The 65212-nt window shown below is 43.0% G+C and overlaps 1 protein-coding gene and 3 pseudogenes across 1 annotated transcript; all 4 read left to right on the forward strand.

The window, feature by feature from the left end:
* Positions 1-17701: 17701 nt before the first annotated feature.
* LOC127030850 (olfactory receptor 13A1-like) lies at positions 17702-18630 on the forward strand (annotated as a pseudogene).
* A 7185-nt stretch (positions 18631-25815) lies between these two features.
* LOC127031220 (olfactory receptor 13A1-like) lies at positions 25816-26751 on the forward strand. Its single transcript, XM_050917987.1, has one exon. It carries the CDS (start codon positions 25816-25818, stop codon positions 26749-26751), a length of 936 nt encoding a protein of 311 aa, XP_050773944.1.
* Positions 26752-41638: 14887 nt separating this feature from the next.
* On the forward strand, positions 41639-42540 carry LOC127031269 (olfactory receptor 13A1-like; annotated as a pseudogene).
* Positions 42541-47157: 4617 nt separating this feature from the next.
* Positions 47158-48085, forward strand: LOC127031249 (olfactory receptor 13A1-like; annotated as a pseudogene).
* The last annotated feature ends 17127 nt before the right edge of the window (positions 48086-65212 follow it).

The following is a 65212-nucleotide window of genomic DNA, read 5'->3' on the forward strand; positions in this document are numbered from 1 at the left end:
TACCTGGATTGTGACAGGCTTTGCTATCCTGCCCACACCCCCCAGCTCTGCCAGTGCCCCTTAGTCCTGACACATAGCCCTCTGCTTTCCTAGTCCTTGGTTGCCTTCACAGCTATGCTGATGTACCTCAGTCCTGCCATGTAATACCCCTACTATTCCTGGCCCCAAGTCACTTCCCAGCACCGCCAATGATCATAATCATGAGTTACAGCTCCTCTTTCCTGGCTGACCTGCCCCAAAAACAACGCTGACAAATAGTCACATTTAGTCCTTCCCCTCTCACTCCCTTCCCCACACAGAGCTCTCTCAGTGCAGCAGAGCTGGTACTTGCAGCTCTGCCCACCCCAGTATTCCAGTCCTGGGTGTGCATGCACACTGTCCTGTTGGCACACTAGTCTGCAGCACTGGCCAAGAAGAGGGTGACCAGACTTCAAATGTGAAAAATCAGGACACGGGGTGATGGGTAATAGAAGCCTATATGTAACCCTTCTGCCCCTCTGAGTTGGCAGCAACAAGGGCCGGGTTCAGTATCCAGAGGTTCCGTTTCAATAACACAATGCATAACCGGCTCCAGCCACCACCCAGTGACCTGGGACACTTACATACCACCCCCCCCGGGCACCTCTAGGAGGCAATACTTCCCCATTCGCAAGCACAGAGTCTGAGTGTAGCAAAATCCTTTTAATAAAGGAGGGAAACAGTGCAGCATCACATTGAAGAAACACCACAAACAGGATTATAACACAAACCATAAGCAAAAACACACCTCCAAGTATGTTTGGCAATGTCCTTTCCCCCTTAGGGTCTTAAGTCCAATCACCCCAAAGTCCAACAACCCGAAAGTCTCTGGTCAGTGCCATCCCAGAGTTCAAAAGTTTATCTGCAGAGTTTTACCCCCCCAGCCTGGGTGGAAATGGGGGGAGGGGCCCACACAGGGTGTTAAGAGGCACCTTACGTGGACCAGGGTCAACTGCTCTGCCTCTCCGTGGAGTTCTGCTGCAGTCTGCACCACGACCAGCTCCACTACACCAGCTATGCTGCTCCTCCAGCCAACACGTGAGCCACTCCAGCCATCCCCACAAACCGCTCCACTCCGCTCACTGTTCCATGGGCTGTTCCAACATGCTGCAAACTGCTCCGCTCTGCCAGCCGCATTAGCAATAGGTCTTCAGGCTCCCCCACTAGTTAACACAGCACTCAGTGATCTCAGCTCAGCTCTTTTAGTGATTTCAGCTCTTAGTGATTTCAGTTTGTAGTAGGGGAGCCCCGGTGCTGGTGCACCATTGGCCCAACGTGAATTCAGCTCAGCAGCCTCTAGATGGACTCAACAGTGGAGAGAGGAGGATGTCTAATTGGTGTTCCAGGCCCTCAAAAGGGGCCCATACCATCAGGTACACACACAAGTCTCCAACCTCTCTCAATTCATTGGGTTTTGGAACCCATGTCCCTTGTCTAACAAGTACTACTTAATTGAGGTTGAGTCATCTCTGTCATAAAGCAGTCTCATAGTTCCTCATTCATATAATCAGGGTGACCACATTTTATTCCTCCTGCCTCAATAATAAAGAAATTGGGAATTCCAGAGCTGTCAAAATAACCATCCCAGGCTGCCGTGGGCTATGCCTTGAGGGGTGGGTGTGCCAGTGCAAATACCTGAAATTCTTTCTGCACTTCCCATAATTCACCACCAGATGTCAGGATAGAGCTCATCCTGACTCTGCTTACATATATAAGTAAAAGATCCAAAAATCGGGATATCTGGCCACCCTAGAGAGTACACCTTCACTGCGTTTTAACAGCCAGTCTCACAACCTGGGTCTGCAGACCTGGGCCCACAAGGCTCATGCTATGGCATGAAAAACAGCATGTCAGGCTGGAGCTCGGGTTCTGAAGCCTGGGGAGGGGATGGGCTTCAGATCCTGAGCCCAAATGTCTACACAGTTGTTATCAGTGCTATAGCAGGAGCCCAATTCTTTAGATCCAGGCTCTAAGGCTCACTGCTGAGGATTTCAATGGGGGACAACAGCTAAATACTTGAACATGCTGTCATGGTATAATTCCCCACTCTGAACCTTAGCGTCCAAAGGATGGGGTACCAGCATGAATTCCTCTAAACTTAATTACCAGCTTAGAAACTGTAGCGCTGCCACCAATCAGGAATTCCAGTGCCTGGTACACTCTGGTCCCCACAAAACCTTGCCCGGGGACCCCCAAGACCCAGACCCTCTGGATCTTAACACAAGGAAAGCAAACCCTTTCTCTCACCGTTGCCTCTCCCAGGCTTCCCCTCCCTGGGTTACCCTGGAAGATCACTGTGATTCAAACTCCTTGAATCTTAAAACAGAGAGGAAAATGCACCTTCCCCCCTCCTTCTTTCTTCCCGTCCCAGATTCTCCCTGAGAGAGAGAGTAATCCTAACACAGAGAGAAATTAGCCTCTCTCTCCCCCTTCCCTCCTTTCTCCCCACCAATTCCCTGGTGAATCCAGACCCAGTTCCCTGGGGTCTCACACCAGAATAAAAAAAAAATCACGTTCTTAAACAAGAAAAGCGTTTAATTAAGGAAAGAACAAAGATTAAAAATTATATTTGTAAATTTAAGATGGAATATGTACAGGGTCTTTCAGCTATAGACACTGGGTATACCCTCCCAGCCTAAGTATTCAAGTACAAATTAAAATCCTTTCAGCAAATACACATTTGCAAATAAAGAAAACAACCATAAGCCTAACTTGCTTTATTTACCTAGTATTCACTATTCTGAACTTATAAGAGCTTGTATTGGAGAGATTGGAGAGAAACCTGGTTGCACATCTGGTCTCTCTGAGCCCCCAGAGTGAACAACAACCAAAACTAACAGCACCGCACAAAAACTTCCCTCCCTCAAGATTTGAAAGTATCCTGTCCTCTGATTGGTCCTCTGGTCAGGTGACAGCCAGGCTCACTGTTCTTGTTAACCCTTTACAGTCAAAGAGATATAAAGTACTTCTGTGCTATTAACTTTTCTTATCTGTTTATGACACATGCATACACACTAAGCAGAGCTTGTACACTCCAGCAGGGGGCAGCAGAAAAAGCCACAAAACAAATACACACACATTCCTTTCAGGAAGGTCGAGCAGTGAAACACACACACACACACACACACACACACCTTTGAGATCTATGGCAATGCCACAGAAGAACTACATCTGGCATTTTGAAAGGAGAATATAGAAATTAGATATCCAAACTCCATTGATGTCAGGTGTCTAATTCCATTTGGCTCCATTGAAAATCCCAGCCTAATTATTATTTTTAGCCTGAGTCATCCAATTTTGAAAATGTTTGGCCACAAATCAATGTGTCAGTGAATTAGTATGTACACAAACCTTCCTAAATCTCTTCATGTGGGAGGAAAGGGGGGTTACAATTTTCATTTATGGTCAGGGTGCTCCAGGCGAAAAGAATGTTTTCAACACATATTTTATCACATTTTCTTTAAGATCAGGTATACGCTTAAAAACTCCACACCCCTGACCAGCAAAGCTCTGCTGACAAAACTCTCAGTGTCAGGGGCACTGGATTGGGCAGGAGGGAGGAGGGAACAGGGAGCCATGGCCCTTGCATGTTTTGCCTTGGAACCCATCCCATCTCTTATTCCCAAGTTCCTGCCCCCCTCCCCCTGGACAGGCTGGCAGCTGGAGCCCAGTTGAGGAGCCAGGCAGCTGTAGGGAGCTACAGACCCCACCCCCTGGACTCCCCACCCAGGACAAATGAAGGATCTGCAGCTCCACACAGCTGTCCACACATCTGTTACCATGACTGGGCTGCGGCTCCTAGGCCCCACCCCCCAGTCAGAGCTGGGTTGGGGTAAGAGCTTCCCAGGCAGCTGTGAGGAGATGCAGACCCTTGACCTGCCATGGGCGAGGGGCCTGGGAGAAAGGAGACATGGGCTGGGGGCTGCTCTCGGGCTCCCCCCACCCCACACAGGTGGATGATCCATAGTTCCCCAGAGCTGCCTGGGCTGGGCTCATACTGCTGTCTCGGCCAGGGGACAGAGCCTCACAGAAGAGAAGAGGAGAGATGGAGCCACAGAGGGGTGGGAGGCCCCTGTCTTGCCCGCTTTTGGGAAGGCTCTGCCACCCCAGATCAATGTATGACATCTGTTGGCATAGGCTCTGTGGTGTAGACTTAGGGGAAGATTTGTAAAGGTATTTAGGCACCTAATGAAATTTCAAAAAGTACCTAAGCACCTAACACCCATTGAAATAAATAAGTTTGAGGGGCCCAAGAGCTTTGGAAATTCCCACTAGGCCCCTAAATCCCTTTAAAATCTGGCCCCTTTATGGCCAGAGCCCATAGCACAGGCCAGAGACCTTTGTTCAGCCATTGTAGCATGGAGATGAAGCCGATCTCATGTTTCGGGCACTGGACTGGACACAGAAATCTTTGCTCAGTTCCTGGCTTTGTCCCAGACTCCCTGAGGGAGGATGAATAATGATTTCAACCTACCAATTAATGGGAATTGTGTGTCCAAATCCCTTAGGAAAGTTAGAAAAGCTCAACCTTCATTTTTGTGGGCCATATAGCAAGCTAGTGTAAATCAGCCTTCGTTCCACTGGATTCAGTGGGACCAGATCCCCAACTGGTGTAAATTGACTGTAGCTACATAGGAGTGAATGGAGCCCGATTCCCAGTTGGTGTAAATCAGCCTTCACTCCATTGGAGTCCGATAGGTCAAATCCCCAGCTGATATCAACTAGACCTAGCTCCACTGGAGTAAATGGTTCAGATACCCAAGTGGGTAAATAGGATAAACAATATCAAACTGACTTTCCCTCTGTGCCTTATTTCCTTAGCAGACATTAAACCCCAGAAACCTCTCAAACACAGATTAGTTGAGTTCTGCAGGTCTCCAGTCCATGTGTCAAGGACTCAGATCAGAGATTTTAATACAAGAATTTCTATCATCTAACTATATTTTTTTCAAAAGACAAGTTGTGTTAGTAACTGTTACTCACTGTTACAACACCAAAGAATTCACTGAGGTCACGGGTTTCATGTCCATTTATTGCTGTTGACTTATTATAACATCCATCATTGAATTTCTTTTTTAACTTTTTATTAAGTCCCAGAAAAAGAAACATACAAACAAAAACAGTTCAGATATATTTAAAATAATGTATTAAACAAGGATTTCATTGCAACAATTTCCTGTATTCTCTTTCCTTTTAGATATGCAGAGACTTTCAAATGCAAAACTTCTGTTTAGACATTGTTTTTTTAATGGTCTTAAAGATAATCTTAGAAAAGAGAAAATATCAGTTTTGATGACCATAACCTGCTGTTGTTGTTGGAGTCCGATCCTGAAACAAGACAAACATGCATGAAAAGAGATAGAAAAAGAAAGCAAAGATTGGAAGTGCTGCTTCTGACTCCTGTGCTGACTCACACTTGCAACCTCAGCCTAAAGAAACCCAGGCACAGCAGTCAGGGTGATTAGCCACACCTACATCTGGCAAACCAGGATCTGCCCCTTTAAGGGGTTGCTCTTATCTATCTTTTTGGTCACAGTCCCACAGCACTGTAGATAGACTCTTCCTAGACTAATGATAAATGGAGAGAGATAAGAAGGAGGAGAGACAAAGTGTTGGCATAGACACAGGACATCTTTCTTCTCCCAGTTCTTGCATTGCTCTGGACACCTTGATTGGAGCAGCAGTGTGCATGCTCAGAGGCAGCAGCAGATGTGCTGGGGAATTTTTACTACAGTAAACAAGGTCTGAATGAGCTCTCCCCTGAGCTGGAGGAAAAAGGCTTCAGGACCGGACTGTGTTTACATGAAGACCCACTATTCTGCATAGGGATCCAGCAGACAGAGTTGTGTTGCCAAAGTGATCAGTATTGGCTAGTGTTAGGTTAAAAATCACTTTAGTATTGAATGCAGGGTTCAGTAGATGTTGTTATCCTGATTGTACAAATAAAGGGAAGCAGAACTACAATTAGTCTGTCCAGACTGAGGGAATCACCCTCAACTAGACTGAACTCACTAGGCAGGGGGCCCGGATGCCAGATTGCAGTGGAAAAAGGGAGAGAGAGAGTGGGGACAGGTGTTTCTGTATGGTGGTGAGAGCTCTGCATCAGAGTCATAGAAGGCATTTGATCTGCTCCACTTCTCTGTCTAAAGGCAGAGCTGATTAGGCTCCCATTAAGAGTGCGTTGTTTTGTTAAGTGACCACTATAGCTGAAATCACTGATTATGAAGACTGAGTGCATAGATTGGCTGTGGGACAACAGTTCTGTGGAGGAGACAGCCCAGCCTTCACTAGCAGAGTGGTTCCCCAGGCTGAGACCTGAAATCACTGAGAGCTGGGTGAAACCCCTGGAGACGTACTCACAGATGTCACGGTAGAGAGACAAGTGTCAGCGGAACGTAAGGGTGTAGAGACATTAGTGACAGAGCATACTATGGTGCGATGGACTGAAAGAAGTCACGATGAACAAGGGCTCAGCGGTGGCAACAGGCAGCAAGGCAGAATGCATAGCATCAATTGTGAGTCAGTTGCAGTGGTGCACAGCAGCTAAGACATTGCTGGACATTTCACCCCCCTGCCCTCCAACCGCCCATCTGGAAGGTGAACTCATGTGAATGCACCTCTGATCTCTCTCCACAGGTCAAGCACAGCAGCTGTCAATGGGGGGGGGGGCGTAGTAGAGGGAGAGGGATGTGGCATCTTAAAGGGACCTTTGTCTGTTGACTTTTCACACCATGAAGTGAGAGATATGGAGGCAAACGACACTGCTCAAGGTCCCCTAGAGAGGGAGTTTTGCTCATGGTTGAATATATATGAATCATGGTTTTGGGGTTTTCCCAAACTGGTGCCAGGTTCCTTTTCTCTTTTCTTTAAATTTTTCTCTGCTGTATACAGACTCAGTACTTGTGAGTGGGGAAGTGTTGCCTCCTAGAGGCACATGTGTGTGTGTGTGTGTTTAATATTCCCCGGTTACTGGGGGGAGGGGGAGTTGTGTTATATTGGTGAGAGGGACCCTGGACATTGAACCCACCCTTGTTGTTGCTGTGTCCAAAGTCCAGATAGCAGAAGAGTTACAGTGCAAAAACATAGTGCCAGGCAAAGGTCTCTGTAGTGTTTGGCGGTGGTTGCTCAGGGGGTTTGTGAATCCCAGTGAGGCCTGATTCTGGGATTTAGGTGCCTTAAATTGCCAGTTAGATGCCTAAATCCTCTTGTAAATCTAGTCCCCAGATACTTTTGAAAATCTTACTGAGTGCTTAAATAAAAAACCTGGCCCCATGCGCTTAACTCATGTTTCAAACTCTGGCCCCAGGTGCACAACCCGCTCAAGCATTTGTGAATATCCCATAAAAAACAAAACAAAAAAAAAAAAAACTGTTCACCCATTAGTGTAACAACTCAGATATTAGACAAAGTCCTCCTTGAACAGCTGTTTTTCACTTCAATACAGCTCCAGCAGCTAAGTATCATAATAAAGCCAAGTTCATATAGTACTAGAGCTAAAAAAAGATATTTATCTTCCATTTTTATTGAGATAAAAACTTTTAATAATAACTGATAGACATTTACTAGTTTATCAAGGGAAAGACACCACTCTTCAAAATATCTGTCCCTCTTGACCAGGGTTTTTCCAGGCTGCAAAATGCCCTTACTCTCCTGTGTTATTTCCAGCAAACCCTAAAAGGCCTGTAAATGCCCATAGTCATAAATTACCACACAGCCCTTTCTAAGCGGAAGCATTTATTGTTCAGGTGAAATCATTACAGAGGAAACATCTTAAAACAATAAAAGAACCTACACAGATGCTAATGAGCCAACCAGGGATAACCCCACCTCAGTCCTTCAAACTCCATCTAGAGGTTTTTCTCTGGTAACAAGTTCATAGCAGCTTTATCTCAGAACAAGAACCTGCATGCATAGGTCAGACTTTCCTTTACACAGCGTGGGCCTTCGATTTTCAGATTATGGGAAGACGTAATCAGCAGGGAATGGTCATTTCCTCAGGAAGCAGCTTCAAAAGGCTGGGGTTTTGCACAACCAGAGGCAAAAATTTGCAGTCACCTCCCCCTAGAGATTCCCAAGGGAAATAATTTCATACGGTTTGTTCAAAAGTCCATTCTTGTCCACTGAGGTTCATAATACTTCCTGAGACTCACAACAATCCATCACCTTTGCTTTTAATGCAATGGATGCCAAAGAGACTTAAACACAATGTAATCAGGTTTTTCAGGATACTGCAGGAAATTGCCATATCTATCACCCCTATGTAGGAGCAGCAAAATGCTGTGATCGGGGAGCTGCCCATCACATCATCTAAGCCGGAAGAGAAGGAGGGACAGAAGAGGAAGGACTGTGCTTGGGCTCAGTTACTTCCAAACCTCAGACTCCCAGGAGGGGTGAGATCAGACCGAGATCTTTTTATTAAAACTCTTGAGTGCTTTTAAGAGTGAAGTGAGTCTGTGGGGCGGGGTGGGACTCACCCCTGTGGCGCCACCTGCTGGTAATCCAGGGAATTAGCATCTCCAGAACTCTGCAACCTGGTTTCCCACTGTCCTGCTGGGCCCCAGTCACTCAGTCCAGGGTGCTTCCCCCTGGCAGTATCTTCACAGGTCTGGGTCTCCCCTCCCTGGGGAACCCCTGTCCGCCTATCTCCACTTTGCCTCAGTGGCTAGTGCCAGTCATCATCTAGCCCCCGCTCCCTGGGGCAGACTTCAGTCTGTAAACCACTCATCATAGGCAAGGAAGTTAAGAACTGCTGCCTTTGCCTATCTCTGGCTGCCTGTCTGCAGTCCCAGCACCCTTTTGTAGGCCTTTAACTAGGCCTGCAGCCTGGGGTTTTCCAGGCCAGAGCTCTCCAGCTCCTCTGACCTTTCCCCAGCATGGCGCCACTTTAGGTACTTGGTTCAGCTTCCCACCACCCAAACCCTTCTCTCTCTAGAGACAGAGAGAGACTCCTTTTTTATGCTCCTGGCCCACTGCCCTCTTATAAGGGCCAGCTGGGCCCTGATTAGGGCATGACCGCATCTGTGGCTGGTTCCCCAATCCGCCAAGGCTTGCTGCTTTTCCTAGTAGCAATCCTCTCCCAGCCTCAGCCCTCAACCAGGTCTGATTTTGAGCCCTTCAGGGTTATAGCAGGTGGCCACCCTGCTACAGTCTGGTTAAGAAATCCCTCCGCATGGCCTTGCTTTCCTGCCATGCTGTCCCTGACGGGTTTAAACAAGTTGCTCAGAGAGACCATGGTGGGATGGAACTCTTGGGGAGTGCGTGTAAACAAATAGAGTAGCTCAGGGAATCTGGGACACTTATTCCAGATTCAGGAGGCAACAGGATACCAGGGGTCAGAACCTGGGAGTGTGGAACAGGAACAGTGACCAGACTCCACCCAGACCAAGTTAGCTTTAGAAGCACATGGGATCCACTGACCCAGAACCCATGGTCAATTTTGGGAGTGGGCTTACTTTCCATATTTCTGTCTCCATGAAATGTTGGTGAGCAATTTTAACAATATATCAAATCAGGCTTAACCATGCTGGAGACATATTGCATCCATTCATATTTGTGGGTGTCAAACAAGGACGTCTTCTGATGTTTTAAAAGTTGCGTTAATACTCAAACATTCCAAGGTATTACCCAAAACATTTTGTGTTCAAGTTTTGCTAAACTGAGAAATTACATCTCAATACTTCCTGTGGCCAAGGCAGTTTTATTTCTTAGTTTTGTTTGTTGCTTATACAGCAGCCAGGAAATGATGTTCACCTACCACCACATATTCCATATTGTTTTTTGGTTTCCCCAGACCTATTTGTACCAAATCCATACTTATATCTGCCTGCTTGTGAATGAGACTATCTTTCACTTGGGACAAGGAACTTATTCTCAATTACCTCCAGGTCCACAGTATTCATAATTCCTGCTCCAAAAGCAACTTCTCCTAATATGATGTCTACTACATCTCGTTTTGGTCGTCCATTAGAGTGTCAATGTGTTTTATCCAGGACTTTGATTGGCTGGTGGGGAGTGAATTATTCCTTAAATATTGGCTTATGTAGAGGGCTGCATCTTCTCCCATGATTGCTCTAATTATCTGGGCACTAAAAGTTCCCAGAAGCAGATGAAGACAGACCTAATGCTGGAGTCTCATTTTCCATGGATTAGAATGGTGGTGCTTAAGCAGCACCTCATGCTCAGGTTCTGAGATGTTCTTTTCTTCAAAGATTTCAAACATCATTATATATGTAAACAGATGAATTTGTGAAGAATTTACCCATTTCAGTTTTTCAGTGTAGTATATCAATCAGCTAAGGTGGTCCACTATGGAGCAAGGGCCTATCCACTTTGATTCCAGCGAGTGACCGCTTTTTCCCATTTTAAGGTACATAAATTGGTCCCGTTTCTCACAGGTCTGCTTTTATGGGCCTTTGTTTCTGAATTTTGTTGTTCATGTGTTTAATGGCCTGGTTAACCCTATATTGGAGGGTGGTTTTATCTTACTGTACCTGTTTGAGCCATTGAAAATATTTATACTCGGTTATATTACAGCTCTTTTCTTCACCTTGTACCAGGTAACCAGGATCAAGCAGGTAATCCAGCTCCTTCTGAAATGATAAATATAAAATTACAAAAATTGTAAGTAATAGCAAGCAAATGCATTAGATTCTCTTTTGTTTTAGGTTGCAAATTTCCCTTATGCTAAGAGGGAGTTTTATCCTGATTTTTGTAACTGTAAAGTTAAGCCCAGAGGGGAGTCCTCTGTGTTTGAAATCTTCATTACCCTGTAAAGTTACCTTCCATCCTGACTTTGCAAGTGTGATTCTGTTACTTTTTTCTTAAAAATAAATTGCTTCTTTTAAAAACCTAATTGGTTTCGAGTGTCCTAAAAACCCAAGGGTCTGGTCTGCTCTCACCTGTTAACCTATTTGGTTTGTATGTTATTCTCAAGCCTCTGCAGGAAAGGGGTTGAAGGGGCTTGGGGGATATTTGCAGGGGGATAGGGCTCCCTCTCCCTGAATGTTTGTTTAAATCACTTGGTGGTGGCAGCAGTACCGTCCAAGGACAAGGAAAGGAATTTGTGCCTTGGGAAAGTTTTTAACCTAAGCTGGTGGAATATAAGTTTAGGAGATCTTTCATGCTGGTCCCCACATCTGTACCCCAAAGTACAGAGTAGGGAGGGAACCCTGACATGGTGGCAGTGGTGAGATAAATTTGAACCAGAAGCACAGACCAGAGGATTTTAAACCCCTTTTTTTTTTCTTTTGGCTGATTGAAAACCAGTGAAGGTCTTTTTGTTTTTGTTTTTTTTTTAAGCTGAGAGCAGCTGGATTTTTTTTCTTCTTTGCCTGGAGGCAGAGTAGTTAAGTCCTGCAAGGGAATTCACAAGCTTTTTTTTTTCTTTCTAGCTTTCATGTTAGGCTAGGCTAAAAGCAGGAAGGCTAGGATGATAGAAAGGTGTTAGGTAATAAAGCAAGTCCTCACTCACCTCTCCAGCACCCGAGTTCGTGCGGAGTTGGTATGGGGCACACAATTCTGTCAGAGACCAGACACCAATGCGTTGATCAACGGGCTCACACTATCCTTAGCTCTAAAAAGCTTTAGATTAAGTGTGGCCCCTTTATTAGGGGTGAGCATCAATATTTATACACAGAAGTAAACAAAGTGATTAACAAAAGATAATGGTCATGCATAATTAATCAAGATTTTACAGGAAAAGCAAGTTAACAAGTAAATGCATAGAGATAAAGGCTAATGGCTACTAGGGAAAGGGGGTGTCATGAGTAGTTTGCAGGTCAGTGCTTTGTTCAAAAGGGTTCAGGAAGGATTATGCAGAGACAGTCAGTCTGGGTGTGTTTTGGCTCCCCAAAGTTCACCAAAAGTTTAGACCCAACAAAGGGAGGTCCAAAAGAAACTAGATTTAGCCAGATTGGAAGCTGAGAAAAGAGAGGAAGAACCTGAAAGACAAATGACCTTAAAGCACTTTGAGTTGGATGTGGAGGAGAGGGAGAAGGCAAAATGCTAGGAGGCTGCCCATAAAAGAGCCCTAGACTTAAAAGACAAAGGAATACAGGCCCAGATTGAGGCCCAGATTGAGGCCCAGAAGTGATTATTCTTTTACTTATTTTAAAATGCTAAACCTACTACAAAGTGGTGACCCTAAAAGGTCTGTTACTGCCTTGAACTCATCCCAGACACAGATCTGGCTGATGCATCCCTACCAATAGCCCATTAGGCCATTCCCTTCTGCTGTTGAAAAAGGGTGGCTGGCAGGATATGGTTAAATCACACACCATGCTACATTATTATTCTTTATCCTTTATTTTAAATTATACAAAATACAAACATAAAATCCTACTACTACTGATGTGTCTATTTGTCACACACAGGTTGCCAATCGGGGTCATATATGGCCAAGTTATAACTCAGGGCTCTTTAACAGAGAAACAGATAACAAGAATCAATGGCTGGAAACTAAAGCCACCACAATTAAAATTAGAAATAAAGCAGACATTTTTAACACTGAGAGTGACTAATTGATGGAACAAATTCCCAGAGAAGTGGTGGATTCTCTTCATGGCATCAAATTCAGACTGGAGCACTTTCTGAAAGATGCTTTATCCAAATACAAGCTATAGGGCTCAATACAAGTGTAACTGGTTGAAATTATCATGCCTGTGATATACAAGAGAGCAAACTAGATGATTTAATTGTTCCTTCTGGCCTTAAACTCTATGAGTGAATATTTGATGGAGTTTAAAAAATATTACTTATTAGAAGAATTGTTAGAACTGTACATTCTGGTCATCAAGGTACAATAAGCACTCATACTGTGAGGTTGAACAAATGTCCAAGACGAGATGGCTTTTCAAAGAAAGTATTGAAGAAAGACAATGTCTTTTTTTTTTCAGAAAATCCACTTTGTGTAATTGATGCAATGGGCCTTGTCATGGTATAGCCCCCACTCTGAACCTTAGCGTCCAAAAGATGGGATACCAGTGTGACGAAGTGGTTCTGGCGGGACCCAACTGAGAATGCCAATTCAGGACCAATTGCTTAAACAGGGCAGTTACAGCCCTAGGCTGGGGTTTTTCCACCTCTAAGGCAAACCAAACCAGCCAGACAAAAATGACTTCAGTTTCACCCCACTGGCTAACCACGAGTCACACAAGCAATTTCCTTAGACACTCCAGTCTTCCAGTATCACCACCAGTGCCACCCGTACTGGGGATGAATGGTTTTGAAAACCAACACCCCAGTAAAAGGAAAAGGTTCTCTCGATCCCAAAGGACCAAGCCCCAGACCCAGGTCAATATACACATCAAATCTTACCCACAAATCACGCTGTTGCCAATCCTTTAGAATCTAAAATCTAAAGGTTTATTCATAAAAGGAAAAAGATAGAGATGAGAGCTAGAATTGCTTAAATGGAAGGTAATGGCAAAGTTCTTAGTTCAGGCTTGTAGCAGTGTTGGAGTAAACTGCAGGTTCAAATCAAGTCTCTGGAGAACATGCCCCATTGGGATGGGTCATCAGTCCCTTGTGTAGAGCTTCAGCTTGTAGCAAAGTCCCTCCAGAGGTAGGAAGCAGGATTCAAGACAAGATGGAGATGAGGAATCAGCCTTATAACAGGCACTTCCAGGTGTAAGAACACTTCTTTGTTCTTATTGTGGAAAATTACAGCAAAATGGAGTTTGCAGTCACATGGGCCAGTTTCTGCACACCCTGCTGAGTCACAAGGCATATCTGCCTCCTCTCAATGGGTCAGTTGTGTAGCTGATGGTCCTTAATGGGCCGTCAAGCAGGCTAAGCAGAGCTAACACCCACTTGTCTAGGCTCTTTCCCAGTAACACAGCACAAGTTTGAAATATAGACAGTATAGAGCCAATACTTATAACTTCAACTACAAAATGATACAGACATACAGACAAAATAATCATAACCAGTAACTCACAACTTGGTCTTAGACACCTTATATGACCCCCTTTACATAGGATTTGGTGCCACTACAGGACCTTCGTTGCAACCCATGTTCTATATGGTCCCAGTTTATATCAATAACATCACAACCAGCATGAATCCCCCTAAGCTTAATTACCAGCTTAGATCTTGTAGTGTTGCCACCAACCAGGACTTGCAGTGCTTGGTACACTCTGGTCCCCCCAAAACCTTCCAGGGGACCCCAAGACCCAGACCCCCTGGATCTTACACAAGGAAACTAAACCCTTTCTGCCACCATTGCCTCTCCCAGGCTTTCCCTCCCTGGGTTACCCTGGAAGATCACTGTGAGTCAAACTACTTGAATCTTAAAACAGAGAGGAATGCATCTTCCCCCCTCCTCTTTTCCCCTCCCCAAGAGGTAATACAGATTCAAGCTCGGTGAATCTAAAACCAGAGGAATTCCACCTTCCCCCCTCCCTTCTCTCTCCCTTTCTCCCACCAATTCCCTAGTGAGTACAGACTAAATTCCCTTGAGCCTCAACAAGGGGAAAAAATCAATCAGGTCTTAAAAAAGAAAAGCTTTTAATAAAAGAAAGAAAAAAGTAAAAGTTGTCTCTGTAATTAAGATGGTAAATGTTACAGGGTCTTACAGCTTATAGACACTAGAGAGAAGCCTTCCCCCCAGCACAAATACAAATTAAAATCCTTCCAGCAAAATACACATTTGCAAATAAAGAAAACAATCAAAAAGACTAAACCGTCTTTCTACTTGTACTTACTACTTGAACAGAAAATTAGAGAGCCTGTAGGTACGTCTGGTCACTCTCAGAACCCAGAGAGAACAACGGACAAACAAACAACACAAAAAAAAGACTTCCCTCCATCGAGATTTGAAAGTATCTTGTCTTCTGATTGGTCCTCTGGTCAGATGGTCCAGGTTCACTGCTTGTAACCCTTTACAGGTAAAAGAGACATTAACTTTTAACTATCTGTTTATGACAGGCCTCCATAAGTGTGATGATAACATAACTCTGGGTCACATCTATGCTCTTGATCCAACAGTTGATCTGTTCAATTTCAATATGGGTTTTCCTTCCTATACAGGATTATCCTGTTCTGATAAATGAAGTGGGGGGTAGCTGACTTTTATGGACACTAGCCAGCCTGTAGCTATAAAATCCCTCTCAGTATCTGGTCTCAAATTGCTCTACCTGTAAGGTGTCAAAAAAATCTCAGTGCAATGCATAAGTAAAAGGAAATGAGTGGGCACCTGGCCAAAAGAGTCAATGAGAAGGCTACAACTTTTTTAAAATTGAGGAAAGACTCTCCTTTTTTTCTGTCTGTTGTTGTTCTCCGGGGAGAGGCAGACAGGGCACAGCTGTGCTGTAAGAGGCTTGGGTCAGGTATGAAAAAAATCATCAGTATCATACCTGGAAATTACTCATTTAAATCCCCGGATATGTAAGTAGATAAGGAAATAGCTATGGAGACTCGATAAGGTGTATTTTTCTTTATGGATTATGGATTCCTCGGTGCTAACCCAGGTGTTTTCTTTTGCTTTTAACCTATAAACTGACTCAAGAAAGCTATTCTTGGTGTTTACTCCTTATAGTTCTTTTTTTTTAAATCTAGCAATAGACTGAGTTTCCAGATATATTGTCCTTTTTTTTAATTAATAAAATTTACCTTTTTTAAGAACAGAATTGGATTTTTGTGTTCTAAGAAGTTTGTGCACATCCTTTAATTAGCTGATGGCAACAGCTGATCTCCTTTGTTTTTCTTTCTCAGCTCTTCTCTGATAGGGGGGTGAAAGGGCTTGAGGGCACCCCACAGGGAGGAATTCCCAAGTGCACCTTCGTGGGCTCTCAAAGGGGTTGTGTATTTGAGTGGTGGCAGCATCTACCAATCCAAGGTCAGAGAAAAGCTGTAACCTCGGGAGTTTAATACAGGCCCTGGAGTGGCCAGTGTTAATTTTTAGAATCCTTGCAGGCCCCCACTGTCTGCCTGCATTCAAGGTGTTACAGTGGGGAATCAGCCTTGACACCTGTAAATCAAATGTGGTTCTCATTTCTACTCTTTGGTGTGATTCCCATTTACCTTCTGCTTCAGGGACTTGTTTGAGAGTTAAATCTTTGCCAAATTCACAAAGGATGCAAGATTTCACTACAAAAACCTACTCTCTAGTCACAACAATCATCTTCAACAAGCCATATCTCATTCAGAGTCTGTATTTCAATTGCTGTTTGGTTTACTGTATTTGAAGATTGAATGAGCAGTAAGAATTTCTTTCTTTCTTTCTTTCTAAATCAAGTTTTCTTCTTAAGAATGATATTTTCAAAGGCTCCTAGATGTGTTAAGCACCAACTTCCTATGAAATTCAATAAGAGTTAAGTTATTAATTCATTTATATGCTTTTGAAAGTCAAGCAAATTTAATTTATGTGCTATATTATATTTTCTGTCATTTGTCTAAATGTGCTTTGCAGAAATACACATTCCTACAACTCTGTTTATATATCTTGAACTGGATTCTGATCTCCATTTGACCAAAAAAAATCTGATTTAAATTCACATACATCATTGCAATTCTTTTTAACCTAACTGTACTCAAGTCTAAAGCCAGTAGAGTTACAATATTGTGACACTTATGAAAGGGGTACAAGACTCACAACCTTTTGTCTGTTTCCTCAAAAGTTTGCAACTGAATTTGGGATGTGATGCAAAGCTTGACAACATATTTTACAAAATGCTCTAATATGATACATGAAAAATTGCTCTAATATGATCTCATAATTAGATTTGCTGGGTCTGGTACTTTTCTTTTTTTCATGATTTTTACACTTGAGTAACTCTATTGATTTTAAAGGAGATACTCCTGATTTACTCCAGTAGAAGTGTGAGGAAAATCAGCAAAAGCTGTAAAGAAGTAATAAGACTAGAGGCACTTGAAGACAAAGCAGGGAAACTTATCTGTAATACAGCAGAGATTGCTTGTGAAATCACGTTAACACTATTCCTAATAGTGAAGCAACTTTTGTCTATTGACACATAGATTATCGCAAAAATGAACTATGAGAGGCTTGATTCCCTTCTCATTGTCTCTAGCTGTATGGCAGTGCATCTCCAATGAGTGGAGAATTAGCCTCCTTTATTGCAATGGAGTTATGTCTGATTTACACCAGAATGAGTTAAAAGGAAATCAAATCCTGCCTTTTGTGCATCTTCATTCCACTTACATATATGTATAACTCTGTTGAGTTTTGTATTGTATACATTTTATGTTATACATACTGAAAATATTCAGACCGCGACAGATGTATTAGAGTACAAAGTGGAATATTGGTTACTAATAAGACTACTGGTGAAAGAATGATGTCTTGAGATCATACTGTGGACACCTAACACTCATAGTTTAAGTAAATAGTCGAACTGATTCTATGTGCCTCTACTTGAGAACACCAGGGTGTTATTTCCCCCTTTCCACAGTCAAATGTCGGGAGATTATATATTCAGTAGCAGAGACACTTTAATGTGCTAATATATTTTAATGCAGCTCAGTTTGTTTATATATTGTGTGAAATATCTAGATCAGCATGAAAGATCTCTCTCTCTCTCTTTCTCTCTCTCTCTCTCACTCTATCCCCATAAATCCCCCTCCCATGGGTCCATCTAGATGCTTCAGTCACATTATTGCTGTAGTTTCCGATGCAATATCTGACCAAAACTTTAACCTTTGTTGCTATAGAAGGAACACTCAAGCAATGGAAAGTAGTAACCACACCAGAGTGACCAAGTTCATCATGCAGTGGCTCTTTGATCATCCTCACCACCAGGGGCAGTCCCTTGGGCTATTCCTGTGCCTTTATACAGCTGTCGTCATGGGCAATTCCCTGATCATTGTGTCTATTGTCATTCACCCACCTCTCCATACATCCATGTACTTCTTCATCGCCAATTTAGCCCTAGTTGATATTTTGTGCACTTCCTCAGTTGTACCTAAAATGCTGGAAAACCTGATGCAGGAGAAGAAAACCATCTCCTTTGGAGGCTGCATCACCTAGCTCTTTGTCTTTACATCGCCATTGGTGACGGAGGTTCTGCTGCTCACTGTCATGTGATATGACCAGTCATTTGCCACCTCTTGCATTATGTAAAACTCATGAGTAAGGAAATTTGTATCCATTTAGCAGTCAGTGTCTGGGCTGTTTGTACCATCAGTTCATTTGTCAATATATTGCTTGTGCTGGGCCTGGATTTTTGAGGGCCTAACTTAATCCAGCATTTCTTCTGTGAGTTCCCAACAATACTGGTGCTTTCCTACAGCTCCATCTATGTCAACGAAATCATAATGTTCATGGCTGACATCTTCCTGGCCACGGGGAACTTCTTGCTGACCACCAAGTCCTATAGCTTCATTATCATCACCATCCTGAAAATCCAGAGCTCCAAAGGGAAGAAGAGAGCCTTCTCCGCCTGCTCCTTCCACCTGCTTGTGGTCACCTTGTACTACTCCACCACCATCTACACCTACATCCAGCTGACCTCCAGTTACTCGTTGGATAAAAACAAGATGGTGGCCATTATGTATACCCTAGTCACTCCCATCCTGAACCCTGTGATCTACAGTATGCGCAATGAGGAGGTCAAAGTCGCAATCAGGAAAATCCTTTCATTTACCGCAAAACAATAATTTTTCAGAGAGTGAACCTCATTCTCACCTGCCTTGTCCCTTGTAGGCCAAGTCCAAAGGTGGTGTAAATTTTCATGGAACTAATGATTTCAATACACTTACATTTGTGGATAATCTAAGCACTATACCCAGATGTCCAGACACTCTTCTCTCAACCTATGTATTGCATACTTTTTTTTAAACCTTGGATTTAATAATTAAAAAAAAAACATTGAATGCAGGGTTCAGTAAATGTTGTTATCCTAACTGCACAAGTAAAGAGGAGTAGAACTGTACTTTTCTTGTCCTGATGGAGGGGGTCACCCTCAACTGGACTGAATTCACTAAACAGAGGGCTCGGATGCAAGATTGCAGTGGAGAAAGGGAGAGAGAGTGGGGACAGGTGGTTCTGCATGGTGGTATGAGCTCCACCTTAGAGTCATAGGCACCATTTGACCTCCTCCTCTCCCCTGTCTAAAGGCAGAGCTGATTAGGCTCTGTAGAAAGTGTTTTGTTTTGTTAAGTGACCACTAGAGCTGAAATCACTGATAATCACGTCAAAGTGCTTAGATCTGCTTTGGGACAGTATTTCTGTCAAAGAGACGGCCCAGCCTGCCCTAGCAGAGAGGTTCCCTCACTGAGAGCTGAAATTACTGAAAGCTGAGTGGAACCCCAAGTGACCAAGTCGCAGAGGGAACAGTAAAGAGACAGGTGTCAGCAGAAAGTGAGGGCATAGGGACATGGGTGAAGGAGCATATGACAGCACGATTAAATGAGCAGTCGTACGACGAAAGACAGCAGCAGCACAAATGAGGGCACAGCGGTGGCAGCAGGCAGCAAGGCAGAGTGCATAGCATCAGTTGTGTCAGTTGCATTGGCGGTGGCAACTAAGACATTGCTGGGCATTTCTTCCCACCTCCTCCACAGCTGGGAGGTGAACTCACGTGAATGCACCTCTGAACTCTGGGTCTCTGCTGGTCAAGCACAGCAGCTGTGAATGGGGGGCAGTGGAGGGAGAGGGGAGTGGCATCTTAAAGGGACCTTTGTTTGTTGGTTTTCCACACTGTAAGGTGAGAAACAGAGGCAAATGACAATGCCCAAAGTCCCCTGGAGAGGGAGTTTTGCTCATGGTCAGATATATTTGAATCATGGTTGTGGGGTTTTCCCAAATTGGTGCCAGATACCTTCCTTCTTTTCATTAAAAGTTTTCTCTGCTGTACACAGGCTCAGCGTTTGTGAGTGGAGAAGTGTTGCTGGCTAGAAGCACACAGAGAAGGGTTGTTTAATATTCCCTGGTTACTGTGTGGGGAGTGTGTGATATGTTGGTGAGAGGGACCCTGGGTGTAGAACATGACCATTGTTGTTGCTGACTTCACTTGGCAGAAGAGTGCCACATATTAAATTGAATAAATGTTGGCTAACTGAGGTCTAAAAATATAAACATAAAAAGGGAATAATTATCAAACGGATACATTTTTAGAGGGGCCCCCTGGGATCTCGTTCCTAAGCTATTTCACATTTTTGTTAACGACCTAGAAAAAAACATAAAATCAACATTTATTTTCAGATGACACAACATTTAGGAGAATGGTAAATAATGAAGAGGATGGGTCACTGATACTGAGTGATCTGGATCTCTTGGTAAACTGGGAGCAAGCAAATAATATGATTTTTAATATGGCTAGATGTAAATGTATACATTAGGAATGATGAATGTCGGCCATACTTGCAAGATGTGGGACTATATCCTTGCAAGTAATGACTCTGAAAATGATTTGGTTGGTAAATAGCTGAATATGAGCACGCAGGGTTGTGGTATATCCAAAAGGACTAATGTAATCCTTGGATGCATAAACAGGGGGATCTCAAGCAGCTGTAGACAAGTTATTTTATCTCCGTATTTTGCACTGGTGTATCTTCAGATGAAATATCATGTCCAGTTCTTGTGCCCGCAATTCATGAAGGATGTTGATAAATTGGAGTGGGTTCAGAGAAGAGGCACAAAAATGATTAAAGAATAAGGGAATATGCCTTGTAGTGATAGACTCAAGGAGTTCCACTTATTTAGCTCAGGGATTGGCAATCTTTCGCATATGGATCGCAAGGGTAAGCACCTGGAGGGCCAGGCCTGGTTGTTTACCTGCCGCATGCTCAGGTTTGGCCGATCATGGCTCCCACTGTCCACGGTTCGCTGTTACAGGCCAATGGGGGCTGTGGGAAGTGGCGCAGGCCAAGGGATGTGCAGGCCGCTGCTTCCCGCAGCCCCCATTGGCCTGGAGCGGCGAACTGCTGCCAGTGCGATCCACGATCACCTGAACGTGCGTACCCAGCAGTTAAACAACCAAGCCCAGCCAGCCAGGGTGCTTACCTTGGTGAACCGCTTGTCAAAGGTTGCCGATCCCAGATTTATCTTAACAAATAAAAGGTTAAGGGGTGACTGGATTACAGTCTATAAAAGTGGTTCTCAAATTTTTGTACTGGGGACCCCTTTCACATAGCAAGGCTCTGAGTGCAACCTCCCTTATAAATGAAAAACATTTTTTTGTATATTTGAGACCATTAAAAATGCTGGAGGAAAAGTGAGGTTTGAGGTGGATGGTGAAAGCTCTAGACCCACCACCAAATGACCTCATGATCAGGGCCGGTGCAAACATTCAGGCGGTCACCTAGCGCGCTAGGATTTGAGGGGCTGCATTTTCTTCAGCAGTGACTGTGGCGGCACTGTCAGAATTTAGGTGGAGGGAGCTGGGCCAGGGGAATAAGGGGAGGGCCGCCTGCAGCAAGTAAGCGAGGGGAGGTGGCACGAAGGGGAACTCCTCACCCTAGCTCACCACTGCCCCGCCTCTTCCCTGAGCACGCGGTGGCTGCTTCACTTCTCCCTCCTCCCAGGCTTGTGGCACCAATCAGCTTAGGCGCCTCAAGCCTGGAGGCGGGACAAGTGAAGCAGCCATGGTGTGGTCGGGGAAAAGGCTGGGCTGGGGTGAGCTGGTGCGGGGATGAGTGCCTCAGGGCGGAGGATGGGGGATGGGGAGTTGCCGCAGGGGGTGCACCTCAGGGCGGAGGGAGGGAGCTGCCATGGGGCGGAGGGTGCCTCAGGGCAGGGGAATGGGGAAGGGCGCAAGGTGGAAGTTTCACCTAGGGCATGAAACATACCTGAACCGGTCCTGCTCACGATCCCCTGAGGGATCCCAACCCCCAGTTTGAGAACCCATGATCTACAAGTACCTACGCGTGGAATAAATTTTTAATAATGGGCTCTTCAGTCTAAAATACAATGTTATAATGTGACCCATTGGCTGGAAGTTGAAGCTTGACAAATTCTGATTGTGAACATTTTAAACAATGAGAGTAATTAACCATCGGAAAAATTTTCCTAGGATTGTGGTGGATTCACCATCACCGACAATTTTTAACTCAAGATTTGATATTTTGGTTTAAAACATCTGCTCTAGGGATTAGTTCAAGGAAGTTCTCTGGCCTTTGCTATACAAAAGGTCAGAATAGATTATCACAGGGATCCCTTCTGATCTTGTAATCTATTCATCTATAATCCTTGATTACAGCCATAATGACAGGCCTGGGACCATGACTCTGTAGTGATGTATAAACCAAGCATGGATCCTTCATAAAGTAAAGATAAAAAGGAAATCTCTATTTATTCAAAATAAGTCTGAAGGATACCACAATTTATTGCAATCTCCATTACAGATGATATACAGTACTACCTTTTCCTGTCAATCAGCTGGGATAACTACTAGTGCAATCATTAAGCCAAACAATCAGTCTGACCCAGGGACAGTCAGGGACTTCAGTTAAAAAAAAATATTTTAATGAAAGTCCATGTAATTTTTTTTTCTGAGGATCCATTTTGCTTAATTGACACAAATGACACAGTTGTAGCCTTGATCCAAGAGCTTATCTGCTTCTCTTTTAAGCATGTGAGTACTCAATTTAAATCAATAAGATGACTCATAAGCTGAGAATCAAGCATGTGCTTAAGTGCTTGGCAGTAATGGGGTCTATATAATTTAAAAGATTTTCCCCTATGTAACTGCAACCCCTGAAATATCTCTCTCATCTGAAATTCAATATGGGTTTTTTTCCTACATAGGATTATTCTGTGACTCAGATTTGGCTCTCATTCACATATTATCAACAACACTACCTTCAGAGATTGGGTGAAGTGACACCTGTGTAGCTCCATTCAATCCTCAAGTGTTGTAAAACAGAGCAAAATCAACCGAGCTTTGCTCATTAACACTATTTACTTTGATGCAGATAGGCTGGTTCAATCAGCTGGGAATCTGGCCTGTTGACTTTGTTGAAACAAGCCTGATTTCCACTAGCTCTGGATCTGTCTCATTGACTGTGATAGAGCTATGCTGTTTTACACCTGATGGAGAGCTACCCCATCAACTTAACAGGACCAACAGAGAAGACACTACTCAAAGTTCTCAGAAGTAGGCCTGATAATTATATTAGTGAAGTCATAGAATCATAGAAAATTAGGGTTGGAAGGGACCTCAGGAGGTCTTCTAGTCCAACTCCCTGCTCAAAGCAGGATCAATTCCCAACTAAATCATCTCAGCCAGGGCTTTGTCAAGCCTGACCTTACAAACGTCTAAGGAAGGAGATTTCACAACCTCCCTAGGTAACCCATTCCAGTGCTTCACCAGCGCTCTTAGTGAAAAGGTTTTTCCTAATATCCAACCTAAACCTCCCTCACTGCAACTTGAGACCATTACTCCTTGTAGAGTAGAGGCATTTAACACAGAGAGTGAGTTCAGATGATTCAGGACTAAGGATCACTGATAGTAGAAGTCTGAATGTGAAATCCAGACCCCACTGAAGCCAAGGTCAGCCTTCCTATTGACTTCCATTAATGTGGCCAGGATTTCACTTTGAGATTTTATCCACTGACCTTCACTGATTAATATGGAATCCATCTCTGTTGGTAGCACTATGTTCAGAAAGAAATGCATTGATAAAAAAAAAATGCTTTCTCCTGGGCAATTCAGTAGAACAGATATTTGGAGATAAGATCTAAAGGAATTTTGCTAACTAAATGTGGAAAGTTTATTCATACTGATTTAGGTGACTCCCATTTACCTTCTCCTTTGAGGCCTTGTTTGAGAGTTAACTTGTGTCCAGATTCACAAGGGATGCAAGATCTCCCAACGGAAGGCTGTTATATATGAAGATGAATGAGTCATAATTCAGTCTCTGCATTTAAATTACAACCTGATCCATTGTTTTGGAGGATTGAATGGGAGGTGAGAATATTCTTCTTGCTTGCTTGCTTTCTTCCTTTCTCATAATTCATGTTTCTAAACGAAGCTTTCTGACCTTTTTAGGCTGGCATTTCAAAGTTTCTAAGAGACCTTGTGAAATTCAGTGAGTGGAATGATTAATTCATTTACACTCATTGGAAAATTGAGCTAAATTTAATTTCTGTGTATTTTTTTTGTTATTTGGCTAAAAGTTCTTTGCAGGAATACAGCTTTCCACCACTTTTTTATGACTGTAGGGACCAAATGTTGATCTCAGTTTGACCAATAGAAATCTGATGTAAATTCACACACATCAGGAAAGCTCCTCTGTATTTAATTGTAGCTGAGATTAAGTTATGGGGTTAAAATATTATAACACTGATCTGAGATGTGGAGGATTGACTACTTATAGTCTGTGCCCTCAAAAGTATGCAATTGATTTTGAAATGTAATGCAATGTTTAAAAACAAAACAAAACAAACAAACAAAAACCATCATATGCCTAGAAGTCATGGAAGCGCCTTCTCTGGAGGATTTCAGAAAGAGGCTGGAGCCACCTGTCTTGGATGGTTTAGACACAACAAAGCCTGCATCTTGCCTGAGGGGAGACTAAATTAGCCTCCTAACCCTACAGTTCTATGATTCTCTGATTCGAAATGACTCTAATATGATCTCATGTTGAGTCAGTTTTGTTGGCCTTGAGGCTCTTCTGGTTTTCATCATTTTTATAATTCAGTAACTTCTTTGACTTCAAAGGACATACTCCTGATTTACTCCAGGAGGACTGAGAGGAAAATCAGTAGAAGCAATAAACTAGTAATAAGATTAGAGACATCTGAACACAATAAATGGAGACTTAACAGTAATGCAATAGAGAGGGCTTGTCAATCATGCAAATACCATTCCTAATACTAAAGCAACACACACACACATATATTGGAGAGCACTGGTATAAAACTTACACAAGTTTTATACCAGTGTAATTCCAGTGAGTGGAGAATCATCCCCATAGACAGAAAGGGAGTTATGCCCAATTTAGATTAGCATGAGTTCAATCGAAATCAAGTCCATACTGTTGTGCATCCTGATGTCACCTAAACATACATATTATGTTATGTTTTTGTATTTTTTGAATATTGTATGTGTGATATGAACTGAAACCATCCTATATTCCAATAGATATAATTTGTGAAATTAGTTTGCAAAGTGGAATCTTAGTTATTAATAAGACTATTGGTGTATCAATGATGTTTAAGATCATATTGTGAACTCGTATCACATGCAGTTTTTGTAAAAAGCCCAAATGACTTCATGCACGGGTAATTGAGCACATCAAGTGTGTTATGTTCTCCCTTTTCCACTCAAATGTTGGGAGAATATGGATTCAGTAGCTGAGACAGCATATTGTGCTAATATATTTTATTGTAGTTTAGTTAGTGTATATGCTCTGTTAAGTGTTTACAGTATGACAAGAGATATATCTATCTGTCCCCATACAACCAGTCTAATCTATCTATCTATCTATCTATCTATCTATCTATCTATCTATCTATCTATCTATCTATCTATCCAATACACATACACACTCCATCGACTCCTCTCAATGCTTTAGCTGACATATTGATGTTGGTTTCATAGGGATAGCCGTGTTAGTCTGTATCAGCAAAAACAATGAGGAATACTTGTGACGCCTTAGAGACTAACAAATTTATGGGGTTTTTTTTTGTATTTTTTCTATATTTTATGTGTGATATGTACTGAAACCATTTTATATCCAGAAGTGGGTTATAGCTCACAAAAGCTTATGCCCAAATAAATTTGTTAGTCTCTAAGGTGCCACAAAGACTCCTCTTTTTTTTTTCATATTGCTGTAGTTTCTGATGCAATATCTGACCAAAACTTTAATCTTTGTTGCTATAGAAGGAACACTCAAGCAATGGAACATAGTAACCACACCAGAGTGACCGAGTTCATCATGCAGGGGCTCTTTGACCATCCTCACCACCAGAGGCAGTTGTTTGGGCTATTCCTGTGCATTTATATAGCTGTCGTCATGGGCAATTCCCTGATCATTGTGTCTATTGTCATCCACCCACCTCTCCACACTCCCATGTACTTCTTCATTGCCAATTTAGCCCTGATTGACATTTTGTGCACTTCCTCGGTTGTACCTAAAATGCTGGAAAACCTGATGCAGGAGAAGAAAACCATCTCTTTTGGAGGCTGCATCACCCAGCTCTTTGTCTTAACATCATCACTGGGGACAGAGCTTCTGCTGCTCACTGTCATGTCATATGACCGGTATGCAGCCATTTGCTATCCTTTGCATTATGTAAAACTCATGAGAAAGGAAATTTGTATCTGTTTAGCAGTCAGTGTCTGGGCTGTGGCTACCATCAATTCATTTGTCAGCATGTTGCTTGTACTGCGCCTGGATTTTTGCAGGCCCAACCTCATCCAGCATTTCTTCTGTGACTTTCCAACAATACTGGCGCTGTCATGCAGCTCCACCTACATCAACGAAATCATGATGTTCATGGCTGACATCTTCCTGGCCATGGGGAACTTCCTTCTGACTACCATGTTCTATTGCTTCATTATCATCACCATCCTGAAAATCCAGAGCTCCAAAGGGAAGCAGAGAGCCTTCTCCACCTGCTCCTCTCACCTGTTTGTGGTCACCTTATACTACTCCACCATAATCTACATCTACATCCAGCCGACCTCCAGTAACTCACTGGATAAAAACAAGATGGTGGCCATAATGTACACCCTAGTCACTCCCATCCTGAACCCTGTGATCTACAGTCTGCGCAATAAGGAGGTCAAAGTGGCCATGAAGAGAATCCTTCCATTCACCACAAAAAGTTAATTTTTCGAAGTGTGAACCTGATTATTACCTGCCTTGTTCCTTTTAAGCCAGGTGCGCTGGTGTCGTAAATAGTTGCAAAACTTTGAACGTCATTAGATATAAATTTTCACTGTGGTCCATTTACTTCAATAGAACTGCAATGCTTTACACCAGGTGGGAATATGTTGCATTGACTGCAGTGGGTGATTTGCAATAGCTGGGGATCAGGTCCCATGGAATATACTAGTCACACTAGCTGGGCTGTCATATTGGGTTACAATTTTAAAGGTCTTTAGAGACCCTGCAGGATTTTCAAAAGCACCTACACATTGATTTCAGTGCGTGTTAGGTGCTCCAGGACATCCCTTTAGCTGCTTAAATACTGATAAAAATCTGGTTCATTGTGGAGCACATTATGGAAATGCAGTTTCACAGAATCACAATAATCCATTCTCTGCCTCCATGAGTAAATATGATAAATAATATCAAACTGACTTTTTCTCTTATTTCCTTAGCAGACATTAAACCCCAGAAATGTCTCAAACACATATTAGTTGATTTCTGCAGGTCTCCAGTCCATGTGTCATGGACTCAGATCAGAGTTTTTAATACAAAAATTTCTATCATCTAATTTTTTTTTTCAAAAGGCAAGTATTGTTAGTAAGGTAATGTCTCAGTCCCAACAATGTATAAAATAATTTCCAAACCACTTCTCACTGTTACAACAGTTAAAAAAAATTCACTGAGATCATGGGTTTCATGTCCATTTATTGCTACTGACTTACTATAACATCCATCATTGAATTTCTTTTTTAACTTTTTATTAAAGTCCCAGAAAAAGAAACATACAGACAAAAACAGTTCAGATATATTTAAAATATTGTATTAAAGAAGGATTTCATTGCAACAATTTCCCTTACTCTTTTTCCTTTTATATATATAGAGACTTTCACATGCAAATCTTCTGTTTAGAGGTTGTTTTTTTAATGATCTTAAAGATTATCTTAGAAAAAAGAAAACATCAGTTTTGATGGCCATGATCTGCTGTTGTTGGAGTCTGATCCTGAAACAAGAGAAATATGCATGAAAAGACAAAGAAAAAGACAGCAAAGATTGGCAGTGCTGCTTCTGACTCCTGTGCTGACTCACACTTGCAACCTCAGCTTAAAGAAACCCAGGCACAGTATTCAGGGTGATTAGCCACTCCTACATCTGGCAAACCAGGGTCTGTCTCTCTAAGGAGTTGCTTTTATCTGTCTTTTTGGTCACAGTCCCACAGCACTGTAGACAGACTCTTCCTAGACTAATGATAAATGGAGAGAGATAAGAAAGAGGAGACAAAGTGTTGGCATAGACATAGGACATCTATCTCCTCCGAGTTCTTGCATTGCTCTGGACACCTTGACTGGAGCAGCAGTGTGCACTCTCAGATGCAGCAGCAGATGTGCTAGGGAATTTTTACTACAGTAAGCAAAGTCTGAATGAGCTCTTCCCTGAGCTGGAGGAAAAAGGCTTCATGATCAGACTGTGTTTACATGAAGACCCACTACTCTGCATAGGGATTCAGCAGACGGAGTTGTGTTGCCAAAGTGATCAGTGTTGTCTGGTGTTGGGTTAAAAATCACTTTAGTATCAAATGCGGGGTTCAGTAAATGTTATTATTCTGATTGTACAAATAAAAGGAAGCAGAACTGCGATTAGCCTGTCCAGACTGGCTACTGGAGTAGCTCAACTGGACTTAACTCGCTAAGCAGGGGGCTCGGATGCCAGATCACAATGGAAAAAGGGAGAGAGAGAGTGGGGACAGGTGTTTCTGTATGGTGGTGTGGGCTCTACCTAAGAGTCATAGGATCCGTTTGACCTGCTCCACTCCCCTGGCTGAAGGCAGAGCTGATTAGGCTCCATTAAGAGTGTTTTGTTTTGTTAAGTGACCACTAGAGCTGAAATCACTGATAATCAGGCCTCCGTGCTTAGATTGGCTGTGGGACAACAGTTCTGTGAAGGAGATAGCCCAGCCTTCACGAGCAGCAAGGTTCTCCGGGCTGAGAACTGAGATCACTGAGAGCTGGGTGAAACCCCAGGAGAGGAGACCTACTCACAGAGGTCACAGTAGAGAGACAGGTGTCAGTGGAAAGTGAGTGTGGAGGTACATCAGTGACAGAGCATAGGATGGCACTATGGAGCGAATGAAGGCATGATGAACGAGGACTCAGTGGTGACAGCAGCTAAGACATTGCTGGACATTTCACTCCCCCACCCTCCAACTGCCCAGCTGGGATATGAACTCATGTGAATGCACCTCTAAACTCTGGATCTCCACAGATCAAGCACAGCAGCTGTGAGTGGAGGGCAGTAGAGGGAGAGGGAAATGGCATCTTAAAGGGACCTTTGTCTGTTGTCTTTTCACACCATGAGGTGAGAAATGGAGGCAAATGGCACTGCTCAAAGTCCCCTGGAGAGGGAGTTTTGCTCATGGTCGGATATATTTGAATCATGGTTTTGAGGTTTTCCCAAACTGGTGCCAGGTTCCTTTCACCTTTTCATTAATTTTTTCTCTGCTGTACACAGACTCAGTACTTGTGAGTGGGGAAGTGTTGCCTCCTAGAGGCACCCGTGTGTGTGTGTGTGTGTGTGTGTGTGTTTAATATTTCCCGGTTACTGGCAGGAGGGGGCATTGTGTTATATTGGTGAGGGGAACCCTGGACATTGAACCCAGCCCTTGTTGTTACTGACTCCAGATAGCAGAAGGGTTACAGTGCAAGAATATAGTGCCAGGCAATGGTCCCTATAATGTTTGGCAGTGGCTGCTCAGGGGGTTTGAGAATCCCAGTGAGGCCTGATTCTGGGTTTTAGTGTCTAAAGTGGCAGTTAGATGCCTAAATCCTCTTGTAAATCTAGTCCCCAGATACTTTTGAAAATCTTACTGAGTGCTTAAATAAAAAATCTGGCCCCATGTGCTTAACTCATGTTTCAAACTCTGGCCCCAGGTGCACAACCTACTCAAGCACTTGTGAAAATCCCATTAAAAAACTGTAAAAGCAGCAAAGAGTCCTGTGGCACCTTATAGACTAACAGAAGTTTTGGAGCATGAGCTTTCGTGGGTGAATACCCACTTCATCAGATGCATTTAGTGGAAATTTCCAGGGGCAGGTATATATATATATATGCAGGCAAGCTAGAGATAATGAGGTAGTTCAATCAAGGAGGATGAGGCCCTGTTCTAGCAGTTGAGGTGTGAAAACCAAGGGAGGAGAAACTGGTTTTGTAATTGGCAAGCCATTCACAGTCTTTGTTTAATCCTGAGCTGATAGTGTCAAATTTGCAGATGAACTGAAGCTCAGCAGTTTCTCTTTGAAGTCTGGTCCTGAAGTTTTTTTGCTGCAGGATGGCCACCTTAAGGTCTGCTATATTAAAAAACTGTTCACCCAATAATGTAACAACTCAGATGTTAGACAAAGCCCTTATTGAACAGCTTTTTTTCACATCAATACAGCTCCAGCAGATAAATACCATAATAAAGCCAAGTTCATATAGTACTAGAGCTAAAAAAAATGATATTTATATTCCATTGTTATTAAGAGAATAAAACTTTTAGTAATAACTTGTAGAAATTGTCATAAACAGATAGTTAAGGGTTAATACCTCTTTTACTTGTAAAGGGTTTAGAAGTTCACCTAGCCTAGCTGATACCTGACCAGGGGAACCAAAGGGGAACAAGATGTTTCAAAAGGAAGGAGGGAAGTTTTCCTTTGTTTAGTCAGTTTCAGTGTCAGACGAGTGAAAAGGATTAAGGGACCACCTTATTATCAGAGTAGTAAGTTTTAGAAAAGAATAAATAGGTTTATGTTTATTTCCTTTTGTAACTTGGCTTGGCATTAGGGGAATAATCAAATTTGGGTATTCTTGTGTGTAATAAGGCTTTTGACCAAGGGAACATCCTGTGTTTTAAATTTGTTGTCTATGAGATCAACTTGTATGCTATCTCCCAGAAGTTTTTTTTTCTTTTACCTTTCTTTTCTTGAATTAAAAGCCTTCTTTTTAAGAACCTGATTGATTTTTTCCCATTTTTTTAGATCCAAAGGGGTTGAATCTGGACTCACCAGGGATTGGTGGTGGGGGGGGGGGGGAAGAGAAGGAGAATGAGTAATTCTTCCTTGTTTTAAGATCCAAGGGGTTTGGATCAGCATTCACCAGGGCAGGGCCGGCTTTAGGAAGTGTGGGGCCCAATTCGAACATTTTCGGCGGGTCCCCGGAAGGGATGACTTAAAAAAAAATGTAAAAAAAAGCCTTTCATTTCTTAGCGACTGTTTTCCTATAAAAAGTTTTGATTTAAGGGATGAGCCACAGTATATATTTTTTGTACCAATAGGGTTATCATACGTCCATATTTTCCTCTCGAATGGCGATTTAAGAACCAAAAAGCCTGACATGTCCGGAAAAACATGGATGTACATTTACCCTACCTAAAGTTCTTTTTTAAAAAGATGGGCCTGAACTAGAAAAGAGCTCTGTTTCACATGTGTGGGTCTCCGCCACTCCCTGGAGGTGTGCTAGGGTGACCAGATGTCCCAATTTTATAGGGACAGTCCCAATTTTTTGGATTTTTTTCTTATATAGGCTCCTATTACCCTCCACCCCGTCCCAATTTTTCACACTTGCTGTCTGGTCACCCTAGGGTGTGCATATGTGTGGGTCCCAGCTGCTCCCTGTCCCCCTCATTGAAGCAAGTGTGCAGGGTTACTGCCTTAGGAACTGCAGGGCACCAGTACACATGGGGCTGGCTGGAGGCAGGGCAGGGGCTGACTGGAGGTAGGATCTGGCTGCAGTGAGGGCATGGGGTGTGGGGCTGGCTGGAGACAGGAGTGTGTGGGGTGGGCTGGCTGGCTTCAGGCAGGGCCACAGGGGAGTGCAGCAGGGGTTGGCAGGGCTGGAGACAGAGGAGTTCAGGACTGGCTGGCTTCAATCAGGGGGGTGCGGCAGGGGTTGGCTGGAGACAGGGCAGGGGGTCCAGGGCTGTTGTGGGTAGAACAAGGGGTACAGCCCACCCTGTATGGTGAGTGCCCCCTCCTCCTTCTCTCTCCCCCACCGGGGTAGCAGCAGCAGGCCGGGGCTTGGGGGCTAGTTAAAGAGCCCAGGGCTCCCCTGCGTCCCCTGCCCCGGCCCTGTAAATAGCTGAGGGAGTTTAAGGGAAGCAGCAGGGCTCCGGGGGCTATTTAAAGGACTGGGGCAGCAGAGGCAGCTGGAGCCCCTTCCCTTTAAATAGCCCCCGGAGCCCCCTGCTACCCCAAGGCTCGGGTGGCTATTTAAAGGGCCGGGGCGGTAGAAGCAATAGGAGCCCCGGACTTTTTAAATAGCCCACAGAGCCCCATGGTCCTACCCCAGGGCTCCAACAGTTGGGCTCTGGAGGCAATTTAAAGGGCTTGGGGCTCCAGCACCTGCTGGGAGACCCAGGCCCTTTAAATTGCCCCCTGAGGAAGCCGGGCCACCCCGGTGCGGTGCACTGGCTCTTGCTGGTACGCTGGACCAGGGCTTGGGTGCGGGGTCCCCTTAGAGGCGGGGCTGAATTCAGGTGAATTGATTGAATTGGCCTAAAGCTGGCCCTGCACCAGGGAATTGGTGAAGTCTCTCAAGACTACCCAGGAAAGGGAATTAGTACTTGGGAGTGGTGGCCGCAAAACCACATCTAAGATGGTAATTAAGCTTAGGGCTTCTCATGCAGGTCCCCACATCTATACTCTAAAGTCCAGAGTGGAGGTGAAACCTGTGACAGAAATTGACTAGTTTTTCAAGGGAAAGACACTGCTCTTCAAAATATCTGTCCCTCCTCACCAGGGTTTCTCCAGGCTGAAAAATGCCATGACTATCCTGTGTTATTCCCAGCAAGCCCTAAAAGGCCTGTAAATGCCCATAGTCATAAATTACGAAACAGCCCTTTCTAAGCAGGCACAATTATTGTTCAGGTGAAATCATTACAGAGGAAACATCTTAAAACAATAAAAGAACCTAAACAGATGGTAATGAGCCAACCAGCGATCACCCCACCTCAGTCCTTCAAACTCCATCTAGGGTTTTTTTCTGTGGTAACAAGTTCATAACAGCTTTAGCTCAGAAAAAGAACTTGCATACATAGGTCAGTATTTCCTTTATACAGCGTGGGCCTTTGATCTTGAGATAATGGGAAGAGGTAATCAGCAGGGAATGGTCATTTCCTCAGGGAGTAGCTTCAAAAGGCTGGGAGTTTACAAAACCGGAGGCAGAAATTTGCAGTCATCTCCCCCTAGAGATTCCCCAGGGAATTCATTTGACACCATTTGTTCAAAAGTCCATTCTTGTCCATTAAAGTTCATAATACTTCCCGAGACTCACAATAATCCTTCACCTTTGCATTTAATGCAATGGATGCCAAAGAGACTTAAACACAATGTAATCAGTTTTTTTCAGGATACTGCAGGATACACATCTATCACTCCTTCGTAGGAGCAGAACAATGCTGTGATTGGGGAGCTTCCCATCACATCATCTAAGCCGGAAGAGAAGGAGGGATAGAACAGGAAGGACTGTGCTTTGGCTCAGTTCCTTCCAAACCTCAGACTCCCAGAAGGGGTGAGATCAGACCAGGATCTTTTTATTAAAACTCTTGAGTGCTTTTAAGAGTAAATTGAGTCTGTGTGGCAGAGTGAGACTCTCCCCTCCGGTGCTATCTGATGATCATCCAGTGAATTAGCGTTTCTAGACTCCGGATCACATTCTGAAAACTAGTGTCCCACTGCCCTGCTGGACCCAAGTCACTCAGTCCAGGCTGCTTCCCCCTGGCAGTACCCTCACAGATCTGAGTCTCCCCTCTCTGGGGACCCCCCCCCCCGCGCCTATCCCCACCTTGCCTCAGTGGCTACTGCCAGTCATCATCTAGCCACGGCTCCCTGAGGAAGACTTCAGTCTGTAAACTACTCATCATCGGCAAGGAAGTTAAGAACTGCTGCCTTTGCCTATCTCTGGCTGCCTGTCTGCAGTCCCAGCACCCTTTTGTAGGCCTTTAACTAGGCCTGCAGCCTGGGTTTTTCCAGGCCAGAGCTTCCCAGCTCCTCTGACCTTTCCCCAGCATGGAGCCACTTTAGGTACTTGGTTCAGCTTCCCAGCACCCAAACCTTCTCTCTCTAGAGACAGAGAGAGACTCCTTTTTTATACTCCTGGCCCACTGCCCTCTTATAAGGGCCAGCTGGGCCCTAATTGAGGTGTGACCACATCTGTGTCTGGTTCCCCAATCAACCAAGGCTTGCTGCTTTTCCTAGCAGCAACCCTCTGCCAGCCTCAGCCCTCTCCCAGGTCTGATTTTGAGCCCTTCAGGGTTGTAGCAGGTGGCCACCCTGCTACAGTCTGGTTAAGAAATCCCTCTGCCTGGCCTTCCTTTCCTGCCATGCTGTCCCTGACGGGTTTAAACTAGAAGCTCAGAGAGACCACAGTGGGATGGAACTCTTGGGGAGTACGAGTAAGCAAATAGTGTAGCTCAGGGGATCTGGGACACTGATTCCAGAATCAAGAGGCAACAGGATATCAGGGGTCTGAACTTGGGAGTGTGGAACAGGAACAGTGACCAGACTCCACCCAGAGCCAGTTAACTTTAGAAACAAATGAGATCCACTGACCCAGAACCCATGGTCAATTTTGGGAGCACACTTACTTTCCATATTAATACCCAAACATTCCTAGATATTACCCAAAGCTTTTTGTATTCAAGTGATGCTAAACTAAGAATTTGCATCTCAGTACATCTTACGGCCAAGGCAGTTTTATTTCCTAATTCTATTTGTTGTTTATACAGCAGCCAGGAAGTGGTGTTCAGCTACCACCACATATTCCATTTTGCTTTTGGGTTTTCCAGACCTATTTGAACCAAGTCCACACTTGTATCTGCCTGCTTGAAGTAGGGACAAGGAACTTATTCTCAATTACCTCCAGGTCCACAGTATTCATAATTCCTGCTCCAAAAGCAACTCTTCCTAATTTGGTATCTACTACATCTTGTTTTGCTCGGCCATTAGAGTGTCAATGTGTTTTTATCCAGGCTGTTACAATAGGAAGGGAGTAGGGTGAACATCCGGATTCCATTATAGACAGGTTCATCTGAGTCCAGTCCATACCAATTTTTATTGTTACTAATATTTAACAAGACTTCTACTGGATCACTTTGAGTAACAAACAATTTTGGTTTCTTTATCTTAATTGCTGTGCCTCTTTCAAATGTATAATCGCTGGTCCAGGTTCTGGTGCATGTGTCTGGGAAGCATAGTTTCCATTCACCAAGGGGTATTGGACTGTACCCCACAATAACTTTTACTGTAGTTCCTGTCTTAACAGGATCATCCCACTGATATGGTAACTGTGAGTAGCTGGAACTGTATGTGGTATCCCTATAGGGACCATCTATTTTTACCCCTATTTCCCAGTGGTTTGGTATCCCTGTGGTGTTTAAAAGGTGAACTTTAAGTCCCACTTCCCCTTCCCAGGCATACACATTGATATTTCCTAAGGATTTAAAAATGTGGCTAGTGTTGTTATCATACCATGCCATGAGGATCACCGGATCACGAATAGGAATCCATGATTGGTTGTTGGGGAGCGAATTATTCCTTAAAGTTTGGCTTATGAAGAGGGCTGCATCTTCTACCATGATTGCTCTAATTATCTGGGCACTAAAAGTTCCCAGAAGCAGGTAAAGACAGACCTTACGCTGGAGTCTCATTTTCTGTGGATTAGAATGGTGATGGTTAAGCAGCGTCTCGTGCTCAGGTTCTGAGATGTCCTTTTCTGCAAAGAATTCAAACATCATTATATATGTAAACAGTTTAATTTGTGAAGCATGTACCCATTTCAGTTTTTCAGTTTTTTCAGTGTGCTATACCAATTGGCTAAGGCGGTCCTCTATGGAATAAGGGCCTATCCACTTTGATTCCAGCGAGTGACCTCATTTTCCCATTTTAAGGTACATGAATTGGTACCGTTATGGGCCTTTGTTTCTGAATTTTGTTGTTCATGTGTTTGATGGCCTGGTTAACCCTATATTGGAGGGTGGTTTTATCTTCTTGTACCTGTTTGAGCCATTGAAAATAATCATGCTCGGTTATATTAGAGCTCTTTTCTTCACCCTGTACCAAGTAACTAGGATCAATCATTTGGCACATTGGATATTGAAACAGAATTGACAGGGTTGAATTTTTGTCCTTAGTCTATTACTGCTCTGAATAACAGTCAAGATCATGGGCAATTTATCCAGCCAGCCTTTTCCTCTGTGATTTACTACCTTCTGGAGCGGTTCCTTAATAGTGCTATACATGACCTGAGGACCGAGGCCGGTGTGGTATATGGAGCTTTTGTTTAATTTCCAAGATTTGTTTCATTATTGTAAAGATTTCTCCGACAAAGACTCCCGCATTGTAATAATCTATTATTTCAGGGGTGCCATATCTATATACTACCTCATTAAAGAACTTTTTGGCACCACCCTGGTGCTATTATCTTTGGTAGGAAATGCCTCCACCCATCCTGAAAAGGAATCAATTATTACCAATAAGTACTGGAATCCTTCCCTACTCCTTAGCAATTTATCAATAAAATCAATTTGAACCCTGTGCCATGGCCCACACCTTCATTGGTGCATCATGGGTTGCCAGTGCGGTGGACGAGCCTTGTCCTGAGAGGACCTCACACAGTTTCGCATCCGTGTTTTAAAATCAGCTTCCATACACTTCCATTCTGCTACTTACTTTAGCCTTCTTAAAGTCCCTTCCATTCCATGCATAAACTGATGGTCTACATTAACTCCTGTCTTTCTATTTTTCCTCGAACTTGTTTAGGGCAGTCTGCAGTGCCATCTCTTGGCTCAGATTTGTCAACACCAATGTCCCTTTTCTGACCTCTGGTTACAACTGCTATGTCATTCTGTTGGGCTATAGTATCTACCTAATTATTCCAGGTGGCCTCCATACCAGTTTGTCATAACTATAAAGGTAAGGGTAATATCCTTCATGTGTGCAGTAACATCAAATCCCTCCTGGTCAGAGGTACAGAATCACTTACATATAAGTGGTTAATCAGTTCAGTTAACCTAGTTGGCACCTGACCAGAAGGACCAATGGGGAAAGAGGATACTTTCAAATGTGTGTGTGGAGGGAGGGTTGTTTGTGCTTTTTGTTTTGTTCCCTCTCGGGTCAAAGAGAGAGGCCAAGCAGGTAATCCAACTACTACTGAAATGATACATATTAAATTACAAAAATTGTAAGTGATAGCAAGCAAATGCATTAGATTCTCTTTTGTTTTAGGTTGTGAATTTTCCCTGTGCTAAAAGGGATTTTTATTCCTGTTATTTTGTAACTGTAAAGTTAAGCCCAGAGGGGAGTCCTCTGTATTTGAAATCATGTTTTATCCTGTAAAGTTACCTTCCATCCTGATTTTGCAGGTGGGATTCTGGAACTGTTTTCTTAATAAAAAATTTCTTCTTTTAAAAAATTGATTGGTTTTTAGTGTCCTAGAAACCCAAAGGTCTGGTCTGCGCTCACCTTCTTAACCTATTTTGTTTGTATATTAGTCTCAAGCCTCTGCAGGAAAGGGGCTGAAGGAGCTTGGGGGATATTTTTTGGAGGATAGGGCTCCAAGTGTCCCCTCCCTGAATGTTTGTTTAAATCATTTGGTGGTGGCAACAATACAGTCCAGGGACTAGGAAAGGAATTTGTGCCTGGGGAAAGTTTTTAACCTAAACCAGTAGAATATAAGCTTAGGGGGCCTTTCATGTGGGTCCCCACATCTATACCCCAGAGTTCAGAGTGGGAAGAGAACCCTAACATGGTGGCAGTGATGGGATAAATTTGAACCAGAAGCACAAACCTCAGGATTTTAAAACCTTTTTTTTTTTTGGCTGATGGAAAACCAGGGAGGGTTTTTTGGTTTTGGTTTGTTTATTTGAAGCTGATAACAGCTGGAATTTTTTCTTCGTTGCCTGGAGGCAGCGTAGTTAAGTCCTGCAAGGGAATTCACAAGCTTTTTTTTTCTTTCTAGCTCTCAGGTTAGGCTAGGTAAAATGCACAAAGGCTAGGATGATAGAAAGGGAGGTCCAAAAGAATCTAGAATTAGCCAGATTGGAAGCCGAGAGAAGAAAGGAAGATCATGAAAGACAAAAGACCTTAAAGCACTTGGAGTTGGATGCAGAGGAGAGTAAGAAGTCAAAATACTTGGAGGCAGCCAGGGAGAAGGCTGCCCATAAAAAAGCCCTGGAGTTAAAAGACAAAGAAATACAGGCTCAGATTGAGGCCCAGATATCAGCCCAGAAGTGATTATTCTTTTACTTATTTTAAAATGCTAAACCTACTACAAAGTGGTGACTCTAAAAGGTCTGTTACTGCCTTGAACTCATCCCAGACACAGATCTGGCTGATGCATCTCTACCAATGGCCCATTAGGCCATTCCTTTCTGCTATTGAAAAAAGGTGGCTGGCAGAATATGGTTAAATCACACACCGTGCTACATTATTATTCTTTATCCTTTATTTTAAATTATACAAAATATAAACATAAAATCCTACTACTACCGTTGTGTCTATTTGTAACACACAGGTTGCCATTCGGGGTCATATATTGCCAAGTTATAACTCAGGGCTCTTTAACAGAGAAACAGATAACAAGAATCAATGACTGGAAACTAAAGCCACCACAATTAAAATTAGAAATAAAGCAGAAATTTTTAACACTGAGCGTGATTAACTGATGGAACAAATTCCCAGGGAAGTGGTGGATTCTCTTCATGGCATCAAATTCAGACTGGAGCACTTTCTGAAAGATGCTTTATCCAAATACCAATTATTGGGCTCAATACAAGTGTAACTGGTTGAAATTATCATGCCTGTGATATACAAGAGCGCAAACTAGATGATTTAATTGTCCCTTCTGGCCTTAAACTCTATGAGTGAATATTTGATGGAGTTTAAAAAATATTACTTATTAGAAGAATTGTTAGAAAGGTACATTCTGGTCACCAAGGTACAATAAGTACTCATACTGTGAGGTTGAACAAATGTCCAAGACGAGATGGCTTTTCAAAGAAAGTATTGAAGAAAGGCAATGCCTTTTTTTTTCTCAGAAAATCCACTTTGTGTAATTGACACAGTGGGTCTCCATAAGTGCGATGATACCATAACTCTGGGTCACATCTATGCTCTTGATCCAACAGTTGATCTGTTCAGTTTCAATATGGGTTTTCCTTCCTATGCAGCATTATCCTATTCTGATAAATGAAGTGGGGGGTGGCTGACTTTTATGGACACCCAGCCAGCCAGTAGCTATAGAATCCCTCTTAGTAGCTGGTCTCAAATTGCTCTACCTGTAAAAGGTTAAAAAAATCTCAGTGAAATGCATAGGTAAAAGGAAGTGAGGGCACCTGGCCAAAAGAGTCAATGGGAAGGCTAAAACTTTTTAAAATTGAGGAAAGACGCCCCTTTTTTTCTGTCTGTTGTTGTTCTCCGGGGAGAGGCAGACAGGGCACAACTATGCTGTAAGAGGCTTGGGTCAGGTATGAAAAAAATCATCAGTATCATACCTGGAAATTACTCATTTAAATCCCCGGATATGTAAGTGGATAAGGAAATAGCTAGGGAGACTCGATAAGGTGTATTTCTCTTTATTTCTTTATGGATTATGGATTCCTCGGTGCTAACCCAGGTGCTTTTGTTTTGCTTTTAACCTATAAACTGACTCAAGAAAGCTATTCTTGTTGCTTACTCCTTATAGTTCTTTTTTTTTAAATCTAGCAATAGCCTGAGTTTCCAGATGTATTGTCCTTCTTTTTTTTTATTAATAAAATTTACCTTTTTTAAGAACAGAATTGGATTTTTATGTTCTAAGAAGTTTGTGCACATCCTTTAATTAGCTGATGGCAACAGCTGATCTCCTTTGTTTTTCTTTCTCAGCTCTTCTCTGATAGGGGGGTGAAAGGGCTTGAGGGTACCCCACAGGGAGGAATTCCCAAGTGCACCTTCGTGGGCTCTCAAAGGGGTTGTGCATTTGGGTGGTGGCAGCATCTCCAATTCAAGGTCAGAGAAAAGCTGTAACCTCGGGAGTTTAATACAAGCCTGGAGTGGCCAGTGTTAATGTTTAGAATCCTTGCAGGCCCCCACTGTCTGCATTCGAGGTGCCACAGTGGGGAATCAGCCTTGACACCTGTAAATCAAATGTGGTTCTCATTTCTACTCTTTGATCTGATTTCCATTTACCTTCTGCTTCAGGGCTTTGTTTGAGAGATAAATCTTTGCCAAATTCACCAGAGATACAAGATTTCACTACAAAAGCCCACTCTATAGTCACAACCACCATCTTCAACAAGCCATATCTCATTCAGAGTCTGTATTTCAATTGCTGTTTGGTTTGTTGAATTTGAAGATTGAATGAGAGGTAAGAATTTCTTTCTTTCTTTCTAAATCAAGTTTTCTTCTTAAGGATGATGTTTAAAAAGGCTCCTAAATGTGTTAATCACCAACTTCCTATGAAATTCAATAACGTTAAGTGATTAATTCATTTATATGCTTTAGAAAGTCAAGCAAAATTAATTTATGTGCTGTATTATATTTTCTGTCATTTGTCTAAATGTGCTTTGCAGAAATACACATTTCTACAACTCTACTTATGTGTCATGAACCAGATTCTAATATCAATTTGACCAAAAAAATCTGATTTAAATTCACATACATCATTGCAGTTCTTTTTAACTGAACTATACTCGAGTCTAAAGCCAGTAGAGTTACAATATTGTGACACTTATGGGAGGGGAAGAAGACTCACAACCTTCTGTTTGTTCCTTCAAAAGTTTGCAATTGAATTTGGGATGTGATGCAAAGCGTTACAACATATTTTACAAAGTACTCTAATATGATATATGAAAAATTACTCTAATATGATCTCATAATTAGATTTGTTGGTTCTGGTACTTTTCTTTTTTTCTTGATTTTTACAGTTGAGTAACTCTATTGATTTTAAAGGAGATACTCCTGATTTACTCCAGTAGATGTCTGAGGAAAATCAGCAAAAGCAGTTAAGCAGTAATAAGTCTAGAGACACCTGAAGACATTGCAGGGAAACTTATCTCGAATACAGTAGGGATTGTTTGTGACATCATTTTAACACTATTCCTAATAATGAAGCAACATTTGTCTATTGACACATAGATTAACACAAAAATGAAATATGCGGTGCTTGATTCCCCTCTCATTGTCACTAGCTGTATGGCAGTGCATCTCCAATGAGTGGAGAATTAGCCCCATTTATTGCAATGGAGTTATGTCTGATTTACACCAGAGTGAGCTAAAAGGAAATCAAATCCTGCCTTTTGTGCATCTTCATTTCACCTACATATATATATAACTGTGTCAAGTTTTGTACTGTATATATTGTATGTTATATATCCTGAAAATGTCCTAGATCACAACAGATGTATTAGTGTACAAAGTAGAATCTTGGTTACTAATAAGACTACTGGTGAAAGAATGATGTTTTCAGTTCATACTGTGGACACCTAAGAATCATAGTTTAATTTAATAGTCCAACTGACATTATGTGCCTCTACTTGAGAACACCAGGGTGTTATTTTCTCTCTTCTACTGTCAAATGTCAGGAGAATATATATTCAGTAGCAGAGACACTTTACTGTGCTGATATATTTTAATGTAGCTCAGTTTGTTTATATATTGTGTGAAATATCTACAACATAATGAAAGATCTCTCTCTCTCTCTCTCTCTCACTCACTCTATCCCCATACATCCCTCTCCCATCGGTCCATCTAGATGCTTCAGTTGCCTTATTGCTGTAGTTTCCGATGCAATACTTGACCAAACCTTTAACCTTTGTTGCTATAGAAGGAACACTCAAGCAATGGAACATAGTAACCACACCAGAGTGACCCAGTTAATCAAGCAGAGGCTCTTTGAGCAGCCTCATCACCAGGGGCTGTTCTTTGGGCTATTCTATGCCTTTATACAGCAGTCGTCATGGGCAATTTCCCAATCATTGTGGCTATTGTTATCCACCCACCTCTTCACACTCCCATGTACTTCTTCATTGCCAATTTAGCCCTGGCTGATATTTTGTGCACTTCCTCTGTTGTACCTAAAATGCTGGAAAACCTGATGCAGGAGAAGAAAACCATCTCCTTTGCAGGCTACATCACGCAGCTCTTTGTCTTAACATCATCACTGGTAACGGAGCTTCTGTTGATAACTGTCATGTCATATGACCGGTATGTAGCCATTTGCCACCCTTTGCATTATGTAAAACTCATGAACAAGGAAATTTGTATCAATTTAGCAGTCAGTGTCTTGGCTGATTGTACCATCACTTCATTTGTCAATATATTGCTTGTGCTGCCCCATTTCTTCTGTGAGTTCCCAACAATACTGGTGCTGTCCTGCAGCTCCACCTATGTCAACAAAATCATGATGTCCTTGGTTGACATCTTCCTGGCCATGGGGAACTTCGTGCTGACCACCATGTCCTATAACTTCATTATCATCATCCTCCTGAAAATCCAGAGCTCCAAAGGGAAGCATAGAGCCTTCTCCACCTGCTCCTCCCACCTGCTTGTGGTTACATTGTACTATTCCACCACCTTCTACACCTACAACCAGCCGACCTCCAGTTACTCATTGGATAAAAGCAAGAAGGTGGCCATAATGTACACCCTAGTCACTCCCACCCTGAACCCTGTGATCTACAGTCTGCGCAATACTGAGGTCAAAGTGGCAATCAAGAAAATCCTTCCATTCACCACAAAATAACAGTTCTTCAGAGAGTGAACCCTATTCTCACCTGCCTTGTCCCTTGCAGGCCAAGTCCAAAGGCGGTGTAAATTTTCATGGAACTAATGATTTCAATACACGTACATTTGTGGATAATCTAAGCACTGTACCCAGATGTCCAGACACTCTTCTGTCAACCTATGTATTGCATACTTTTTTTTAAACCTTGGATTTAATAATTAAAAAAAAAACATTGAATGCAGGGTTCAGTAAATGTTGTTATCCTGATTGTACAAGTAAAGGCGAGTAGAACTGTACTCAGCCTGTCCTGACTGAGGGGGTCACCCTCAACTGGACTGAACTCACTAGGCAGGGGGTTCAGATGCCAGATTGCAGAGAAGACAGTGAGAGAGAGGTGGTTCTGCATGGTGGTGTGAGATCTGCCTAAGATTTATAGGCACCATTTGACCTTCTCCTCTCCTATGTCTAAAGGCAGAGTAGATTAGGCTCTATAGAGAGTGATTTGTTTTAAGTGACCACTAGAGCTGAAATCACTGATAATCAAGTCTAAGTGCTTAGATCTGCTGTGGGACAGTATTTCTGTCAAAGAGATGGCCCAGCCATTTTTATATTTTTATATATTTGAGACCATTATAAATGCTGGGGTTTAGGGTGGAGGCTGAAAGCTCTCGACTCACCATGTAATAACCTTATGATCCTCTGATGGATCCCAACCCCCAGTTTGAGAACCCATGATCTATAAGCACCTACAAGTGCAATAAATATTTAAAAATGGGCTCTTCAATTTAGAAGAGAATGTAACAATGTGACCCATTGGCTGGAAGTTGAAGCTAAACAAATTCTGATTGTGAACATTTTAAACAGTGAGAGTAATTAACCACCAGAACACTATACCTAAGATTGTGGTGGATTCACCATCACCAACAATTTTTAACTCAAGTTTTGATATTTTTGTCTAAAACATCTGCTCTAGGGATTAATTGAAGGAAGTTCTCTGGCCTGTGCTATACAAAAGGTCAGAACAGATGATCACAGGGATCCCTTCTGACCTCGTAATCTATTCATCTATAATCCTTGATTACATCCATAATGACAGGTCTGGGACCATGACTCTGTAGTGATATATAAGCCATGCATGGATCCTTCATAAAGTAAGGATAAAAAGGAAATCTCACTTATTCAAAATAAGTCTGAAGGATACCACAATTTATTGCAATCCCCATTACAGATGCTATACAGTACTACCTTTTCTGTCGATCAGCTGGGACAACAACTGGGGCAATCATTAAGACAAACAATCAGTAGGACCTGGGGACAGTCAGGGGACTTCACTTAAAAAAAATGAAACTCCAAGAAATTTTTTTTGGAAGTTCCATTTTGCTTAATTGACACAATGAGATTCCATAAGTATGGTGACACCAAAACTTTGGAACACAGTTGTAGCTGTGATCCAAGAGCCTATCTGCTTCTCTTTTAAGCATGTGAGTACTTGATTGAAGTCAATAGGATGACTCATAAGATAAGAATCAAGCATGTGCTTAAGTGCTTGGCGGTAATGGGGTCTATATAATTTAAAAGATTTTCCCCTATGTAACTGCAACCCCTGAAATATCTCTTTCATCTGAAATTTAATATGGTTTTTTTTTTCCTACATAGGATTATTCTGTGACTCAGATTTGGCTCTCATTCATGTATTATCAACAGCACTACCTTCAGAGATTGTGTGGAGTGACACCTGTGTAGCTCCATTCAATCCTCAAGTGCTGTGAAACAGCAAAATTGACAGAGCTTGTTGACAGGCCTGTTGACTTTGTTGAAACAAGTCTGATTTCCTCTAGCTCTGGATTTGTCTCATTGACTGTGATGGAGCTATGCTGATTTACACCTGATGGAGAGTTGCCCCATCGAATTCACAGGACCAACGGAGAAGACACTACTCAAAGTTCTCAGAAGTTGGTTTGATAATTATATTAGTGAAGACATAGAATAATAGAAGATTAGGGTTGGAAGAGACCTCAAGAGGTCATCTAGTCCAATCCTCTGCTCAAAGCAGGATCAATTCCCAACTAAATCATTTCAGCCAGGGCTTTTTTAAACCTGACCTTACAAACCTCTAAGGAAGGAGATTTCACCACCTCTCTAGGTTACCCATTCCAGTGCTTCATCACTCTCCTAGTGAAAAAGGTTTTCCTAATATCCAACCTAAACCTCCCCCACTGCAACTTGAGACTATTACTCCTTGTAGAGTAGAGGCATTTAACACAGAGAATGAACTCAGATGATTCAGGACCAAGGATTACTGAAAGTAGAAGTCTGAATGTGAAATCCAGACCCCACTGAAGCCAAGGTCAGCCTTCCTATTGACTCCCATTAATGTGGCCAGGATTTCACGCTGAGATTTTATTCACTGACCTTCACTGATTAATATGGAATCGATATCTATTGGTACCACTATGTTCAGAAAGAAATGCATTGATAGAAAAAAATGCTTTCTCCTGGACAATTCAGTAGAACAGATATTTGGACCTAAGACCTAAAGGAATTTTGCCAACTTAATGTGGAAAGTTTATTTATAGTGATTTAGGTGACTCCCATTTACTTTCTCCTTTGAGGCCTTGTTTGAGAGTCAACTTTTGTCCAGATTCACAAGGGATGCAAGATCTCCCAACAGAAGGCTGCTATATATGAAGATGAATGAGTCATAATTCAGTCTCTGCATTTAAATTACAGCTTGATCCATTGTACTGGAGGATTGAATGAGAAGTGAGAATATTCTTCTTGCTTGCTTGCTTTCTTCCTTTCTCATAATTCATGTTTCTATATGAAGTTTTCTGACTTCTTTAGGCTGGCATTTCAAAGTTTCTAAGCGACCTTGTGAAATTCAGTGAGTGGAATGATTAATTCATTTACACTCATTGGAAAATTGAGCTAAATTTAGTTTCTATATTTTGTTTTTGCTATTTGACTAAAAGTTCTTTGCAGGAATACACCTTTCCATCACTTTTTTATGACTGTAAGACCAAATGCTGACCTCAGTTTGACGGATAGAAATCTGATGTAAATTCACACACTTCAGGAAAGCTGCTCTGTATTTAATTTTAGCTGAGATTAAGTTAATGGAGATATATTACAACACTGATCTGAGATTTGGAGGATTGACTACTTATAGTCTGTGCCCTGAAAAGTATGCAATTGAATTTGAAATGTAATGCAGTGGGTGACTTAAAAAACAAACAAACAAAAGCTCTAATTTGCCTAGAGGTCATGGAAGTGTCTTCACTGAAGGTTTTCAAAAAGAGGCTGGAGCTATCTATCTTGGATGGTTTAGACACAACAAATCCTGCATCTTGCCTAGGGGGAGACTAAATGACCCTTCTAACCCTACGGTTCTATGAGTCTATGATTCGAAATGACTCTAATATGACCTCATGATTAGTTAGTTTTGTTAGCCCTGAAGCTCTTCTGGTTTTCATTATTTTTACAGTTCAGTAACTTCATTGACTTCAAAGCAGATTCTCCTGATTTACTCCAGGAGGAGTGAGAGGAAAATCAGCAGAAGCAATAAACTAGTGATAAGACTAGAGACATTTGAACACAGTAAATGGAAACTTAACAGTAATGCAGTAGGAAGGACTTGTCAATCATGCAAATATCATTCCTAATAAAAAAGCAACACACACACACACACACACACATACACATGTTGGAGAGCAGTAGTCCGCACTCCTTTACACAAATTTTACACCAGTGTAATTCCAGTGAATGAGAATCATTCCCATTGCCGGCAATTTACACTAGCATGAGTTAAAGTGGAATCAAGTCCTTACTTTTTTGCATCCTGATTTCACCTAAACATATATATTATTACAGTATGTTTTTTTCTTTTGAATATTGTATGCGCGATATGAACTGAAACCATCCTATATTGCAACAGATATAATTTGTTAAATTAGTTTGCAAAGTGGAATCTTGGTTATTAATAAGACTATTGGTATATGAATGATGTTTAAGATCATATTGTGAACTCCTATCACATGCATTTTTTGTAAACAGCCCAGATGACTTCATGAACCTGTATTTGAGCACATCAAGTGTGTCATGTCTCCCTTCTTCACTCAAATGCTGTGAGAATATGGATTCAGTTGCTGAGACAGATTATTGTGCTAAAATAATTTATTGTAGTTTAGTTTGTTTATATGCTGTGTTAAGTGTTCACGGTATGACAAGAGATCTATCTATCTATCTATCTATCTATCTATCTATCTATCTATCTATCTATCTAACCAATGTACCTCCCCCCATCAACCCCTCTCAATACTTCAGTTGACATATTGCTGTAGGTGTCATAGGGTTAGCCGTGTAGCAGCAAAAACAACTAGGAGTCCTTGTGGCACCTTAGAGACTAACACATTAATGTTTTTTGTATTTTTTCTATATTGTATGTGTGGTTTATACTGAAACCATCCTATATCTAGAAGTGGGTTATAGCCCACAAAAGCTTATGCCCAAATAAATTTGTTAGTCTCTAATGTACCACAAGGACTCCTTGTTTTTTTTTTTCATATTGTTGTGGTTTCTGATGCAATACCTGACCAAGACTTTAACCTTTGTTGCTATAGAAGGAACACTCAAGCAATGGAACATAGTAATTACACCAGAGTGACTGAGTTCATCCAGGGGCTCTTTGACCATCCTCACCACCAGGGGCTGTTCTTTGGGCTATTCCTATGCCTTTATACAGCAGTCGTCATGGGCAATTTCCCAATCATTGTGGCTATTGTTATCCACCCACCTCTTCACACTCCCATGTACTTCTTCATTGCCAATTTAGCCCTGGCTGATATTTTGTGCACTTCCTCTGTTGTACCTAAAATGCTGGAAAACCTGATGCAGAAGAAGAAAACCATCTCCTTTGCAGGCTACATCACGCAGCTCTTTGTCTTAACATCATCACTGGTAACGGAGCTTCTGTTGATAACTGTCATGTCATATGACCGGTATGTAGCCATTTGCCACCCTTTGCATTATGTAAAATTCATGAACAGGGAAATTTGTATCCCTTTAGCAGTCAGTGTCTGGGCTGTTGTTACCATCAATTCATTTATCCACCTATTGCTTGTGCTGCGCCTGGATTTTTGTGGGCCCAACTTTATCCAGCATTTCTTCTGTGAGTTCCCAGCAATACTGGCACTGTCCTGCAGCTCCACTTACGTCAATGAAATCATGATGTTCATGGCTGACATCTTCCTGGTCATGGGGAACTTCCTTCTGACTATCGTGTCCTATAGCTTCCATCACCATCCTGAAAATCCAGAGCTCCAAAGGGAAGCAGAAAACCTTCTCCACCTGCTCCTCCCGCCTACTTGTGGTCATCTTGTACTACTCCACCATGTTCTACACCTACATCCAGCTGACCTCCAGTAACTCATTGGATAAAAGCAAGAAGGTGGCCATAATGTACACCCTAGTCACTCCCACCCTGAACCTTGTGATCTACAGTGTGCGCAATAAGGAGGTCAAAGTGGCCATGAAGAGAACCTTTCCATTCACCACAAAAAGTTAATTTTTCCAAGCATGAACCTGATTATCACCTGCTTAGTTCCTTTTAAGCCAAATCCAAGGGTGATGTAAATTGTTGCAAAACTATGAACTTCATTAGACACAAATTTGCATTATGATTCATTCACTTGAATAGAACTACAATGATTTACACCAGGTGGGAATGTGTTGCACTGACTGCAGTGAGGCTATGGTGATTTACATTAGCTGGGGATAAGGTTCCATGGAATGTACTAGTCACACTAGCTGGGCTGTCATGTTGGGTCAGAATTTTGAAGGTATTTAGATACCCAGTGAGATTTTCAAAATCACCTTGTCACCTAATATGCACTGATTTCAATGCATATTAGGTGCTCCAGGAAAACTCTTTAGGTTCTGAAATACTGATAAAAATCTGTCTCATTGTGGATCATATTATTGAAAATACAGTCTCGCAGAATAATAACATTCCTTTCTCTGCCTCCATGAGTAAATATGATAAAAAATATCAAACTGACTTTCTCTCTGTGCCTTATTTCCTTAGCAGACTTTAAACCCCAGAAACCTCTCAAACACATATTTTTTTGAGTTCTGGAGGTCTCCAGTCCTCGTGTCATGGACTCAGATCAGAGATTTTAATACAAGAATTTCTATCATCTAATTATTTTTTAGAAAAGACAGGTTTTGTTAGTAAGGTAATGTCTCAATCCCAACAATGTCTAAGATATTAATCAAAGCATTGCTCACTGTTACAACAACAAACAATTCACTGAGATCATGGGTTTCATGTATATTTATTGCTGCTGACTTACTATAAGATCCATCATTGAATTTCTTTTTTTAATGTTTTATTAAAATCCCAAAAAAAGAAACATGCAAACAAAAACAGCTCAGATATATTTAAAATAATGTTTGAAAGAAGGTTTCCATTGCAACAATTTCCCTTATTCTCTTTCCTTTTAGATATATACAGATTTTCATATGCAAAATCTCTGTTTGGAGGTTGTTTTTTTAATGGTCTTAAAGATAATCTTAGAAAAGAGAAAACATCAGTTTTGATGACCATGACCTGCTGTTGTTGTTGGAGTCCGATCCTGAAACAAGACAAACATGCATGAAAAGAGGCAGAAAAAAGACAGCAAAGATTGGCAGTGCTGCTTCTGACTCCTGTGCTGACTCACACTTGCAACCTCAGCCTAAAGAAACCCAGGCATAGCAGTCAGGGTGATTAGCCACACCTACATCTGGCAAACCAGGGTCTGTCTCTTTAAGGGGTTGCTCTTATCTGTCTTTTTGGTCACAGTCCCACAGCACTGTAGACAGACTCTTGCTAGACTAATGATAAATGGAGAGAGACAAGAAAGAGGAGAGACAAAGTGCTGGCATAGACATAGGACATCTGTCTCCTCTGAGTTCTTGCACTGCTCTGGACACCTTGATTGGAGCAGAAGTGTGCATGCTCAGATGCAGCAGTAGAGGTGCTGGGGAATTTTTACTACAGTAAGCAAAGTCTGAATGAGCTTTCCCCTGAGCTGGAGGAAAAAGGCTTCAGGACCGGACTGTGTTTACATGAAGACCCACAACTCTGCATTGGGATTCAGCAGACAGAATTGTGTTGCCAAAGTGATCAATGTTGTCTGGTGTTGGGTTAAAAATCACTTTAGTATTAAATGCAGGGTTCAGTAAATGTTGTTATTCTTGTAAGCAGAGTCAGGATGTAAATTATGGCGAGTGTGGAAAAGAATTTCAGAGGCTGATCGTGTTTACATAGGCACACCCACTCCACCCGGCATAGCCCACAGCAGCCTTGGATGGTTGCCTTGGCAGCTGTGGGATCCTCATTTTCTTTGTTGTTGGGGTGGGAGGAGTGGAGTGTTGTCACCCTGATTGTGTGGATGAGGAACTGTGAAACTGCTTTGTGACAGGGAATCTCACCATCAATTGAGTGGCACTCGCTAGACAAGGGTGTAGGCTCCTTGTGTGAGCCAGAAGCATCAGTTGCACCTCCTCCTTTCTCCACTGTTGAATACTAGAGCTGATTTTTGATTCCCTTAGGAATCTAAGTTACAGGATTCTGAGCTGAACTCACTAAGAAGTGAAATCTCTAAAGAGCTGTGCTAACTAGTGGGGGATCCTGAAGCTATATTGCGGAGTGGAGCAGCTGGCAGAGTGGAGCAGTTTGTGGGATGATTGGAGCAGCCCACGGAGTGAGCGGAACCGAGCAGTTTGCGGGGATGGCTGGAGCGGATCACAGGACAGCTGGTGGAGCAGAGCAGCTGGCAGAGCGGTGTGGAGCGGAACTTAGCAGTTCACGGGGAAGGCAGAAGCAGAATCCCACGGAGAGGCAGGGCAGTCGTCCCCAGACCATGTAAGGTGCTCCTTTCTACCCAGGCTGGCAGGGGGAAAACCCCTGCAGATAGACTCTTGAACTCTGGGACTGCACTGACCTGGGACAGAGACTTTTGGGTTGAGGGACTTTTGGGACTCTGGGTGATGTTTGGGTTGTTGGACTCTAGGGACATTTGGGGTATTGGACTTTGGAGTCTTGGGGTGATTTGGGGTTGCGGGACTCAAGAACCCAGGGAAGAGGACACGATCCAATTTCCTGAGTGGGTCTTTGCTCATGGTTTGGTCTATGAACTCTAGTTGAGGTGTTTTCCCAATTTAATGCTTGTTGTTTATTTCATGTTATTAAACATTTTCTGCTACACCGAGACTCTGTGCTTGCCAGAGGGGAAATATTGCCTCTTCGAGGCACCCAGGGATGTGTGTAAGATTTTCCCAGGTCACTGGGTGGGGGCTCAAGCTGGTTTTGCATTACGTTGTAGAGAAGGGTCCCCTATGTATTGAACCCGGCCTTTGCTGCTATCGATTCGGCCTGGCGGAAGGGTTACATTATGATTGTACAACTAAAGGGAAGCAGAACTGTGATTAGCCTGTCCAGAGTGAGGGGATCACCCTCAACTGGACTGAACTCACTAGGCAGGGGGCCCAGATGCCAGATCACAGTGAAAAAAGGGAGAGAGAGAGTGGGGACAGGTGTTTCTGCATGATGGTGAGAGCTCAGCATAAGAGTCATAGGAGCCATTTGATCTGCTCCATTCCCCTGTCTAAAGGCAGAGCTGATTAGGCTGCATTGAGAGTGTTTTGTTTTGTTAAGTGACCACTAGAGCTGAAATCACTGATAATCAAATCGAAGTGCTTAGATTGGCTGTGGGGCAACAGTTCTGTGGAGGAGACAGCCCAGCCTTCACTAGCAGCTAGGTTCCCCGGGCTGAGAGCTGAAATCACTGAGAGTTGGGTGAAACCCCAGGAGACGTATTCACAGAGATCACAGTAGAGAGACAGGTGTCAGCGGAATGTGAGGGTGTAGGGACATCAGTGACAGAGCATACTATGGTTCGATGGACTGAATGAAAGCACGACGAACGAGGGCACTGTGGTGTCAGCAGGTAGTGAAGCAGAGTGCATAGCATCAATTGTGAGTCAGTTGCAGCGGTGCACAGCAGCTGAGACATTGCTGGACATTTCACCCTCCCTGCCCTCCAACTGCCCAGCTGGAAGGTGAACTCATGTGAATGCACCTCTGAACTATCTCCACAGGTCAAGCACAGCAGCTGTGTGGGGAGGGGCAGTAGAGGGAGAGGGATGTGGCATCTTAAAGGTACCTGTGTCTGTTGGCTTTTCACACCATAAGGTGAGAGATATGGAGGCAAATGGCACTGCTCAAAGTCCCCCTGAGAGGGAGTTTTGCTCATGGTCAGATATATTTGAATCATGGTTTTGAGGTTTTCCCAAACTAATGCCAGGTTCCTTTTCTCTTTTCATTAAATTTTTCTCTGCTGTACACAGACTCAGTACTTGTGAGTGGGGAAGTGTTGCCTCCTAGAGGCACCCGTGTGTGTGTGTGTGTTTAATATTTCCCGGTTACTGGCAGGAGGGGGATTGTGTTATATTGGTGAGGGGAACCCTGGACATTGAACTCAGCCCTTGTTGTTACTGACTCCAGATAGCAGAAGGGTTACAAGTGCAAAAACATAGTGCCAGGCAAAGGTCCCTATAGTGTTTGGCGCTGGCTGCTCAGGGGGTTTGTGATTGCCAGTGAGGCCTGATTCTGGGTTTTAGTGCCTAAAGTGGCGGTTAGATGCCTAAATTCTCTTGTAAATCTAGTCCCTAGATAGTTTTGAAAATCTTACTGAGTGCTTAAATTAAAAATCTGGCCCCATGTGCTTAACTCATGTTTCAAACTCTTGCCCCAGGTACCCAACCTGCTCAAGCACTTGTGAATATCTCATTAAAGAAAACCTATTCACCCAACAGTGTAACAACTCAGATTTTAGACAAAATCCTTATTGAACAGCTGTTTTTCACATCAATACAGCTCCAGCAGCTAAGTACCATAATAAAGCCAAGTTCATATAGTACGAGAGCTAAAAAAAAAAAGATATTTATCTTCCATTGTTATTAAGAGATTAAAACTTTCAATAATAACTTACAGAAATTGACTAGTTTTTCAAGGGAAAGACACCACTCTTCAAAATATCTGTCCCTCCTGACCAGGGTTTCCCCAGGCTGCAAAATGCCCTGACTAGCCTGTGTTATTTCCAGCAAACCCTAAAAGGCCTGTAAGTACCCGTAGTCATAAATTACCACACAGCCCATTCTAAGCAGGAGCATTTATTGTTCAGGTGAAATCATTACAGAGGAAACATCTTAAAACAATAAAAGAACCTACACAGATGCTAATGAGCCAACCAGCGTTAACTCCACTTCAGTCCTTCAAACTCCGTCTAGAGGTCTTTCTGTGGTAACAAGTTCATAGCAGTTTTAGCTCAGAAAAAGAACCTGCATGCATGAGTCAATCTTTCCTTTATACAGCGTAGGCCTTTGATCTTCAGATTCTGGGAAGAAGTAATCAGCAGGGAATGGTCATTTCCTCAGGAAGCAGCTTCAAAATGTTTGGGGTTTGCACAACCAGACGCAGAAATTTCCAGTCACCTCCCCCTAGAGATTCCCCAGGGAATTCATTTGACACCATTTGTTCAAAAGTCCATTCTTGTCCATTGAAGTTCAGAATACTTCCTGAAACTCACAATAATCCATCACCTTTGCATTTAATGCAATAGATGTGAAAGAGACTTAAACACAATGTAATCAGGTTTTTCTGGATACTGAAGGAAATTGCCACATCTATCGCCCCTATGTAGGGGCAGCACAATGCTGTGATCAGGGAGCTGCCCATCACATCATCTAAGCCGGAAGACAAAGAGGGATAGAACAGGAAGGACTGTGCTTTGGCTCAGTTACTTCCAAACCTCAGACTCTCAGAAGGGGTAAGATCAGACAAAGATCTTTTTTTTTCATTGGAACTCTTGAGTGCTTTTAAGAGTAAAATGAGCCTGTTTAATATATCCCTCTGCCTGGCCTTGCTTTCCTGTCATACTGTTCCTGATGGTGTTAAACTAGACACTCAGAGAGATGAACTCTCTGGGATGGAATTCTTGGGGAGTACATGTAAGCAAATAGAGTAGCTCAAGGGATCTGGCACAATGATTCCAGAATCAGGAGGCAACAGGATACCAGGGATCTGAACCAGGGAGTATGGAAAAGGGACAGTGACCACACTCCACCCAGACCCAGTTAACTTTAGAAGCACATGGGATCCACTGACCCAGAAGGATCCCATGGTCAATTTTGGGAATGGGGTTACTTTCCATATTTCTGTCTCCACAGACTGTTGGTGAGAAATTTTAACAATAATCTCACTTAATAACGAACTAGGTTTAACTCTGCTGGAAATATATCACATCCATTCATATTTGTAGGTGTCAAACAAGGACCTCTTCTGTTGTTTTGAAAGATGTCTTAATACCCGAACATTCTCAGATATTACCCAAAACATTTTGTGTTCAAGTGATGCTAAACTAAGAATTTGCAACTCAGTACATCCTAAGGCCAAGTCAGTTTTATTTCCTAATTCTAATTGTTGTTTATACAGCAACCAAGAGATTTTAACATTAGAAGGCCCACTATGGAGTAAGGGCACATCCACTTTGATTCCAGTGAGTGGCCCCTTTTTCCCATTTTAAGATACATGATTTGGTCCTGTTTCCCACAGGGCTGCCTTTGTGGGCCTTTGATTCTGAATTTTGTTGTTCATGTGTTCGATGACCTGATTAACCCTATACTGGAGAGTTGTTTTATCTTCTTGTACCTGTTTGAGCCATTGAAATAATCATGCTGGGTTCTATTAGAGCTCTCTTCTTCACCTTGTACCAGGTAACTAGTAACCAACAATCGTTTGGCGCATTGGATGTCAAAACAGAATTTGAAAGGGTTGAGTTTTTGTCCTTAGTCTATTACTGCTCTGTATGACACTCAAAATCCTGGTCAATTTATCCTGCCAGTCTTTTCCTCTGTGATTTACTACCTTCTGGAAAAAGCGACTGTCATAAACAGATAGTTAAGGGTTATTGCCTCTTTTACCTGTAAAGGGTTAAGAAGTTCCCCTAGCCTAGCTGACACCTGACCAGAGGAACCAATGGGGAAACAAGATGTTTCAAAAGGAAGGAGGGAAGTTTTCCTGTTGAGAGTATCAGTTTCATCCGGAGTGAAAAAGATCAAGGAACCAGCCTCTTATCAGAGTAGTAAGTTTTAGAAAGGAATAAATGAGTTTATGTTTATTTCTTTGTGACCTGTCTTGTACAATTAGAGGTATAATCAAATTGGGTATTTTGGATATTTTCATTGGTGTACTAAATTTGTGCCCAGGGGAGCATCCTCTGTGTTTTGAATCTGTTGTCTGTGAGAGTAGCTGGTATGCTAATCTCTTCCAGAGGGTTTTCTTTTATCTTTTCTTTCCTTTAATTAAAAGCCTTTTTTTTCTTAATACTTGATTGATTTTTCCTTGCTTTTAGATCCAAAGGGATTGGATCTGAACTCACAAGGGATTGGTGGGAGGAAAGGAGGGGCGATGGTTAATTTCTCCTTGTTTTAAGATCCAAGGGGTTTGGATCTGTGTTCACCAGGGAATTGATGAAGTCCCTCAAAGCTATCTAAGGAGGGGAAAGCTTTGGGGGGACAGGGAATGGTCAAGACACTGAAATTCTGGATGATGATGGCGATACCAGATCTAAGCTAGTAATTAAGCTTAGAAGTGTCCATGCAGGTCCCCACATCTGTACCCTAAAGTTCAGAGTGGGGAAGGAACCTTGACATGGTGAGCAGCAGTGAGGGATTTTTTGAGAACGAAAAGCCAGATTTTTTTTTCCTTCTTTCAGATGCTGGGGAAGCAGTGAAGGAGAGATACCCTGAAGGCAAACAGATAAGAGATTCTAACAGAGGGCTTTTTGTTAGCTGTGATCACTGGACGGTCATTAACATATTGCCAAGGCAAGTAACAAAAGCCTGTTTTACTTGTTTTTTTTTTAAGTAAGTCACTTTACAGTAACCAAAGATTCCAAGCTGTTTTCCCCCCCTCAGATAGCTAAGGTAGACCAGGGGGAAAATGTCAGACAAACAAAAAAAAAATCTAACAGCAGCTGGAATTAGCCAAGCTCAAGGCTGAGGAGAGCCAAAAGGAAAATGACAGACGGATGGCCAGAGATGAGGCTGCCTACCAGAGAAAAGAGAAAGCCAAGGAGGCTGCCCACAAAAGAGCTTTGGAAGCAGAAAATGCAAGGGAAAAAGCTGCCCACCAAAGGTCTATGGAGGTCCAGAGAGAGGTCCACAAGCATGCCCTGGAATTAGCAAGGGCTAAGCAGGACTTACCAGCCAACCCTAACAACCCTTCTCCAGGTACTGCTTCCCATCCCAGAAAATTCCCTACCTACAAGGCAGGTGATGATACTGAAGCCGTCTTAGAAAATTTTGAAAGGGCCTGCCTCGGGTACAGCATCTGTACAGACCAGTACATGATAGAGCTGATGCCACAGCTCAGTGGATCCTTAGCATAGGTGGTGGCTGAAATACCTAAGGAACGCATGAATGATAATAAACTTTTTCAAAACAAGGCCAGAATCAGAATGGGGCTAACACCTGAGCATGCCCGTCGGTGGTTCAGAGCCCTAAGGTAGAAACCAGATGTGTTATTTACCCAAGACGCCTACCACACTGGAAAGAATTGGGATGCCTGGATATCAGGAGCAAGTGCTAACTCTCTGGAAGAGCTGTCCTCCTAATGCAAATGGAGCAGTTCTTAGACGGTGTTCCGGAGGAAACAGAAAGGTACATCCTAGATGGGAAGCCCAAAACTATAACCGAGGAGGGGGATATTGGAGCCAAATGGGTGGAAGTGGCAGAAAAGAAAAAAACTACTAGCAGTTGGAGTGAATATCAGATGGGGTAAACAGAAACCAAACCCTATCACCGGGGGCAACCCAAGACCCCACGTACAACCCAAGGAAAGCCCCAGACACATTATTGTCCCACCTCACCAGTCTCCAGCAACCCACCTCGGCCCAGTGACCAGTCAGATGGGCGATGTTTTAAATGTAATGAAGAGGGACATATAAAGGCCCACTGCCCCAAGAACCCCAACCGATTACAGTTCATTACACCACAATCACACCAAAGATCCCCAGGCCTAGATGCCTTTCAAATACCCTCGGAGAGAAGGGAAACCTTGAGAGTGGGCAGAAAGAAGGTTATCGCGTGGAGAGACACTGGGGCACAAGTGTCAGCTATCCACCAATCCCTAGTGAACCCCAAATTCATCAACCCAGAGGCCCAAGTGACAATTCACCCATTCATGTCATAATCTTTAAATTTGCCTACAGCTGAACTGCCTGTTCAGTAGAAAGGCTGGTCAGGAAGGCGGACTTTTGCAGTCTATGACAATTATTCCATCCCCATGCTACTGGGGGAAGACTTGGCCAACCAGGTGAAGTGGGTCAAAAGGGTGGGAATGGTTACACACAGCCAAGCCAGGCAACCTTCCAGACCCATCCCTGTTCCTGAGCCGTCCACAAGGGCCCCATCTGTGTTAGCAGAGACCCAGACAGAGGTGGTGGACCCGGATCTCCTGCCAATGACTGCAACAGCCACAGTGCCTCCAGTCCCAGAACCGGAACTGGCAAAGCAACCAGCACCAGAACTGTTGCCAGCACTGACTCCAGCGCTTGCAAACCCATCTACAGCCCCAACCCCAGAGGGCACCAGCGGGTCTGAACTGGCAGAAGCAGCAGATAACCCTACCCAAGAGGCTCAGCCAGAGCCTGAAATAGCACATAGTACACCAGCGGAGAGCGGTTCACAATCACGAAAACAACCCCATCACCTACATCACTTCCAGAGGGACCAAGCCCAAGTCCACAGTCTAAGGAGGAACTGATGACTCCAGCATCAAGGGAACAGTTCCAGGCTGAGTAGGAAGCAGATGACAGCCTTCAGACAGCTTGAGTGGGGGCACTAAGCACCCCACCACCTCTCAACTCTTCTAACTGATCCCAGTTTGTTGTAGAACAAGGACTTTTATACAAGGAGACTCTTTCTGGTGGACACCAGGAAGACTGGCGTCCTCAAAGACAGTTGGTAGTTCCAACTAAGTACTGGGTAAAACTCTTGAGCTTATCCCATGATCATCCCAGTGGCCATTCTGGAGTGAACAGAACAAAGGACTGGTTGAGGAAGTCTTTCCATTGGGAGGTAATGGGCAAGGAGTATGCTAATTATGTCCAGTCTTTTGAGGTGTGCCAACGAGTGGGAAACCCCAAGACCAGGTCAAAGCCCCTCTCCAGCAACTCATCATAATTGAGGTCCCATTTCAACGAGTAGCTGTGGATATTCTGGGTACTTTCCCAAAATAGACCCCCAGAGTAAAGCAGTACATACTGACTTTCGTGGACTTTGCTACCCGATGGCTGGAAGCAGTAGCTCTAAGCAACACCAGGGCTAAAACTGTGTGCCAGGCCTTAGCAGACATTTTTGCCAGGATAGGTTGGCCCTCTGACATCCTTACAGATTCAAGAACAAATTTCCTGGAAGGGACCATGAAAAATCTGTGGGAAGCTCATGGGGTGAATCACTTGGTTGCCACCCCGTACCACCATCAAAACAATGGCCTGGTGGAGAGGTTTAATGGAACTTTGGGTTCCATGATACGTAAATTCGTCAGTGAACACTCCAATGACTGGGACTTAGTGTTGCAGCAGTTGCTTTTTGCCTACAGGGCTGTACCACATCCCAGTTTAGGGTTTTCACCATTCGACCTTGTGTATGGCCACGAAGTTAAGGGGCCATTACAGCTGGTGAAGCAGCAATGGGAGGGGTTTACGCCTTCTCCAGGAACTAACATTCTAGACTTTGTAAGCAACCTACAAATCACCCTCCGACACTCTTTAGCCCTTGCTAAAGGAAACCTAAAGAATGCGCAGGAAGAGAAAAAGGCCTGGTATGATAAACATACCAGAGAACGTTTCTTCAAGGTAGGAGACCAGGTTATGATCTTAAAGGCGCAACAGGCCACTAAAATAGAAGCATCATGGGAAGGGCCATTCACGGTCCAAGACCACCTGGGAGCTGTTAACTACATCATAGCATTTCCCAATTCCTCCCTAAAGCCCCAAGTGTACCATGTTAATTCTCTAAAGCCCCTTTTTTCCACAGAGGTAAAGATTTGTCAGTTTACAGCCCAGGGAGGAGATGACACTGAGTGGCCTGAAGGTGTCTACTAAGAAGGAAAAAGTGGCGGTGGCGTGGCAGAGGTGAACCTCTCCACAACCCTGGAACGTCTGCAGTGGCAACAGATCAAGGAGTTGTGCACTAGCTTCTCCCCAATATTCTCAGCCACCCCAGGACGGACTGAACAGGCATACCACTCCATTGACACAGGTAATGCTCACTCAATTAGATCCCCACCCTACAGGGTGTCTCCTCATGCCCAAGCTGCTATAGAATGGGAGATCCAAAGCATGCTACAGATGGGTATAATCCACCCCTCTAACAGTGCATGGGCTTATCTAGTGGTTCTAGTTCCCAAACCAAATGGGGAAATACACTTTTGCGTGGACTACCATAAGCTAAATGCTGTAACTCGTCCCGACAACTATCCAATGCCATGCACTGATGAGCTATTGGAGAAATTGGAAGGTGCCCAGTTCATCTCTACATTAGACTTAACCAAGGGGTACTAGCAAGTACCACTAGATGAACCCATCAAGGAAAGGTTAGCCTTCATCACCCATGCAGGTGTGTATATATTTAATGTGCTTCCCTTAGGGCTGTGAAATGCACCCACCACCTTCCCAAAACTTGTAGATAGTCTCCTAGCTGGATTGGGAGAATCTGCAGTTGCCTACCTCGATGATGTGGCCATTTTTTCTGATTCATGGGCAGAACACCTGGAGCACACAGAAAAAGTCTTCGAGTGCATCAGGCAAGCAGGACTAACTGTTAAGGCTAAAAAGTGTCAAACAGGCGAAAACTGAGTGACTTACCTTGGACACCAGGTGGATCAAGGAATAATAACTCCCCTACAGGTCAAGGCAGATGCTATCCAGAAGTGGCCTGTCCCAAAGTCAAAGAAACAGGTCCAATCCTTCTTAGGCTTGGCTGGCTATTACAGGCGATTTGTACCCCACTACAGCCAAATCGCTGCCCCACTAACAGACCTGACCAGAAAAACACAGCCAAATGCAGTTAAGTGGACTGATGAGTGTCAGAAGTCCTTTAACCAGCTTAAGGCAACACTCATGTCTGACCTTGTGCTAAGGGCCCCAGACTTTGACAAACCATTCCTAGTAACCACAGATGCATCTGAGTGTGGTATAGGAGCAGTTCTCATGCAGGAAGGACCGGATCAAGAATTCCATCCTGTAGTGTTTCTCAGCAAGAAACTGTCTGAGAGGGAAAGCCATTGGTCAATCAGTGAAAAAGAATGCTATGCCATTGTGTATGCTCTGGAAAAGCTACACCCATACATTTGGAGACAGCGTTTCCAGCTACAAACCGACCATGCTGCGCTAAAGTGGCTTCATACTGGCAAGGGAAACAACAAAAACTTCTTCGATGGAGTTTAGCTCTCCAAGATTTTGATTTTGAAATTCAACATATTTCAGGAGCTTCTAACAAAGTAGCTGATGCACTCTCCCATGAAAGTTTCCCAGAGTTGACTTGTTAAATTGTCCTTACAATGTAAAAGATCTTGTAGTTTTACATAATTAGTAGTATATGTAACGGTGCAAGTGTTTTATTAATCTGTTTATTCTAAAGTTTAGGAAGAAATCACCTCCAGTGTGGTTCCACACTGTCCAAGATTTGGGGGGCTTGTCATAAACAGATAGTTAAGGGTTAATGCCTCTTTTACCTGTAAAGGGTTAAGAAGTTCCCCTTGCCTAGCTGATACCTGACCAGGGGAACCAATGGGGGAACAAGATGTTTCAAAAGGAAGGAAGGAAGTTTTCCTGTTGAGAGTATCAGTTTCATCCGGAGTGAAAAAGATCAAGGAACCAGCCTCTTATCAGAGTAGTAAGTTTTAGAAAGGAATAAATAGGTTTATGTTTATTTCTTTGTGACCTGTCTTGTGCAATTAGAGATAGAATCAAATTGGGTATTTTGGATATTTTCATTGGTGTACTAAATTTGTGCCCAGAGGAACATCCTCTGTGTTTTGAATCTGTTGTCTGTGAGAGTAGCTAGTATGCTAATCTCTCCCAGAGGGTTTTCTTTTACCCTTTCTTTCCTTTAATTAAAAGCCTTTTTTCTTAATACCTGATTGATTTTTCCTTGTTTTTAGATCCAAAGGAATTGGATCTGGACTCACCAGGGATTGATGGGGGGAAAGGAGGAGGGATGGTTAATTTCTCCTTGTTTTAAGATCCAAGGGGTTTGGATCTGTGTTCACCAGGGAATTGATGAAGTTCCTCAAGGCTACCTTAGGGAGCGGAAAGTTTTGGGGGGACAGGGACTGCTCCAGACACTGAAATTATGGATGGTGATTGCGATACCAGACCTAAGCTAGTAATTAAGCTTAGAAGTGTCCATGCAGGTCCCCACATCTATACCCTAAAGTTCAGAGTGGGGAAGGAACCTTGACAGCAACAAAGAGTCCTGTGGTACCTTATAGACTTACAGACATATTGGAGCAAAGCTTTCATGGGTGAATTCCCCACTTCATCAGACTCATGTTTTACAGATCCAGACTAACACGGCTACCCTTCTGATACTTGATACCTTCTGGAGCGGTTTCTTAGTAGTACGATTCATGAGCTCTACTTGGCCTGAGGACTGAGGTTGCTATGGTATATGGAGCTTTTGTTTAATTCCCAAGGTTTTTATCATTACTGTAAATATTTCTCCTGCAAAGGCTCCCCCATTGTCAGAATCTATTTTTGGGGGGATGCCATATGTATATACTACCTCATTAAAGAACTTTTTGGCTACCACCCTGGTGCTGTTATTTTTGGTGGGAAATGCTTGCATCCATCCTGAAACGGAATTAATTATTACCAATAAGTACTGGAATCCTTCCCTACTCCTTCACAATTTATTAATAAAATCAATTTGACCCTCGTGCCATGGCCCAAGCTTTTGTTCATGCATCATGAGTTGACAGTGTGGAGGACGAGCCTTGTCTTGAGAGCATCACACACAATTTTGCACCTATGTTTTAATATAATCTTCCATACATTCCCACTCTGCTTCTTGCTTTAGCCTTCTTAAAATCCCTTCCACTCCTTCATGCATAAACTGATGGGATCCATTAAATAACTCCTGCCTTTCTATTTTTCCTGGAACTCGGTTAGGGCAGTCTGCAGTTCCATCTGTTGGCCTAGTTGTATCAGCACAGATGTACCTTTTCTGACCTTTGGTTACAACTGCTATGTCATGCTGTTCGGCTATTGTATCTACCCGGTTACTCCAGGTGGCCTCCATATCAGTTCCTTTAACTGTTTAGGGAACTTTGTTACTCACTGGTAAATCCATTTCCATTCCTCTGAATATGCAATATTATTTCCATCTACTGCTTTCCATCCATTCCTATACCAATCATGCATCCAAAACTGTATCCCCTTCACACAAAAATAACTTCCTCTTCTAACTTAATGGCTATGTACTTTACACATCCTTTCCCTTTTACTACCATTGCACTCCTGTCAATAAACCAGATGTTCTTTTCTTGACCCACACACGGAATCTAATTCTTCCAGTGAGGGTGCCTCTACCAAAGCAATTCTTTGCTCCAGAGTGACTTCTGGACATTCATGTGGGTTCCCTTTTTCAATTAGGGCAAGTACTAGCATGTCCGGCTTGGACACCGTCTCTGTTGTAACTCCTCTGTTAACTAAAATAAGTGTCCATTGAGCCATTTGGGTGTTTGAGACTTTACCTCCCATCCATCTCCCATCAAAATGTACTTGAGAGGGGTGTGGGTGCTTTGGATAGTAATAGGAACCATTCCTGTGAGGTGCTCAAAAGATTGTACTGCCCAGGTGGCTACTAGACAGTTGCATTCATGGAGTCAAAATTTATTTCTGCTCCTTGTAATTTCTGGGATTCATATCCTAACTGCACTAGCTTCCCCTCTTCATTGTTTTGTAACAGTACAGCAGCCAAGGCCAGGTTGTTAGCCACCAAATGAATACCAAAAGGCTGTGATTCATCAGGGAAATGCAGGTCTGGGGCTGTGAGAGCCTTCTGTTTTAGCAGGGTTAAAGTGGGGTCCTGCTCCTTCCTCCATTTTCATTTTATCTTTTTCTTTAGCAGTTTCAACAATGGGTGAGTTATTTCACCACATTTATAAATGTGCGGTCTAAGAAAATTGAATCCTCCTAGCAGAACTCTTAAAGAGTGGGCTTTGGTAGGGACTGGGATTTCTACCAGTGCCCTTACCTTCCCCTGATCGACCTGTTTCCCTTCTTGTCCAACGACTATGCCCAGGCATGGAACCTGAGCAACTGAGCCTTATCTAAGGCTACTTTGAACCCCATTTCCTGAATTAGTGCCAACACTTTTTCCATTAGTATTTGAGTTTGTGCCTCCATTTCCTGAAATATCAAAATGTCATCTACATATGAAAACACAAAATGCCTTTCTTGTGGACTCAACTGGTCTAGCATATGCACAATATGCTGGGCTGTTGTGCTATCCCTGGGGCAACCAACAAAATGTCCATTATTTCTCCTTTACTGTAAAGGCAAACTGATCTTGTGAGTCCGGATGTAGGATATGGCAAAGAAACAGTTGGCTAAATCAATTACTGAGAAATTTTTAGGTGTGGCTTTCACTTTTTGTATGATCTGTGTCATATCAACCACAATAGTGGCCATAGGAATGGTGCCCTTATTGATTCTTCTATAATCAATTGTTAAACGCCAGGACTGGTCATCTGCCTTTAGCATTGGCCACACAAGGGAGTTAAAGGGTGCATATGTTTTTTGAATGACCTCTTGTTGCTCTAATTCCTGGATGGTTGGGTCTCTGCCTCCCTCAGGTAAGAATATTGTGTTTGTGGAGGCACAAATTCCCCAGCAATCTTAATACAAGCATTAATTTTACTGCAATCTGTTTTCTTCAGAGTCCATACTGAAGGGAATTTTAAGTGCCATTTTTCAGCTTGTTCAGCTGAAGTGCAGCTACTGGACTCTCTCCCCCTTTGGTTCATATAACATCCCGCCCAATATTTCCTCAATGGGGAGGAGGAATTTCTAACTTCTAAAGAGTACCTCTAGGAATATTAATCACCACACTGTTTTTCAACAACCAGTCAGATCCCAGAATAATTTCATCAACCATATCAGGACTATGGATCAAATGCTCTAATGTTAAAAATCCTTGTACCGAAAAGGGGACTTGAGTCCATTCCCACCTGAGACTAGGTTTCCCTTGAAAGGATTTCAAAACTACTGTTTTAATCTTTTCCTGCTTTTGGGGTTGTTTTCATTAAGAATACAGTGGCTCCTGTATCTATTAGGGATATATCCACCCTGCTTAATGTACTCACATGGTCGTCCCTCAGGATTCCAGGAGACCATGCCTATGAACCTCCACTTCTGTGCTGCTGCTGGTGGTGGGGGTTCCTCATTCAGTGGGTCCCTCTATTCTTGCTCCAATAAAGAGTGTGGGTCTGGGAAGCATTGCATCAAGGAAGAAGAGGGTGGTGCACTAGCAGTTAATGTTAGTCACCTCTGTTGGTGGGGTTTGCAACCTCATGGCCTCCCTGACTATCTCTAGTTTGAGGGACCCATTCCAGTGTTCTTGGTTTGCCCCGGGTGATCTGGCAAACCTCATTTTCCGTGTGCCCACATCCCTCCTTTGACTACTGGGGGGAGGCTATCTGATATTGCCAGAGGTCTGGGTATAACTGAGCTCCTTGTTGCCCCCGATTTCCCCATCCATGGCACTGGCCTCTAGTATATCCTCCTCGGGATCCCCTGATTCCCTTTGTGCTGCTTTCGTTGGTGTATGTAACTTCTGGTTCTAATGCAGCTACACAGGCAGCTCTTTCTATTTTTATAGTGGGCTGTGGTCCAGAATGGGTATTAATTGGTTGGAACAAGCCTCTTAGTTCCTCTAGGGTAGCTGGGCGACCCTTTTTCCAAATTCCAAGTCTTCCAGAGTAGTAAGGGATTAAGGAAACAGCACAGTGTCTTTAGGATTCTATGGAGAATGTCACTGTATCCAGTGCTGTGGCCTTGCCCAACGACGGTAAGCCGGCCATTATCTGCATCAGACTCCGTCAGGTTAAATAATTCTTGGGGTATTTATTGGGCTTTTGGGTTGTGGGTATGGCTTGTGCTATGAAATTGTGCCTGCCTATTTGCTCCCCCAAAAGTTCCATTAAAGGCACTATGCTGCAGTTCTCATAGACTCTAATCCTATCTTGGCCCTCCCAAATATCTGAATCCGTGCAGACACTCATCAAGCAGTGGACTTCAGTGGTGTTCAGCTCTTCCCTTAGTGCGAGCAAAAATGCATTAGAGCACCATCTGGAGAAGTAGTCTTTTTTTAGGGGTCCCAAACTATCAGTCATAAGTCAGTGGCTGATACAGGGACAGTGGTTCTTGCCCCTCTTTCTGTGGGTGTTGTGACTGTAGTTTGTCGTATTGCTGCAATAGGGTTTTGTTGAATAGGTTCCAATCCCTGGGGCTCATCCCACATATCTCCATCCCAAGCTTCCCTAGGGTCCCATTTTCCCTCCCATTCAGGGATCTCG

The sequence above is a fragment of the Gopherus flavomarginatus genome, chromosome 11, assembly GCF_025201925.1.
Source record: "Gopherus flavomarginatus isolate rGopFla2 chromosome 11, rGopFla2.mat.asm, whole genome shotgun sequence".
In the NCBI taxonomy this organism is placed as follows: Eukaryota; Metazoa; Chordata; order Testudines; family Testudinidae; genus Gopherus; species Gopherus flavomarginatus.

Bases quoted from the DNA above. Each gene is read 5' to 3' on its own strand.
- LOC127031220 (XM_050917987.1), top strand. From the start codon at position 25,816: ATGGAACATAGTAACCACACCAGAGTGACCGAGTTCATCATGCAGGGG.